This window comes from Gadus macrocephalus, chromosome 23 (genome assembly GCF_031168955.1).
Source record: "Gadus macrocephalus chromosome 23, ASM3116895v1".
NCBI lineage: Eukaryota > Metazoa > Chordata > Actinopteri > Gadiformes > Gadidae > Gadus > Gadus macrocephalus.
Window position 1 is genome coordinate 13,533,523 of NC_082404.1, and position 69,720 is coordinate 13,603,242.

At 46.3% G+C, this 69,720-nt stretch overlaps 6 protein-coding genes across 9 annotated transcripts in view; 3 read left to right on the plus strand and 3 right to left on the minus strand.

Annotated features, from left to right (window-relative positions):
• Positions 1-1,951: 1,951 nt before the first annotated feature.
• Positions 1,952-18,038, minus strand: ppp1r16a (protein phosphatase 1, regulatory subunit 16A). The gene is given in 14 exon segments (XM_060045488.1): positions 1,952-3,098; positions 3,184-3,551; positions 3,992-4,138; positions 4,140-4,155; positions 6,006-6,099; positions 6,102-6,135; positions 6,710-6,790; positions 7,115-7,240; positions 7,612-7,736; positions 7,995-8,098; positions 9,246-9,391; positions 10,918-10,988; positions 12,105-13,319; positions 17,901-18,038. Coding segments are annotated over 13 exon segments (1,764 nt in total). The 5' UTR covers positions 12,352-13,319; positions 17,901-18,038; the 3' UTR covers positions 1,952-2,893.
• Positions 18,039-19,488: 1,450 nt separating this feature from the next.
• foxh1 (forkhead box H1) lies at positions 19,489-24,332 on the plus strand. The gene is made up of 4 exons (XM_060045309.1): positions 19,489-20,114; positions 21,537-22,193; positions 22,773-22,877; positions 23,092-24,332. Exons 2-4 carry the CDS (start codon positions 21,672-21,674, stop codon positions 24,169-24,171), a joined length of 1,707 nt encoding a protein of 568 aa, XP_059901292.1. The 5' UTR covers positions 19,489-20,114; positions 21,537-21,671; the 3' UTR covers positions 24,172-24,332.
• Positions 24,333-25,925: 1,593 nt separating this feature from the next.
• Positions 25,926-42,992, minus strand: oplah (5-oxoprolinase, ATP-hydrolysing). Of its 2 annotated transcripts, none has more exons than XM_060044959.1 (28): positions 42,825-42,992; positions 41,774-41,969; positions 41,182-41,373; positions 40,051-40,165; positions 39,497-39,620; positions 38,321-38,516; positions 37,795-37,960; positions 36,871-37,009; positions 36,460-36,527; positions 35,717-35,892; positions 35,248-35,379; positions 34,961-35,073; positions 34,378-34,548; positions 33,863-34,000; positions 33,456-33,594; positions 33,093-33,205; positions 32,736-32,887; positions 32,101-32,261; positions 31,668-31,769; positions 31,343-31,517; positions 30,722-30,906; positions 30,229-30,375; positions 29,268-29,402; positions 28,198-28,347; positions 27,844-28,001; positions 27,339-27,499; positions 26,820-26,917; positions 25,926-26,588 (listed from the first exon to the last, which is right to left on the minus strand). In XM_060044959.1, exons 2-28 carry the CDS (start codon positions 41,942-41,944, stop codon positions 26,430-26,432), a joined length of 3,936 nt encoding a protein of 1,311 aa, XP_059900942.1. In that variant the 5' UTR covers positions 41,945-41,969; positions 42,825-42,992; the 3' UTR covers positions 25,926-26,429. The 2 variants fall into 2 exon arrangements, with proteins under 2 accessions (XP_059900942.1, XP_059900940.1); XM_060044957.1 differs by having other exon boundaries at positions 41,774-41,996; positions 42,825-42,991.
• An 8,054-nt stretch (positions 42,993-51,046) lies between these two features.
• LOC132452946 (uncharacterized) lies at positions 51,047-54,339 on the plus strand. Its single transcript, XM_060045780.1, has 4 exons — positions 51,047-51,119; positions 51,207-52,411; positions 52,595-52,677; positions 52,761-54,339. The coding sequence occupies exons 1-4, from the start codon at positions 51,048-51,050 to the stop codon at positions 52,853-52,855; spliced, it is 1,455 nt and encodes a 484-aa protein (XP_059901763.1). The 5' UTR covers position 51,047; the 3' UTR covers positions 52,856-54,339.
• A 795-nt stretch (positions 54,340-55,134) lies between these two features.
• Positions 55,135-59,062, minus strand: cct5 (chaperonin containing TCP1, subunit 5 (epsilon)). The gene is made up of 11 exons (XM_060045262.1): positions 58,826-59,062; positions 58,332-58,392; positions 57,970-58,134; positions 57,210-57,408; positions 56,892-57,084; positions 56,659-56,808; positions 56,425-56,544; positions 56,109-56,294; positions 55,873-56,010; positions 55,558-55,738; positions 55,135-55,464 (listed from the first exon to the last, which is right to left on the minus strand). The coding sequence occupies exons 1-11, from the start codon at positions 58,928-58,930 to the stop codon at positions 55,337-55,339; spliced, it is 1,626 nt and encodes a 541-aa protein (XP_059901245.1). The 5' UTR covers positions 58,931-59,062; the 3' UTR covers positions 55,135-55,336.
• A 168-nt stretch (positions 59,063-59,230) lies between these two features.
• mtrr (5-methyltetrahydrofolate-homocysteine methyltransferase reductase) overlaps positions 59,231-69,720 on the plus strand; it is a 26,143-nt gene continuing 15,653 nt past the window's right edge. For 2 of the 3 annotated variants that reach the window (XM_060045257.1, XM_060045260.1), the window contains exons 1-10: positions 59,231-59,369; positions 60,238-60,382; positions 60,700-60,853; positions 61,333-61,450; positions 61,772-62,237; positions 62,396-62,509; positions 63,067-63,223; positions 63,978-64,066; positions 64,600-64,780; positions 69,107-69,149. In XM_060045257.1, coding sequence (XP_059901240.1) covers positions 60,239-60,382; positions 60,700-60,853; positions 61,333-61,450; positions 61,772-62,237; positions 62,396-62,509; positions 63,067-63,223; positions 63,978-64,066; positions 64,600-64,780; positions 69,107-69,149 — 1,466 coding nt within the window. In that variant the 5' untranslated portion in view covers positions 59,231-59,369; position 60,238. Of the gene's footprint in view, positions 59,370-59,567; positions 59,750-60,237; positions 60,383-60,699; positions 60,854-61,332; positions 61,451-61,771; positions 62,238-62,395; positions 62,510-63,066; positions 63,224-63,977; positions 64,067-64,599; positions 64,781-69,106; positions 69,150-69,720 lie in introns of those variants that run through there. The other variant, XM_060045258.1, reaches the window with a different exon arrangement.

Here is a 69,720-nt window from a genome sequence, read left to right on the forward strand (position 1 = left end):
TTCGAAACAAAATGGTCTTAATTTAAAATAAAATGTCACATATGAAACATACTTTGGCCAGATAAATACTGTTCTAAGAGTATGGAGGTGATTAACCATATTGACAAAGAGGCCATCAGTAGGGCAGTTTTTCGGAAGTCAGTATTTTGTAATGTTCTTTTTGCTCGCTGCCAAGAAGATCCTTAGGAGGCAAGTATCATCTTGACTTTTCTAAGAGTATGTCCAAGATGCAGGGATGTGAATGTTGTACTGATTAAAAAACCCAGGGTTTCTTTTCCGCCCAACCCCTTTTATTTATGCATTTGTTGTTAATATGAAATAAAACCGATAGATCTTTGGGTAGACCTTCTACCTGAGGGGGTTGAGTGCCATTTGAAATTATATTTTGCAGTGAATTCTTGCTTCGGAGTGTAATTGAATATCAGAACCTCCGATTTGTTTGTTAAGAATCCTGAATGTACCCCATATATTATATATAATAATATATAATGTATACATTATATATATATATAATAGCATATATACCCAGAACCTGGGTCCATGATTCTGACCACATCATCTGTGTCTAAAGACTAACCTTATACTCCACACTTCCTATATTCCTACCCTTCAGATCTGACTCCTGTCGTATTGTGTGGGCCAGAGGTTTGACGAATAAATGGAAAAGACTGGGACCAGCGGGTTATTCCTGCCTGCAGCACGGTACAGAGTTATGGAGTTAGAAACACTACTATTCACCTATCTTCTTCCAGTATGAGAGGAGTATAGTGTCTGGATACAACGTATCAAAGCTTCACCAAAGCCAAATCTAAATAGAGAAATTCCCCCACAACTGAGTCAAAAGCTTTTTCAAAATCCAAAGCTGAGAACAATAGAGCTTTTTTTTTTTTTTACAATTTTGAGCCAAATTGTCATGAGTTTGTGTGTTCTTAATGAATCCGGTTTGGTCGTCTGATAACAAAGGCATTGCAACCTCCATCCTCTTAGATGCTGGCATACAGTTCAAAGTCTGTATTTAGGACGCTGATAGGCCTATATACCCTTACAGTCTCACCTGTCCCTTCCTTCTTTGGGGATAACCGATACAAAATCCACCTTACGTTTTACTTTTTGGAATAAAATCATCATTTATTTATATATATTTGTTCAATTGGAAAACTGGCGTTCAATAAATAAATACACCCATAAAAAAAAAACAATGACAGGAATTAACCAGCAGAGTGAGCTGAAAGCCCCAGGGCCACTCGGCAGTGGTTAAAACAGGAAGCGTGTTTCAGTTATCTGTCAATGGCCACGGCCTTTAAGGCTCCCTCCTAACGATCGTACATTCGCACGGGTGGAATGGTTCTCTTTTACTCCAGTTTGTACAGTAGAACGGACCTTTTCCACAGGGCGGCCATTGCAGGACCACAGGCTTTGTTCATTACCCCTCATGACTATGACTGCAGTTGGTGGCCTCCTGTCCTCAAGTATTAGCCATGCCATGCTAGCTAAAGTATATGGGACCCATGTTTAGTCCTTTGACGACGCCTCCGTGCAAAAGATAGGAATTCTTAATTCTTAACATTAAATACATTATTTTTGCGTTTTTGTTTTGGGTTCCTCCCCGATCGCCCTCTCCTTCTAGAGTGAACGGGGTGTATGTAAATGAAGCCATCACTTCGTGGTACATTAGATCAACAACAGTGACATAAAAAATACAAAATCATTTGGTGAAAAGGCGATGTACATTGGAGTATAAATCAATGAGAAACCCAACCTCTCCAGTCAATTAGAGATGGTACTAGTGCATTAAGCTACAGGCCACCTACAGTACTGTGTGAATGACTTGGATTATCCCGCTGCACACTAACGTTCAGCAGGGATCCTCTGGGAACGAAAGATTAACAATTGCATTATAAACCTCCAAAAAAGGCACTAGTATTCTCAAATAAGGACTGGACTGGACATAGCTGTGCACACAGCTATGTATATATATATATATATTAGAGAGAATAAATAATTTGGTTCCATTTGGAGAAAAATAAAATAGAAATGTAGAGAACTTTTATCATGGTGATCGAAACTGAGCCGATCACAACATGGTGCATTATCGAAATATAGTACAATCTTGTAGACATTTCTTTTCTTAGTGCTCTGAGGGAATAAACTCCTCCATTGTCAGTCTGAAAACTGAAATGTCAGGACTTGTTTTGACATTCATAGACCTCTTATACAGAGCGAGTATCAATGTACAATAGGTACCATTCATGATCACAAAAACACCTTATAGAAGTTCTTTGATAAAAAAGTCGATCAAATCCTCAACGCTCAAATCCAGATTACGGTGATTAAACTTGCCAACACACCGTGATGATTTAGATAGTTTTAAAGTAATGTCAGTATTGACTGTGACTATAAAAGGAAAAAATTAGGGTGTATAAATAAGAGCAACGAAAGCAGGAGGCCACACTAGATTAGGTGGATAACACTGGAAACATTTCATATCCGCCACTAGATGGCGCCCTAACGTTAAAATATGAAGTCGTCGTGGTCGCGCTCCTAATGCACTACATTCAGGCACCTTATTAGGCAGGCTGCTGCTTCTTCTTCTTCGAATGGTGAGACCCTTAGTGCCAATGGCAGGTGGCGATACGCTCCCCATGACAAGAGACATGGGGAAACAGGGACCACCACTAAAATGTACATTCGTTCCATGGAGGGTCGGCCAAAACCTTCAGGCCATAAACTAGAAAACAAAACAAACAAAAAATAACCTTTAGAAAACCAGCTCCGGAAGAATCCGTGAAGGAACGTTCACCCGGACACTGTTCTGCCACGCCTCAAAGGACACGGCTGCTCGTGTGTGTGTGCTTAATGTGTGTGTGGTGTGCCCACGCGGAGGTGTGTGTGTCTACATGAGTCTACAGCAGGGCTCCTTAGCCGTGGACTGCTCCTCTTCGGGGGCCCGGAGCTTGAGCAGGGGGGGGTCGCCGCTGGCGGGGGTGAAGTACACTTGGCTCGACGTGGACACCACCGCCGGCGCTGCCGGCGCCGTTGTCATGGCGATCGTCATCCGGTCCCCGGTGGGCTCACCGCGGACCGCCTCCCCCGGGGCGTCACCGCCGCCGCCGCCGTCACCGCCGTCACCGCCGTCACCGCCGTCACCGCCGTCACCCGCCGCCGCCCTCCTCCTCCGTCCCGGGGGGCTCCTCCTCCACAGGGGGGGGGAGGAGGGGCGGGGCGGGGGCCGGGTACTTGTTGAGCTTGGCGGCGGCGCGCTGGCGCTTGAGGTCGGCGAGGGTCTGGTACGACTTCTCGCGGGTCATGCCGTTGCCGTTGGCCCCCGCCTCGCCGCCGTTGGCGCCCGCGGCCGGAGCGGCGGCGGCGGCGGGGCTGAGCTGGTAGGAGGCGCTGCGGTCCATGAGGCCCCCGCCCACCCACTGCTCCCCCGGGACCGAGGCGGCAGGCGAGACCGGGGGCCCGCCGTTCCCCAGGCCCGAGGACGGCTCCTCAGGGGGCTCCGACGGGTCGCCGTTCTGAGGGGGGGGCGCGGCACTGGTGCCGGCCACCTGGGGGGGGGGGGACACGGAGGGGAGGGTGTGAGGCTCTGAGGCTGGGGGGGGGGGGGGGGGGGAGTCCGCTCAGCGAGTGGGGGGGAAAGACTGAAGCAGTGGCCGGTCCTGTACCATCTAAACACCTCGCTCCTACTCCCTGCTACACTCAATGTCACGTCTAGGATGAGAAAGATAGATAATCCCAGATGTACAGGACAGTAGTCGTAATGACGAAAGGATATAAAAAAAAGAAGACATATATATATATATTTAAAAAAAGTAGCCCTACAGCCTAAAGAAGATATCTACAGAAAACTGATTTATAAATTGATATAAACTTCTCTAATCTTCATCCCACCTCCCCCACAAGTTTTGTTTTCACAAATGTGTACGTAATGGATATTCTCCAAATGTCCCCTCTCTCACCCCCCCCCCCCCCCCCCCCCCCTCGTTACCATGGCGGCGTGCTGGTTGAGCTCGTTGTCGGTCTGCTTGTCCTCGTCGTCGTCTGGGGTCTCAGGCTGCCGGCCCCTCTCCTGCCACACCATGGCCTCCTTGTGGTGCTCGCGGCGGTACAGGCTGGAGCGCTCGTTCACGCTCACCGCGCCGCACCACCTTCCTGCGGGGGCGGGGAGGAGGGTTAGTGATGCAGCGTCACGCTTCGAATTTCCCTCAGAGGCTTTTGTCGCCTTAATGGGGTTATTTGATGCCACCAGGTGTGAGTGCGATTAGCCGATTACTAGCCCTTTATCACCCTGCCTGTGCCTTAGTGACATCACAAGTAGGCGCGTGTCCACCTCGATGTGTGATGGACTGGACCACGTCTGCCAGTTCTACCCAGTTGCCTATCTGTCCATCCTACATCGAGGTGGACACGGCTACTTATGATGTCACTAAGGCACAGGGAAGGGTCGATTTCAAAGCGGCTTGTAATGGCTAATCCCACTCACACCTGGTGGCATATACTTTCGCACAACATTTTTGGAGTGAGTGGCTTCAATGCTGACCGTGTGCTCCGATCACTCAAGAGTAACTCTTATCGCGGAAGTCGCTTTTGGATAAAAGTCTTCTTCGCTGAAGTCACGCTCTTGTTGTACACATGGCTGTGTTTGTTCAGGTATAAGAGTGCAAGCAGACCCGCGGGTGAGCTGCAAAGACTTTGAAGTCACTGGAACATCTGACTCTGCCTCAGCTGATTCCTTATCGTGGTCCAGTGTTTGACCTCATCAAGCTCAGATTGAGCAGTAGATAAGGAGCAGTATATTGAGGTGAGTCACGTAACGGTTTGACATCCAAAAGCAGCGAGGCTTAAATCCAGTGGAGCTCCATTCCTCTACCTCCCTGCTCGATCCCGTGAAGCATCTAGATGTCGTTTGAATGCCAAAACAACTGTCGTCGAAAAATATATAAACAAATATTAATGAATATTCATGACATGCACTGTCCATCACTGTAATAAACCCTATTAAACTACGAGAGAGAGAGAGAGAGAGAGAGAGAGAGAGAGAGAGAGAGAGAGAGAGAGAGAGAGAGAGAGAGAGAGAGAGAGAGAGAGAGAGAGAGAGAGAGAGAGAGAGAGAGAGAGAGAGAGAGAGAGAGAGAGAGAGAGAGAGAGAGAGAGAGAGAGAGAGAGAGAGAGAGAGAGACCTGGGCAACGGTGGCACCGCAGCCCGGGCAACGCGAATACAGATCGCGCCCAGAGGCCTAATTAGGCCTATATATTTTGTATTTGAAATGCAACGGTCTTTTCGAGGTGACTACGCTCTCTCGCTGTATGACCACTGTTACACTGCGCATAGACAGTAAAAAGTAGCTGAGACGGTAGAGGGGTTAGAAACCAATAAATGAAAATAGGCTATTTATTTCAGGTAGCCTATTTTTTCACCAAAAAAAATAGAAACCATGAAAGTTTAAAATCCCAAGTTCAAAAAATGAAAAAAATATTCACGTTCCCAGAGCCCCCCTAGGTTGTGCGAACGCCCCCCAGGGGGCGGTACAGCCCCAGTTGAGAAACCATGATCTAAACCGATACCTTACTTTTGGGCTGGCAGTCTTGTTTTCTCTTTGTTTCTGTTTTTGTTTTGAATGTTTGAATGTGTATGAATGTATGCAAGATTAGAATTAGCACCCAAGTGGGTGCTACATATTGGTGGTGGTTAGTGAGGTCCCCCCTTCACTTTAGGCGTCTTTGAGTGTTATTAATTATTATTATTATTCATGTTTAACCTCTGTTTTCCTTTTATTCCTAGTCTGTTTTACATAGTTTTGAATGATGACTATATGCTCTGCAAGGTGACCTTGGGTGTCTTGAAAGGCGCCTCTAAATTAAATGTATTATTATTATTATTATTATTAAGATTGAACCATGTCTAAAAGTGACCCAGCAGCCCCAGGGCTGGGCCCCTGGTTCTGGCCCCTGGTTCTGGGCCCCTGGTGCTGGACCCGTGGTGCTCCCAGGGAGATGCTTACCCCCGGCTGGCCGTGCTGGAGGCCCGTCTCTGCAGCGTGTTCTTGTGGCGACCCTGGTTCTTCATAATAGCGTCGTGCTTGTGCTTGAGCTCAGGATCTTACCGCGCACCTCCTCGTCTGAACAACACGTCTGGGGGTGGGGGGGGGGAACAGGAACACGGCCAGACATGTGTCACACAGTCTGACGGCTCGCTCTCAATATCTGCCCCTCTTGAAGTCAAGTCAATTCCAAGTCTATTATATTTGTAGAGCCCTTAATCACAGTTAGCCTCAAAGGGCTTTACAGGCATATATTTATGACAACCCCCTAACCCTAGCCCCCCAAACTCCCCTGATTAACATGGAAGGAATCTTGAGAAGGGACACAGTGGGGGATCCCTTCTTCAAGGGATGGTCAATAGTGCAATGCGTGCCATTATTTGGACATAGTACTATTACAAGCCAACATTATTAAAATAGAAAATAAGAACTGGCCATTGGGATGGTATTCAGAGAGAAAGGGAGACAATCTTTTAATATTTATAAACCCAGGGCAAGGGATGCTTAAATGTAACTCTGGGACATAAATCAAACCTGTATCTCCATTTAGAGACGTACTGATGTAATCTAGAGAGCCGTTTAGTTTATAGTAGTAGCTGAGTGCTGAAAAGGTTCTGTGGCGGATCAGGGTGTGAACCGTGAGGCCCCGGGCCTGGGTGCAGGACCTCACCTAAGGGCGTCTCCTCCAGGACCGACTTGGTGTCCAGACTCGCCCCGTGGGCCACCAGCAACTCCACCATCTGGAGCTGGGACAGCACAGAGGGACGGGAGCCATCGTCAGGTGGCTCAGAGAAGGGAGAACGCAATGCATGCTGCGAGGGCAATAGGACTATTTTAAACTTTCTACACTGTGAGTTCATTACAAAAAAGTTAAGCAGAAAAATACCTTAAGACAAAGGGCCGACTGTTCCTATAGCTGTTCTATACTGCGTTAAAGCAATCGCCAAATCCTTGCTTAATCCAGTGTTCCAGTTTAAGCGTAACTCTATCACACGATCAAATCTACAAATCCAGTCTGCTCTGCCGGGTCGAAATCGGGTCCACCGTCTCGTGTGGCTTTCGGCGCTCACCTGTCCCCAGCAGGCGGCGGCGTGCAGGGGCGTCCAGCCGTCCAGATCCTTCACCTCCACCTGGGCCTTGTTCTCCAGCAACAGCTCGGCCACAGAGAGGTAGCCGTTGGCGGACACTATGTGCAGCTGTGGACAGCGACAGAGCCAACGGCGTGAGTAGGAATAGCAACCAAAACAGACCTGTCCTCAGCCCCACCTTACCCCTACAGAACAACCTCTGTGTTCCCCGGCCCAATGAGCTCACCCTCCTTCTCCTCCTCCTCCTCCTCTTCCTCACACATTTTGGCAGAAAAGAGCATCATTTAAAACCGGGTTTTCTGTGTACAACTTCTCTGTGGATTTAGGACACACCCAATCCTCCCTAGTGTGCTGGTGTGGTTTGCCCGCGATTCAAATAAGCTAAAAATAACAGGCGACGCTCCGTATCCAGATTGTGATCACATAGCTAGCCTGGTGCGGGGGAACGTGTGGCGGGTTGAACCGGTGCGATGGCTCACCACTGTGGCCCCGCTGTCGTCCGGTGCGTTCAGGTCGGCCTGGCTCTGCACCAGAGCCTGGATGTCCTTCAGCATCGCCGTCTCTTTCGCCCCTCGACACTCGTCTATGCGCTCCTGGGTGATCCCTAGATACAGGCGGACATACGCGTATGAATGAACACACGACATAGGCATGAGGCATGATGATCAAGAACCCAGAGCTGTTGATCCTCTCCTGCTTAATAACATAATAACTGAGACATCCTCTTTTGCTGTTTTAACGAAAGGGCTGCGGCAGTTGGACGATCTTAATTAATAAATTAACTACTACCGCATTTAAGTATTTCACTACCACTGCTGCTACTACTGCTAATCCTACGTCTGCTAATCCTGCTCCTACTAACCCTTTTCGGCCATAATCACTTCCAGGAGTTCCAGGGTGGCCTCGTCCTCACAGAGGTCATAGGGCATGTTGCCGTCGGCGTTGACAGCCAGCAAATTCGCACCTCTGGAAACACACACACACGAACACACACACACACACACAGTGTAGATCAGCCCAGGTGACTCAGAGCAGTCTGAGCGAATCATAGGTTGAGCATCTGCATCGCTTGCTTTGTTTATGTAAATGCAACTCTCTGCAGAAAGACTAGTACTGTGTTTACAAGAGACAGCCGGGCCGCAGTAGAGGTTTAGAGCGACTGAGTCACACAAGGCTTTTATTCTCTCTCAGCAGACACTGTTGTGAAAGCTCTCGCCTTGCTCTGAAACACGTCTTGGATTTATGGTTCATAAATCAGTTTTAAAATAAGAAAATATTCCATCGCTCAGCTGCTTACGAAGCAACACCATAGGCAGAGATCTGTATCTGTGTTGAATGAAATCCTGTTCAGTACGAAACTGTGTATTTCATGAAGATAATTATGCACATTAACATATGCTAAACAACAACGGAAGTGATGCAGTGTATGAATTGCATTCAAGAGAAGGTACCACAGTAACTAGTACGGTAAAAGCACTTGTCAAACACAGATTTTTTCAGCGGCAAATTTGGCCCATTGTAGGATCGTTCAAGATGGGAAACTCACTGGAAGGAAATTGTGAGCCTTTCACTTAAATCCGCTGTGACTCAGAGGCTGAGTGTATCTCAATTGCTACGGTTTTGCACTCAGTGTCTCGTTGTTTTTCTTTGTGTGTGTGTGGTCTTCACTGGCCTAGTTACTCTCCAATGTCTCGCTGTCCTACTGACCGAGAGAGTGAGAGTGACACACAGAGCCCTGTGTGGCTGTGTTTGTGCGTGGCAGACACTGTGTGTGTGTGTGTGTGTGTGTGTGTGTGTGTGTGTGTGTGTGTGTGTGTGTGTGTGTGTGTGTGTGTGTGTGTTTTCGACTGTGTGCGTGTGTGTGCGCGTGCGTGCGTGCGTGTGTGTTTGTGTGTGTGTGTTCGACTGTGTGTGTGTGTTCGACTGTGTGTGTGCGTGTTCGACTGTGTGTGTTTGTTCGACTGTGTGTGTGTGTGTGTGTGTTCGACTGTGTGTGTGAGTGTGCGCCCGTGTGCGTGCGTGTGCCTATTGATCAGGTGGCCTGGTGCATTGTAAGGGAAGACATGCAGAACACATAAAACACCCCACGACGCAAACTACGAGTGGGACTCACGCCTGCACCAGGAGCTGCACCAACCCCGTGTGGCCACAAGTGGCGGCGGCGTGCAACGGCGTCCACAGCTCGCTGTCGCACGCGTTGACGCAGGCGCCGGCCTCCAGCAGACACTGCACCATGTCGGTGTAGTCGTCGATGCAGCACTGGAGGGGGGGGGGGGGGGGGGACGACGACAGAGAGGGGTTTATTCACTTATTAATAATCTTTACTGCGCCACTGTTAATCCACAGGGTCACAGAGTGCCTACTGCCCTGCCAAAGCAGCTTGTAGGAGTTAAAGATTTTTAGAGATAGGTGTGTTTATATAACTGATGAGGTTGTTAGGCCAGTGGGCCGTTTGGTTTTAGATATATTACATTGTGGATTAACACCCCACTATAACCACAGTCAAACCACGGTGGAGAACATCGCTTTATTTCTTTGATTTTCCAATATAGAAAACTATTAGATAACCCGGTTTATTGTTTAATGGCTTTGTTCAATGTATTCAAACAATAAATCAGTGGACATCATTGCTTGCACTTCAGGGTAAGCTAGAATCTGAGCCAGGTAGAGGGAGAGCAACAATAAGGGAATAGACATAGGGCTCTGCTTTGCTGGATGGCATTATTATTATTTCTAGGTCCACTGTCTGCGTTTGGGCTGCAAGTTGCCAAAAACCAACATACCAGCCGGATATCCCTCAAACTGCTGCCTTAAAAAGGTCCAAAAAAGGAAACCAGGCTTGACCCTCCATTCCATCTTTGACCTTATCTTCACATCCAGTGGCTGAGTAAGAATCTAGGAATTTTATAGTTAATGTTAGAATTCTTTTTAAACATGAGCAAACCTTTACCGAGTCCTCTAGCAGAAACGTTACAGGCCGGACTAAATAGAAGGCAAACCGTGGCTGGTGACCTGCCCGGGAATGAGCAGAACGTAAACATACAGACCAAAGAGGAGACCAACCCCACTGTTAAGACATAAGTATAGAGTAAGCAACTGAAAACTGCAACCATAGTGTGAATGTATACGCTTTACAATATTGCCTCACATTCACCATTCACGCACACATTCACCATTCACGCACACATTCACGCACCAATGGCGGAGTCAACCATGCAAGGTGACAGCCAGCTCGTCGGGATCTAACAGTCAGGGTTAGGTGCCTTGCTAAAGGACACCTCGACACTCAGCTAGGAGGAGCCGGGAATCGAACCAACAACCTTCAGGTTACCAGCCAACCCGCTCTACCTCCTGAGCTACTGCCGCCCCACGGTACGGGCACGCACACATTCACACACCAACGGCGGTGCGAGCCATGCAAGCTAACCACCAGCTCGTCGGGAGCAGCTTTGGTTAGGTGCGTTCACACGTACGAGGTGTCTCACTTCTCAAACCATGTCTCACACCTCGAAGCAGCAACCATCCGGTTCCCAAGCTAGCTGCTCTTCCACCTTAACCACTGCCAGGAGGAAGAGCGTGTGCTTGCGTGCGTTCGTGTTTGCATCTACAAAATTGAGCCAGGGGTAATGTGTAGGCACTAGGCAGGCGTTTGAACCTCAAAGGCCCTACTGATCAAATCTGTCGTGCCTCCACAATAACTCTATTGTACGTGCCATAGCTACGGTCAGTCAACTTGCTGTTAATAAATAAAAGAGTTCATTGAGGATATTGGAGGGTGTGCTCACCTGGTGCATGGCTGTGAGTCCATCCTCGTTGAACAGGTCCGGACTGACTCCACTCTTCACCAGCTCCCTGACTGCAGACACGCAGACACGCAGACACACACACACACACACACACACACACACACACACACACACACACACACACACACACACACACACACACACACACACACACACACACACACACACACACACACACACACACACACACACACACACACACAATATGACTCACTTGGCAGATCTACCTTTGGTAGATACATAATTAGTCGTGACATTTAGGGCACCTCCCAGTTTCATCACTAGCCGTTACAAAGGATATCAGGTGAGGCTGTTTGTGTATCAATAAATAAATAAATAAATAAATGAATAACGGGAGAGAGAGAGAGAGAGAGAGAGAGAGCAGGCCTGGCCTTCAAAAATAACCAAGTTCTCAATATTCATCAGCTTGAACTTTATAGCGGGTCATGCTTCTTGTGACTCACTAGGGCGAATATCCTGACCCCTAGTAATTAACCCTCCATTTTAGAGAAGCTTGCTCACAAGGTCCTTCAGTCAGAGCGAGTCAAGTGCTCCCCTTCCCTTAGTGCGGTCTTAGCTGGCAGTGACTCTGTCTATGGCGGCATTGACTTCAAGTGCATGTTTGAGTTTCCCAGTCTTATGCAAGTAAAATGAAAATGCCAATCAAATCTACATCCTTTCCCTATAGTGAAATGAAAACTGACCTATCCTTTCAAGCCCTTGCAGTGGCACAAACCACGCTTTTGTCAGTGGAAAGTAATGTACGCCTTTTGCTGTCATATATATATGTGAATGCTTTACGATTTAGTATTACAATTCACAATTGAGTCATTCAGCAGACGTGCTTACCCATAGTAGCTTAGAGTTACTTTGCATTGAGATACTGGTCAATACAAGATCAGGTAGGGGTTGGGCATCTGGATGAAGGAAGTAGAGTCAACATGGGGATTGACCCAGCACAGTATTTTTTGGAGTAGGACCCCCTAACTACCAAACTAACCTGCCCGCTATATATGGCTGGGAGTCAAATACCACTTATTAACTGCTCTACGCTCAAAGTGTGTGTTTTCTTTCTGTCTGTATGTCGCTGTCTGTCTGTGTGTGTATGTATGCATGTGTGTCTCCGTCCGTCCGTCCGTTTGTTTTTGTGCGTGTGCTCCACCCACCCTCCTCCACGTCGTTGCGCGAGGCGGCCTCCAGCAGGGTGATGGTGTCGGGGAACTTCACCCTCCGGGTGCGGGCCTTCTTCCTGTCCGCCTTGGCCCCGGAGCCCCGGGTCGAGTCCTTCTCCATCTGCGCCCAGCCCTTCAGCTGCTGCGCGCGGCGCTTCTGGGCGTGCTTCAGCCGCTCCGTGGCACTCAGGCGACCCACCGTGGCCATCTCTCCAAGCAGCTCGCCGTGCTCTGCTGCCATGCCACCGCCGCCGCCGCCCCCCCTGGCCCCGCCCCTCTGCGCTACTCCGGCCTCTTCCTGTGGTTGTTGTTGATGTTGTCGTCGTCGTCGTCGTTGCTGGGGTTTGAAGATCCTTTAAGGGTTGATTCCGGCGTCGACCTGTTCCGACCCCTATCCGGTCGGCCCCATGGAAGCAGCAGACCCTCCCTGCGGTGGAGGTGAGGTTTGTCTCCAGGTGGAATAAGCACGGTTTGTCGCCGTCCAAACTCTGAACCGGAATCCGGCGAACGGGGTGGATTCAAGGCGGCCTCATGACGTCAGAGACATGCTGACGGCAGCGAGGTCGGGCTCACCGTCTCCTTTAACCCCCGGGCCTCTTTGTTCACCTCCAAGTCGTACAAAAGATAAACAATCCAACAGTTTAAGCGTCCACGTAAATCCCGGGAGGGTCAAGTCCAAAGGATCGTAGTCCAAGCCGGTGACAAAAAATCTGCAAACGATGACAAGAAACCGGGGGGGGGGGGAAGAGCACAAGCACGTAGAAAACACGATGTAGAGTGAGAGTGAAACGCGACAGAGCGCTCCGCGAACGAGGCGAGGTGGCGAGGTTACCCTCCGATCCGCTCGGAGGGGGACGGGCCAGGGCGGCGTGTACATCCGACGGGGGCGACCCAGGAGGCCATGGCCGAGAAATAAAGCTACAGCGGAGGAACCGGCTCACACATTCCTAGGAGTCAGAAGGGAGAAAAAAAACGTTTCCAGCCGCCGGAGAATGAAAAGGAACATTCACGAGGTGGGTTTAGCATTGCACAAGGCCTCATTCAACCACAAGGTGAGGGAGTCGCCACGGAGGCTGTAATCCCAGGGTGAGTGTGTTTGTTGGGGGGGGGGGGGGGAGAGGCCCCCACTGTGAACGTCTTAGCGGTCGGCCCCCGGCGGTCCACGGCTGGTTCACCACCACAGCGGCCTTGGCCTTTGGGTGCGTTCACCTGCGGAGGGAGAGAGAGAGAGAGAGAGAGCGAGCGAGAGCGACCGTGAGCGGGACAGCAAGAAGGGGAGTGTGTGTTGACGAGTGTAGGTTACCATCTACCGTACACGCTCAGCACTCCTAATCCTGTTATCTTTAACCCCTGAGCTCCCTCCCCCGCCCACCCTCCTCGCTCCCATCCCATCCCGCCTCTATCCCGGAGGAAACCCGAGACCCGGGGACGTTTTTCATTAATGATTGACACACCCCGCCGTCCAAGACACGCTCTTCGCTGCACGGCGGCCATGTTCACCCCTTGAGTGTAGGCAGCTAGGGCTGAGCGGCGCGGGGAGACGGCTACAAGGAGAGGCCTAAAGGCCCGGCACGCTAGCCTGCGATGATGGGTTTTATTTTTGGGGAAGGATCCAAGCGTGACGAGGTCGGGCCCCCGCCGCCGGCATGGGGGCTGTGCTGTACCGGTACGGGGTTACACGTCTCGCGGGCTCCGCTCCTTCCATGCACCTCGTCCATTATTTAGTGGGGAGAGCGCAGGGAGGAAGGTCAACTGGAGGCACTCACACAGAGAGGGGAGAGTGAACGCGGCGCTAGCACGCTCGCAGCGTGAACGGGGGGGGGGGGTGTGTGTGTGTGTGTGTGTGTGTGTGTGTGTGTGTGTGTGTGTGTGTGTGTGTGTGTGTGTGTGTGTGTGTGTGTGTGTGTGTGTGTGTGTGTGTGTGTGTGTGTTTTACTACTAACACGTTTGCGGTGGAGGGGAGAGTTCTTCTCGAGATACAAAGTTAGCGTTTTAGGGGGGGGGGGGGGACGTTTGTAGAAAATATTTTGGGGAGTTGAAGGTAGAGATAAAACTACACAGGGATCAAGGTAACCACATCCCATTCTCTTTATTATAATTTAGTATCATCAGTCATGTATTTAATTAAAATAAGTAGACTAGACGAGCCAAAACTGGAGTCATTTTATCTTCTTGCTATTTATAAGTTTTTCCCTGCCCACAATGTAAGGATTTCCTCAAATTCAGGCTGTAGGTTCGTGCTCCCTGGGGACTTGTGAAATCGCAGGCAAGCCCAGGCCACACAAGCATTAACTCCTATGATTGTGAACACAGCTTATGCCAAGCTTGCACAACATCACTCAGAGAGGCAATCACATAACCAGCCTAATTATTCTCTATGAGACATGAGCTTACTGTGATTGAAAGACAAAAGGTGCAGTAGAAAACTGTACTGAGGAAAGAGTTTTATAATTGAGTCAATATTAGTGGACAAGACTAACCGGTTTTCAGACAAAAGTATTTCAAATCCAATGGGACAGAACATCTAACTGACTTTAAAAGGCCTGCAAGTAATCAAAATATACATGAATGGGAGTTGCATGATACACCTAATAAGCAAATTTGATTTATCCGACCACAGGACAATGAGTCATGGAGACAGCATCGTGGGGAGGTGCTTATGTGTGTTCTCTTGTTTGCAATGAATCACCACCAGTCATGGGATTATCCTAAATGAAGCAGTTATCCGTCTCTCCCATTAAAGTCAATGTGACATAGCATAGTGCATGTAACTACTGACATCCAAGTTAAACAAGCAATTAGCACTGGAGAAATCCTGAGAGGAATTTGATTTGATGAGGCAAACGCTAGCTACCTGGCTGTATGACCATAGTGAGGGGAACTAAAAGCAGATCAATCATGTATTGGCCGGAACACTTATAAAGGAACTATAATAAACTATTAAAACACATTACTTAATTGTTATTCAAATGTCATTACTGCATTAACTAACAGTTAATTAGCAGTGAACTAATAGTCTAGTCATCAACTACTAATGGTGATCATGTTAACGAAGGTAATGGCGTTAATATAAGCGACGGAATTCTTTCATACATCATTCACTATGTTTAGATATACGTGTCCTAGAAGCTTAACCCTCATTTTGACACGGACAGGTGAGATAGAGCTCCACACAAACCGTCGGGTTGTGCTAGTTTAGCACTGCGGATGCAATAGACTGCCTGGGAGAAATGTAAATTCAATATATATAATAATATCAATATCAGCCCTTTCCTACAATATGTTCACTGAATATGCTAACCATGAAAAAGATGCCAGATTTTGAACTGATTTATACCCAGGATAGAGCTGTCAAAGACATCGACCCGAGTGTGAATAAAAACATTTATCACTTTTTCCCAAAACAGGAATACCTGTTGGCACCATACACAATGAGGCCACATTCCATGGTAGTCTATGGTCATGGAGGGGTGAGGTTGCTGCTAAACTGTACACATTGGACCTTTAAGGCGAGAAACAGCAAATGACAGAGCCACTGAACCACACCTTTAAGCTGTCAGGTTGTTCTACAGATGTCCACAGACTGTGGACCGATTAACAGACGGTTGTACATTCACCGGCCCGAATGTACATAAACCTAACGTACAAATGGGTATTTAAAAGATAACGCACAGTAAGATACTACTTGAGTGTTCCCTGAGAGGATTCTGGATTTCTTGATTTATAAACCTGTTGCACATTTTGTGTTGGAAGGATTAGTTGAAAAACTGTTTCAGGGACTCAGGAAACCAAACTGCGAAAACACTGTTTCAGTCCACTGGGCCAGTGTGCCATTTGACATGACCTGCATGAGCCATGAGCCATTAAACAATGAGCAATTCCGTGCTGACTCGATGCAGCTCTGTGAATCGAGAATGATCCTGCTTGCCAAACTGAATCAGCACAACAAGCCAAATATGTAACAAGCTCCCTCTCCTCAATCTTTAATCTTAATCTTTATCTGAAATACCAGTGTGAGACAGAACCTCAGCAAAACATTTTGTTTGTTGTGAAGTGTGAGGTCAACAAGGAACTGCAAAAAAAATACTTAGTAATCCGAAAAATGTCAAGTAAAGCCACAAAACAAGGCCAGAGCAACAGAGGAGGGAGATACTAGAACTCTACTAGAGAAATACATTTATAGAAGAGGGCATGCTTTATGTATACACAAATATAGGTGGGGGGGGGGGGGGGGGGAGAGGATGTGGAGGCAAGACTGCACCCAAGATAGAGTGTGAAGACGTGGGAGGAAGGATGGGGAGGTTACAGAGTGACTGGCTTGTACTACGGCTCTACGTACTGTGTCTAGTACGCAGGAAGCCTGAGCCATGTCCTGTACAAGCACAAAGCCACAGAGAAAAATAGGCCGGCTGATTCTTTAAGAGGATGACATGTCAGTTAAAATGTTGCTTTTGCTCTTGATCCAAAAGACTGAAACGCTGCAGTTGACCAAGTTCAAGGCCACGAGAATTTGAAAAAGTATTTGAAAATTGTCATTAGATATAGATAGAAAGTGAACAATGTAGTGGTTGCCGCCTACTCAGATTTTTTTTTACTTCGTCTTGACCCGAGGATTAGATGTGCGAGTTTACGTGATAGGAAATATCTTGTTATAGTTGTGACTTGCAATGACTCAAGGGAAACTCTGTACTAGTAGATAAACATTTATATTTATTTTTGATTTTGTACGTATTAACGTTAGAGCTTGTTGATAATATGCATTTATCTTTTACCAAAACGCTCATTGAAACACATCTGAGAAGGTCATAATGGGACTGAGCTGTTTACAAACGGACTTTGGTCTATGACTCTATGTACAATAGACAATAGGCATTCGGCTAATGATAATCGATTGGAAGAAACCATGTGTAGGGCGCAGAAGCCTATACACAAGGAGATTTACAGAGCTAAACTCCACCAACCTTAACCATAGTTTACCCCCGGCCCATAGACAGCCTCCATACGATCAAGACGCGCTCTGATCACAGATCTGCCAAGAAAGCATGACCCGCTTTTTATCTGATCTTCTTCTGGTTTTGGCCTACATTGGATACAACTCCATTGTGTCCAAATCAACACGCACACGACATTTAACTATTTAGAACCGGTACAACACGGGTTAGCATAAAGCATGCACGCCGTCCACAACCCTGTACCCTGCATCCCTTCCAACAGGGTTAGTAATGAAAAGGTGAAACCCTGCGGGACACGACCCTCGTCCATCCTGATCAACACCCTAATAGTCTGGACCTGGTGTGGATGTCATCGTATCCCCCTCGTCCCCTTCACGGTTAAGTGTGGAGGGGTGACTCCGAGGCGAGGGACCAGCCCCCGTACCAGCACCGACAGGTGGCCGGTGGTCTGACAGGTAGCCGCCACAACCACCTGGATCCATTCATCCACACCACGTCTCTCTGTAGGAGCCACACGCTCTCAGACAAGTGTTGGAACCCCACCAAACTAATAGTGACTTCGTAAAGAACTGCCCCAAACAAATGAACCGTCGAATTGAGACGCATTTCGTGCTTAAAATTGCGTTATTATGTGGTGTGGCAGGGCTCCGGCTTAGCTTGGCTTCAGCGTTAGCCTCCCGTCAGGGGAGCGAATTGCGTTGCACTCCTTGGGTGAAACGGATAACAAACAATATAAAAGCCGTGGTCCTAAACTAAACTAAATACTATGTTCAAAGTGGAAACAGTACCCGTCGCGTATGGGAATGAACCAGGAAATGAAGATCACATTTCAACGTACCTGTGGAGTTCGTGTTGCCTGTCACCCTCCGTCGTAGGCTGGTTGTTCTCTGAAACTGAATCAGGTGCTGCCGTCGCCGACCCTCAGTGGAAACGCTTCACCATAACAACCGCCGCCGCACGGCCACCGCTCCGCCGCGCCGCCCGCCCATGTACACTAGAGGGCGACATTGTGCAACGGATGAGTAATATGTTTGGCCGTGATGGGGAACATGTTTGGCCGTGATGATAAGTTGCAACCAAAATAAATGCTATTCTGCAATCAGTTTGCAAAGTCAGGAAACTGTTTTTGACACTGCTAGAAAACAACATCCGTTTTTACATTCACACACGCATGCTCACAAACTTGCACAGACAGACAGACAGACAGACAGACAGACAGACAGACAGACAGACAGACAGACAGACAGACAGACAGACACAGACACAGACACAGACACAGACACAGACACACACACACACACACACCATGAATTCCCGGTTAGACAATGATTTGACTCCTTAATCTGTTGACCCCTCCGATGACCTGGCAAGTCGTCGCAGCAGTGACACTCGACAGAGCCCTGATGGCCAGAGGAAAAGCCAAACCATCAGCGAGCATCTAATGCAGCCCATCTCTTCCTCCAGGGGAGGGACATAGAGTTATAAATCTATGTTCCTCCAGGGGAGGGACATAGAGTTATAACTCTATAGGGAGAGGAGACATAACACTGTACAAACCAGTGCTACCAGGAATGAAGCCCACACATATGGCATTTCCAGTGCATTGGATGGTGGAAACATTAAATAATCATTCATAAAAAGGAAGTCGCTGGAGACCTTTTCTCGTTTGAAGCATAAAAGCAGAAGAAACAGCAGTAGCTATGGTGGTTATGTTCTTGTAGGTGATTTTGGAAGCTATAATTAGTTAGTTAGTTAGTGTGTGTGTGTGTGTGTGTGTGTGTGTGTGTGTGTGTGTGTGTGTGTGTGTGTGTGTGTGTGTGTGTGTGTGTGTGTGTGTGTGTGTGTGTGTGTGTGTGTGTGTGTGTGTGTGAGCATCTGTGTGTCGGTGTCTGTGTCGGTGGGTGGTTGGCTGGGTCTGTGTGTTTGAGAGAGGACAGAGAGAGAGAGAGAGAGAGAGCGAGAGTGAGAGATTGGTCTAGTGAGTGAGTGATCTTCTTTTCACTTTCTCAGCGTGACTTTCCTCCAGTCCAAGTGACATCTTAAGACAGCTTAGGAAGAAGGATTTGACCAGACACAATCAGTACACAAGTTCTGCGATGGCATCCTATTCATTTGGGCCACCATTCATGTCACTAATCCACCCAAAATCTATTAACCAGCTCTATGGTAGAGAGGAAGGGTTAGACTGTGTGGTGGTATTCAAATCCTTTGTTTTGCATGGGTCGTTGTCACTGTGTTTACAGGCTGCACAAATAGGGTCTAATCAAGTGTTTGGACAAGTTGCACACATGGCTTTTGTATTTCTAAAGGCAGGCCTATACTGACATATGTGGACGTTTCTGATAAGGGTTATTTGGAGATCATTGTCACAGTACCTTTGCCCTTGTTGAGGGGTTAAGCCTTGATGTGACAAGATACTTCCTGTTCATAAATATATATGAATGTCAAATGCATATAGGCTTCACAGAGGGGGCACTTGTTGGTCTGCCTGGTAAAGCAATCTACAGAAAACCTTATCTTGAGCAATATAGCACAGATGCAAATTATATTTTGGAGCTTCACTGAAACCAGAAGCAGCGACTGGGGGTGTATTGGCCTTCTCTTTGCAGATAACATGGGAATGTGTATTAGGTTGGTTGTTAAAAGGGAATGGCCTAGGCTATATATTAAGGAAAAAATTCCTGGATATATCTAATAGGCGTGTGCAGATTTTTACATGAGAATCATTGGCCTACCTTGGTTTATGCAACATCATAGGTCATCTTAAACACGTTTAATTGACCTTGCCGATTTGAACACTTTTTGCACACAGCATTTAACACATTTCTACCAAAAGTATTTTTGATTGATGCTAAAATGTAAACCACAGAGGGCGAAACCATGACCTATATCTAAACTCACTACCGAAACTGCGAGTGGAGGAGGTGCGGGGCACTTCCAAGTTCGTTCAGACTTCCTCAAAGGTCGTCGTATAAACACACATACGTTTATTCAAACGCAGATTCGTTAGGAGTGAAACCCCATCTTAACCGCATTGGCCTCACTGTTCATGGTAAGATCGAATTTGGTTTAAGGAAGAAATGTGGACTACTTGATTAACTGCAAGTTTGTTCCTTAACAACAAACGAGCTAAAATAGAATCACAGATGCATTCACTTTTATTGACATGATACACACTTGTTTCAACTCAATGCCAAAGGCACACACTTGTTTCAACTCAATGCCCAAGGGTTGTTTGCACTAGTTTAAACAGAAGCATGTTTATGTGGATTGCGTGAAGTCAAGTGCTTTGTTTAGGGGATGTGGATGGAGGCTAATTCCCAGATTGATCATTTAGCAAATGTATCTCCTTCGGTTGATCGGATGAATCTAGTCCCAACCAGGACATGTAGAAGCTTGTCGGTATACAAGCCATAGGCCTACACGTTATTTAATTGCCCCATGTGTTTCCCGAATATGCTAAACGGTACCTCTTGGGAAGAAACTTGTCTCTGGTTTGCCAATGGGAGTCATTCTAATCCAACTTGTTTTCACTATCTTGCTGGGAAGCAAGGGTTTGGACATTAGCACTACATTAACCTGAACAAAGAACGACGTGCATTCCCGAAACTTATTATTTCACTGTGAATGAAGTTCTGTATAGTGGCGTGGAGACCCCGGTGTGCGTAATGCACCCCCGGCTGATGTTCGCTGTCCTGGGCACTTAGGAGTACATCTCATATTTAAATAGGAATATTCACACTTTCCTAATGGCGCCACACATACTTGAGCTGTAATGCCCTGTCTACTTTAATACGGTGGTTCTTTTTTATTATGTGTTATAATAGAAGACCTATCTCCAGACAATTTTTAAGACACACACAAATCAACGTTTCTTTAGGACGATAACTCAAAAGAGAGGCATGATTTGGAGTTAAATGCGTCCTTATTAGTGTAAAAGGGTATTGCATTCTTTGCTTCGGGGCCTATCACTACATGTTCAACCCACATCAGTTTTGTATATTAGCATTCCTAATGTATATTGCTACCTCTGAAAAAGTGTTGATTACGTGTTTGACTAATGGTTTTTTTTAAAAGCAATATAGCCTACTCCACCTGATTTTTTTTTTTTAAATGGGTTAGGACAACAAATGCATACCACTCTACACAAATGTGTACAGTTTTGGTTGACATTTATTATAATTGTGTTGGTATGTGTAGGCCTAACTCTGCCATAAAAGTCAGAAGCAGTTGGATTTAACTTTTATTTTATTGACTCTTTTCAAATTCTCCCATATAAAATCCCCCAATAGCAAACATGTAGGAGTGGTGCTGATTTTTTTTTATCATAAATCTTATTCACAGTGTACCCCCAGTCATTCACCCACCTCCACCCCCATCCCCCGTGGCGACCAGTCATTCTAAACGCTCCATTCTCTCCTCGATTACCCAGCGGGATTTACATGAAACTGTTAATTGTTTGCTCTTCAAATAGAGTCCGCTTGGAGCCAGTAGTCTGCCGGCCAGAAGTTAAGGACCGACTCTCTCTCGCCCTACCCCCCTCAGTTGTCCTGTCCGACCACCACCACCCCTCCCCTCCAACCCGTCCAACCACGGGCTGCTGATCAGCATGACAAAGCAGCAGTGGATGGAACAGAGGGGCTTAGCACCCACCGCGCAGCCCTACCTAGTCCAGACACACCGAGACCCTCACCTTGACTCCCACAGTGTGAACGAGTACACGAGGAATTATAACCCTTCACACCGCAGTGTAGGACGCAGGTCTTCGTCACCCAAACACGGCTTTAGAGGATACTGCTCGTCCGATGCGTCTGGAAAAGATGCGCACCGGTTGGAGTCGCTAGGAGGAAACCCCGAGCAACGTAGGTCTACCGGTGCGACAGCCACTATGGATACAACTATACTACCTGAGAACTGTTTACTGTCTGGATCACCACCGTACCTGACGTCTCAAGCCAGGGTGGAGGTCACAGACGCGAGGCGTGAAGCGATGGATGTTGACGTGGAGAAGAACTCGGGGTGCAGTAGGAAGAAGAACTATCAGCGGTATCCGAAGCCTCCATACTCATACCTCGCTATGATCTCCATGGTGATTCAAAACTCCCCGGAGAAGAAATTGACGTTATCGGAGGTAAAGGTCAAACAATTTGCACATTGTTTGCGTAAACATTAATACCGGACAAGGTGGACACGGTTACGCATTGGAGTTGCGCCCTCCGATCATGATTTTACGCATGCTGTATTTGAGGCTCCAAAAGCCACTCGCATCGTATTAAGTATTAAGATATTTAAAATGTAATATTGTTTTCGTTATGGACAGTTGTTGTTTTTTGTTTGGTTGAACTATTACAGAGGAACGACGCATCACTGTTTTGTTCCCTGTGGTGACACTGAACGGCAACTAGGTGACATTTCAATGACACCGATTAAGTTTGATAAGACCGTACCTTAGATAAACCAGGCACCGGTTTGTGTTTTGATAAGGTATGTAGATAATCTAAATTAAACCATTGTATAGGACATTTGGTTGTATTTAGTAGCTATTATATTGTATATGATAGGCAACACAGATTACAAATGAAAAGGAGTGTTAACTGAAAAGAATAAGGGTTTATGTATGTGTTAGCCTATGTTTTCAAATACTTGAAGCATATTTTGTTGTTCTAAAAGTGACAGAGTAATCATTTATTTTCTCCTTTTTGTTGTTTAGATCCTGAAAGAGATCAGTACTCTCTTCCCGTTCTTCAAAGGAAACTACAAGGGATGGCGGGACTCAGTGAGACACAACCTCTCCTCATACGACTGCTTTGTGAAGGTTAGTGTCTTTTATATCGCACCCACTGTGGCTTTATATACTGTGGGTACACTGTAAGAGGGGGAAGGAGGTTAGGTGGGGGTTTGGGCGGAAGCATTCATCAAATAAGTGTGTGTTTGTTTACTTTGTGGCGGTGTTTGCTCGGTGCGAAGCTAAGCCGGATTGTATTTCACTTGAGTCTCACGTCACCCTCTCCTCCGTTCTCCGCGCGTAGGTGCTGAAGGACCCCGGGAAGCCCCAGGGAAAGGGCAACTTCTGGGCCGTGGAGCTGTGCCGCGTGCCCCTGGAGCTCCTCAAGAGGCAGAACACGGCCGTGTCGCGGCAGGACGAGACCATCTTCGCCAAGGACCTGGCCCCCTACATCCTCCACAGCCACACCCACAAGCCTTGGGACGAGCCCCCCCCTCCCCGGGACAACCACGTGACGTCCCTGCCCACCTCCTCCTCCTCCTCCTCCTCCTCCTCCTCCTCCGGCTCCTCCTACCCCTCTCCCCCGCGGGAGGACCTGTACCGCCCCAAGCTGGACTCCTCCTTCGCCATCGACTCCCTGCTGCACAGCCTGAGGCCCGCCAGCACGGGCGAGGCCGACGGCCGGGCCCACGGCGGAGACGGCTGGGGGGGGGAAGCCAAGCAGCCGCAGCCGCAGCAGCCGCAGCAGCAGCAGCAGCACCTCCACCTCCGGCCCTCCCCAAGGCCACGCTACACCTCCTCCGTGCGCAGCGCCTCGGCCAGCTCGGCCAGCCCCGCCTCCTCCCTCTCCGAGGAGGACTGGCGCCCGCCGCCAGCCCGGGGCGGGCAGCGGGCGGCGGCGGCGGCAGCGGGGGGCGAGGCCGGCTCGGACGACTGCGACGACTGCCGGCCCCCGCAGCACAAGTCGGCGCGGCGGGAGGGGGCCCCGGCGCCCTGGGAGCTGCCCACCTCCTACGCCAAGTACGCCCCCCCCAACACGGTGGCCCCGCCCAGCATGCGCTTCAACGGGGGCCCGCTCATCCCTCTGCACGGGGGGATGCCGCTGTACAGCTACGGGGCCTCGCCCATGGGGCCCGGTCACTTCCTGGGACACACCTATTGGCCCATCCTGCCCAGCGGCCGCATCTCCATCCAGCCCCCCGCCATCCTCATGGACCTGGACAGCATGCTGCAGTCGGTGCCCCCAAACAAGAGCGTGTTTGACGTGCTGGTGCCGGCGAGCCAGGGCTCACACCCGCACCCGCACCCGCACACGCACCACTCGCCGCTGGGTCAGTACACGCTACAGAACGGACCTCCCCTCAACAGGTACCCCCAGTACTGACGAGTACCCGTACTCGTGGTACGCAATGCCACTCAAAGAGACGTTTTCATGGACACACGATGTGATGAGTGGGGAGAGACCTTGTGTGGAGTGTTGTCATCCGGAGAGGAGCGTGAACTACAAAAGACTTGTTCGTGTCAGTATTAGCCTGAAGAAGAGCCGGGAGCTCTACCCATCCCACAGTTTGCACTGAGGATGATATTTGCACTATTGTTTTTTAATCTGGGTATTTTTCGTATGAGAGAATGCATCTGTTTTCAACCTACCTCGATGGGTGAATGTTTAATTTCTGATCTTTCACACAGAGAAATCATAAAGAGCAGTCGTTTTATTAAATTTGGCAGAAGGAAAAGATAACTATATAAGGGTTGTTCTTTTAGTTAAATTTTGCCTTGCATGTCCAAAAAAATGAAGTCGCAATCATTGGAGACACTTTATATACAATTAAATGACAATATCTACCTCAGTCTCTCGATGGAAAGGACTATGTTAGTTTGGACGATATAAACTGCAAGTTTACAATTCATGTTTTATCCATTCATGTATTCATGTTTTCCCCCATGTTTGTTCTGATCTTTTTCTTTCAAATCCTTGCACACATATCAGGCAATGCCAAGACTTGTTGGTGGTACTGCTATTTTTCTATCCCTTTTTTTGTCTTTTTTTTTTATACTTGACAATGAATGTTTGTACATTTATGTTCCTAAAGTTTTACAGTTGTTCCACTCAGGGTTTAAAAAGTTAATTTGTGTGCCACAGCACACAAATTGTAATGTTAATGTTCCAAAATGATACATTATCATTTGGTGGAATACATTTAAAGTGTCTTAAAAGAGTCTTAAATATTCCATGAATAAAGACTTCAAATTATCTACTGATGGTTGTACTTCCATTTCAATCAGAAAAATGGGTTAAACATAAACGAGTAAAATAAAGATGTAAGCTTTGTTTTCATGGGGGGCCACACACACACACACACACAGGCGCGCAAAGCTGATTTACATCACCAGTTCCCCAGCCGTCAGCCCCCTGCCGTGTCCGCTGCTAAGACCCCTATCTCTTTATCAGCTGCCCCTTGCATGCCTGCACTCCTTCTCCCCCAATCCCCCCTCATTCCTGATGGGTTGGGGGGGGACACCCTTTCACCAGAGCCATCACCCCCCCCTACCCCCCCCCCCCCCCCCACATGCAATCAAGTCTCATGCATGCCTGCACATGGAACCCTGCTGAGCTCTATCTTTAAACCGGCCTTTAGTGTAAACTCAGGAATTTATATGAACTGGCTATAAGGTTTGCCGACCGATCAATATCATGATTAGAGATGACCGATAAAAAGGTTTCGAGGTTCAAACTGGGCTTTTGGCACACATAGCGATGTTAGCTTGAAGTGATGGATACAGGGTTATTAATAACTTTGTAAGACAGAGGGAATTAGACATCCTGTCCAAAATATTGGTGGAAGAAAGGTTCAAATTACTGGAAAAAAAACTATTTGCGCGGCCAATTTTGTAGGCTAGACCAAAACTCCCAAGCACTTGGAGAAACTGAGATAGGGTTAGGGCTATTTTAAGTGAAATTATGCATTGATTAGATTAAGCTTGTTCTGAAAGTAATTATTTAGACTACTACAAACCCTCTAGTTGCCAATATAATGTCACATTTCTGCTGCTCTTTTATTTTAAGAGTCATAATGAATCATAATCTGAAAGGGAATCTGTTCATTTACTAACTAGAAAAAGGAAAAGTCACTCATATATATTTGAAGTGGGTTTTATTTGTTTGGTTATAAAATATACTCTGGGTTAAGAATAAGTCTGCAAAGTCTAAATCATCGACCGTAATCTGTACCGCTTTTACAACAGGATGGATTGAAGTAAATGTTGAATGTGGATTTCCTTTGAATACTCATATCAGAACTAGGCTTATCTTGCAGAACAGACATGAAACATCATTGCTACATCGAGTTGGCCCAACAAGTCCGATTTCAAGTATTTCCAGTTTGTACTGTTAGACAAATCCTACTATACTTATTTAAGTCAATGCAATGCAAATTGGTGGTATTACATGAAATCCAAAGATCTGTAAAACTGCAAACGCACTAATCTTAAACCGTGGACAACAATTCCTATTCTTCTAATAGTGGTGGAAAATGTAAGAGGTAGCTGACTTCTACATGAACATTGGTTGGAATGATGGTTCTATTAACTTTTTCTTTTCATCGTCCCATCCTTGGAAATAAAAGCATCCTAACATCCTTTTCACACGCCTTCCTGGGCCATGCGATACTCGAACACACTGCCTCTCTCGGGGAAGGTTTTGTTCAAGCGTCTGCGCTTGCTCTCAGACTTTGCGCCGTCTTCCCCCTCCTCCTCCTCCCCATACCCCCCTCCTCCAGGCGTGTATAGGCAGAACATGTCCTGTAGGGGGAGACAGAGTTAAGGTAAATCCAAGGCCTCAGTTGATAAGTCCTTCAAGAACAGTACACTGTGTGCCGTACCCGATAAGTGGAGTTACACTCTGACAAAACTTTTGTAACCATTAAAGTGAAGACATATTTGACTTAAAATGTGTCAAAATTAGGAACACATTCTTTCAGCCTCGGTTCACTGTGGGGAGACTTCTCGATATCATCATGAGTGAAGACTCACCCCAGGCTCCAGGGCGACGGACGTTTTGGCCCCCAGGTTGAGCACTCTGCCGTCGGCTCTGTGCAGCTGGTTCAGCCCAGAAGCCGCGCTCTTCCCCCCTGGAACGCAACCACAACGCACACATACAGGATTCACTACAAATAAGGCAAATAAGCTGGACAAAAAAAATGTTGGTTCGTAGAAAACACACCTAGCTAGTATTTAGTTAGCTAGGTTATGAGCTAGCTGGTTAAGCAAGTGTTGTAGCTAGTAACCACGTAAATATAGCATCGTCTAGGTTATTAGCCAGTATAGCAAGAGGAAGAGGAAGAAGAAGAGGAAGAAGAAAAAAATAACAAGAAGGAGGAATATGAAGTGGAGGAGGAATATACTCATAAAAACTCTTAACCTTTTGAAGTGAAATTGGGGATAGCGGTTTGCATTTTAAACAAAACACAGACATTCAGGTGAGATCAACGTAGGACTGAATGAAGAGCTCATTGATTTTTGTTGTTTTGGTGGAGCTAGGAGATAGGTTACCCATGATGCCGTACGGCCGGGTGGAGCGTCTCTCCGTCAGCACCGACAGCACCACCTTCTCCCTGAAGAGCAGCTTGCGGATCACCCCCTCCCCACCGCTGTACTTCCCTGCTCCGCCCGAACCGGAGCGCAGGGAGAACTGCTCCAACACCACCGGGTACCTGGGCACGGGAGCAGGCGGGGACAACATGGTTGGAAGAAATGGGGATTCAAATGTTTGGAATTTGAAAAAAAATATGTTGGGGGATATTACATTGACATTTTACATTTAGGGCATTTAGCAGACGCTTTTATCCAAAACGACTTCCAAGTACGATGATATGAATTTCAATTTCTATGGTTTACAAATTCAAATGCCATAAATGTATAAATTGTACAGGTTGAACTAAACAGAACAGACTAAACAGACATATATATATAAAAAATAATTCTAAATGGACATGAAAAAACTTTTTTATTTTTCCAACAAAACTTTTTTCCAAATGAAGGGACATCGCCGGCCCACCTCTTCTCCAGAATCTCGGGGTCGGTGATCCTAGTGTTGGTCATGTGACTGTGGACCCCGCTCCGCCCATGCCAGCTGGGCCCCGCCCCCGCGCCCCCGGCAACCGTCTCGTAGTAACCACTCGTCTCGTTGCCGAAAGAGATGTTGTTCATGCAGCCCTTGATGGAGACAGAGAGAGGAGAGACTAGGGGTGTGAGAGGGATTCACACACACACACACACACACACACACACACACACACACACACACACACACACACACACACACACACACACACACACACACACACACACACACACACACACACACACACACACACACACACGTCGATCCGGGCGTTGCCATGGCGCTCACCTGCGAGGCGGCGCAGACCTCGAACGCTCGGAAGATGACGTCGACGACTCGCTGCGACGTTAGGACGTTCCCCCCCACCACAGCTGCATTCTGGGAAGGCTGAAGGATGGACCCGGGCGGGATGACCACGCTGATGGGCGTCAGGCAGCCCTGCAGCCGGGGAGGAAGAGGAGGAGGAAGAGGAGAAGGAGGATACAGTTGAATTGTGTCTGAAGTATGTCCCTACAGCCTTTGTTGTAATCCTTTCAGCCTTTGTTGTAATCCTTTCATCTTGCACACACACACATACACACACACACACACACACACACACACACACACACACACACACACACACACACACACACACACACACACACACACACACACACACACACACACACACACACACACACACACACACACACACGGTGGACGTTTCAAACGACATTATTTTACATTTTGACTACCGTTTGATGACTCCTACATCTTGTCGAAAATGTCAGCAAACAAACAGCACAAGAGGCTGCTTAAACAGTGAACACCAATGTAGCGCTCACTACACGAAGAGTTTCTTGAAACAGACCACATTAATGGGAGGACTGGAATCTCAAAAGGGCGCCCAATTATTTCGATCCTTGTTTAAAAACATGTAATTCTCCCCGCAATGGAACAGACAAAGCAGAAGGACTCGAAAGACGATATAATAACCGACACGGTGAATGAAGCTAGGTTATGCTCAACCACCTTGTCACTCAGAGGCCCTTGCCAATTATTTTCAAAGCATCGCCAACTCTGGGGAAATAAAAGAATAAAGTCCAGAAGAGCTGAGGTGAATGTGGAGGAGGAGGATGAAGACGGCGAAGAAGACGGAGGAGGAAGAGGAGGAGGAGGAGGAGGAGGCGGCGGAGGACGATAAAGAGCAGGAGAAGAAGGAGGAAAGACGAAGAGTGAGAAGATGATGAGGAGGAGTAGGAGGAGAAGGATGAGGACGAAGAGGTGGAAAGACGAAGAGTTAGAAGATGAAGAGGCGGGGCAAAGGGGGGGGAGACATGAAGATGAAGAGAAAGATGGAGATGAGACGGGCCTACCTGATTGAGGGGGATGTCCTGGCCCACCATGCAGCGCAGGCAGTAGATGAGGGCCGAGAGGGTGATGGCGCGAGGGGCGTTGCAGTTCCCCCACACCTCGGTCCCGGTGCCCGTGAAGTCAAACACGGCACTGCCCTGCAGGTGGGGGGGGGAGCGGTTTGTAAACAAGGTTGAGAGTGAAGCATTTAAAGTAGACCATGGAGATTTATCACTAAGGTGAACATCAGCGGTATGTCGGGAATACGGGGATAAAGTCGGGGATAAAGGATGTAGAAGGAATTATGAAATCAGGCATTATAATTCAAATTCCGGTTCGGTACATATCTACCCTAGCCCTGGGTATACCCATGCTGCCTTGTGCGTGATTTCATTTCGCGCTGCTAAGCAGCCAAGATTCCATGTATCCGAATTTCGCCTGAGATAGCGAACCAATCACAGAACGGGGAGGGACGGCAAGACGATGACGACGTCTATTCGACACACCCATCGTCTTCTTCCTCATCGAATTTCTGTCACTCTACATACGTCATCTGGTATAATTGATACGATTGGCTATGAGCTACGTACAGACTCATATGATAGACATTCGTAGCGCCCAATAAACGGCTCCGGGCAATCGTGAACAACGCCTCAAATACGAGAAAATGTATGTGTGGTTCCCAGAACTCATCTCAATGTAGATTGAGATGAGGTCTGGCGTTAGCCAGGCTATATCTACCTACGGATGATATCATATCCAAGTTATAATCTTATAATTATATTCATGATAAAAGTGAAATTTGCCCCAAATATTCTTTAAACGTTAATGGACGAATAACTCTAAATTTCTTCATATTCGCCAGCGAGCTACAGCATGATATCAAGCCGTCTTTCTGGCCCTGAAGAGACCAAAGAACGTAGAACCATGGATAGTAGAACATATCCATAGGCAGAGGCTAAGCCCTCGGCAACCCTCAGTCACCTCTTCCTCGTTGATCTTGACCCGCAGCCTGATGGGCGTCCCGTCGTCCATGAAGTCCTCCGCCTCCACCTCCAGGCGGCCCGTCTGCTGCCGCCTCTTCAGGGCAAACTCCTTCAGCATGTCTCTGACCGCCAGCTCAGCGTTACTCTGCACACACACACACACACACACACACACACACACACACACACACACACACACACACACACACACACACACACACACACACACACACACACACACACACACACACACACACACACACACACACACACACACACACTAGCTTAAATTACTTTTGTGTAGGTAAATACAATGTGCCCACATATACAGCTGTCTATGCTCTGGGTTCTAGTGTTCTATGGCACATAATTCTGTTGAAATTGTGACATGGCAGTACAGCTACTGATCCTTTAAGAGGTCTGTCTGTCTGTCTGTCTGCCTGTCTGCCTGTCTGTCTGTGCGATCTTGGGACTTTAGCCGATCACCCTACCTGGATGTAGCCCATGTAGGCCTGAACCACAGCCAGCCCGTAGCCGTCAATCAACTCGGCCACCAGCTGGCTGCCTCTCTGATTGGCCGCCACCTGAGCGCGCAGATCCGACAGGTTGTCATGGAGATTACGTGTCCCAGAGCAGTCTGGGTACTTGGCTGGAGCCATGAGCGCCTCCGTCACGGCTGGTGGGGAAAAAACACAAAAACAGGATGGGAATAAAGGAAGGGCATGTCAAAGAGTATCAAGAATCCATGTTTTGGTCCTGTATCTGGTTGTTGGAATGAGGTGTGTTTTGGAGACATTCCTGATAAATTCCAGAAGTTCCTGGAACTCCACCAATGAAAAATAGAAGTATCTGTATTCCTCAATGCCTAAAGAGACAAACACTTTTTGAGTCATTGTATTGACGTTGGAACATGCAGAACTTTTCCTGTGTTTTTTCAACCTTGCCATCCCATGTTCTCCCCAAAGTATAACTTTGAGTAACCCAACACTTTTTACTTATTATTATTATTACTAATTTCATGATGTGTTTCTCTAACAACAAAGTCCCCCTAAAATGTTTTTCTTCTTCCAGTCACTTCACTATCTCTCCCCCGCCCTCTCTCTCTCCCTCACCCTCCTCTTGGAAGACCCCCCCTGTGACCAGTTTGAAGGAGGTGAAGACGGCTCCTTCCTGCTGCAGGGAGGTGGAGTTGGGGGGCATGGAGCCTGGGGTGATGCCTCCGATGTCGGCGTGGTGCCCCCTGCTGGCCACAAAGAACACCGGCCCGCTCACACCTCTCCTAAACACCTGGGGTGGAGTAGGGGAGAAAAGAGAGGGAAGTAAGTGAATGAAAATGTAAGCAGTATAAAAAAAAAAAAAAAAAAAAAAAATGGCAGCCAAACAAAGGAACAACCGACAGAGAGAACAAATAAACATGTGGTGGAGCGAGGTACTGACTGGGGTGATGACGGTGAGGTCGGGAAGATGGCTGCCCCCGGCACAGGGGTTGTTACTCAGGATCACATCTCCTTCTTTAAGGTTATCCCCCAGCGCTCGGATCTGTGGATCCAGAGAGACGTTACTTTCCTGGGTTTCAGGGTCATACACGGACACGCAACACGTGATATGGAATCATATCTACCTCAATCGTTCTTTTTATTTTATCGAGAGTATCTTCCCATACCGTGGATGCATACATTCTTAGCTTGGGAGGTCCACAGTGGGACACACACACACACACACGGACACACACGGACATACACACACTTGAGCATGCAGACACCAAACACAAGCACACACAAACTTGAGCATGCACACACCAAACACAAGCACACACACACACACGTGAGCATGCACACACACACACACACACACACACACACCCACACACCTGGTACTGCACCGTCTCCTGCATGGCCCCCAGGTGCACGGGGATGTGGGGGGCGTTGGACACCAGACCCCCGTCAGGCCCGAACACGGCGCAGGAGAAGTCCAGGCGCTCCTTGATGTTGGTGGAGATGGAGGTCCTCTGGAGGACCCGGCCCATTTGCTCTGCGGACACGGAGCGCTCGTCACCGGAGGAGATTCAGCGAATTTAGCCACAAGGCTTATTTTTCAATCTTCAACTAGTATACTATTCGGTCCCTTGGCAGCCATTTTTATCCAGAGCAACTTACAGTGCATTCGAGATCCATTTATAATATTCTTCAGTTCTAATTATATTTCTGTTAAAACTCATATTGTATTTTATTCTACTGTATTTTATTTATATTTTAAGCACAGAGTGTGTCACACAAACATTTCACTGCACATCCTGTATGAGTATGTGACTCAAATAAAATAAAAACCATTGAATCTTTGAATCTTGAATACACGCTGTTACTGAGAAGGTAAGGGGCTAGGTTCTATTGCTCAGGGAGGACTACATGTAGACTCTGGAGAGTGGGATTGAAACCCAGAACCTTTTGGCTTGGAGTCAACCAACCCATCCACTGAGACTGTTCTCCTTCCTCCCCCCTGGCTCACCAGCGATGCTCATGAAGCGGTGGGAGAAGATGGAGAGCTGCACCGTGTTCAGCTCGGTTCCCAGGGCACAGTGGGGGTCCGAGCCCACCGTTACACACACGTCCCCCCCCTCGGTCAGCTGGGCCTCGCAGCAGGGCTCCACCAGGATGGTGCTGGAGCACAGACGCACGCACACGCACACGCACACGCACAAAATGAATAACTATGCTACAAACATATTACACAACACATTGGCTATCACATATCACCCATTATTTTCAGTGATTCTGAAACCCTGTCGACTCAAAGCCCTGACCGAGACAGCCGTCCCCGATGGCTCACAGCTGAACCACGGTGACATCATTGACAAGAACCTACCTGTTCTTGTCAATGATGATGGCTGGTCCCTGGATAGTGTGGCTGCACGGTAGCTCCTCCCACAGATACACGCTGGTGTCCACGTAACCGCCCTCAAAGTAGCACTTGGCCGTCTGATTGGACACAAAAACACACGTTTTGTTAAGTGAATAGATTAGTAAATGCATAGCAAATACGTCTATTTATCAAGGTACTATGGTTAATGCAGCTGTATTCGGACGTTCTTGTCTTGAAATATCCTCCTGATCATTACTCCTAATATGTTGACATTTTTCTTGTTCTATTCATCAATAATTGATATCATTTACTAATTTGTGAATGCATATATTTTTGTGAATGAACGTTTTGTGTGTGTTCATGTACCGTGACGGGCTTCGCCCTTCCGTCGCCCGTCTTTGCCTTGACGACCGATTGGATGCCTGATTTCCCAGAACCCCTCACTCTGATGTCGTCGACCATGATCGCTCGGTCCGGGATGGTGAAGCCAAACTCCTTCAGATAGCTGCAGAGGGCCAGAGACAGAGAAGAAAAACAGAGAGGGAGAGACCAGGTGCGACGGTTTAGTCACATTAGGAAAAGTGAAAGAAGTGAAAGATAGTGTCCCGGCGAAAGTGTTTGACTCCTAGCCAAAAGGTACAGCGTTCGATTCCCTTCCCCCACCCTCACCACAAGTTCATTGTCTTTATTCATCTCGGATATTTAAGTAGTTTGTCTCACAAAACACAAATTCCTCCAAACATGAAACACAACATATGAACAAACTAAATTACCGCTTGGTGAACCCGCTGCGGAAGTCTCCCGAGCGACAGGATTGGGCGTTGCCAGGGTAACCGTCGGCGGACACCATAAGTGCGCAGTCGGTGCCCTGGTAGCGAAGGTGAAGGAACACCTCCATGTTGATCTGACCACTGCAGAGGAGGAGAGAACAACGGCCCCTTCAACTCAAGACTATGGGAGCGTAAATCTACTATCAAAGCCATAGAGAAATACAAAGTAACTACAATTCACGTCACAATAAATACATACATTTCAGAGATATTTCACAATTGAATTGACTTCATTTGCTTTTGTGCTTAATATATTTCACTTTTCACTAATTCATTTTACTTAATAAATCTCGAAATATAAGGATAAACGGTAATATTAAAACTGTAAATCAATGCATTGCATTCTCCCACAACCTGCGGCTGAATGTTTGTTTTGACCTCCATCATGCGTATCGTACACATCCCTTCACGTATACGGGCACATGCGGGTGTTTCCCATAAACCACGTGGAGGCTGACCTGCTGAAGCTCCGTGCGCCGAGTGTGTCTCTGCAGCGCCGCGTGAGCTCATCCACCCTGCGGTCCAGCTCCTTGTAGGAGGCCTGGCTGTACTGCAGCGAGCAGGGCTCCTGCACCTCCTCCACCACGTCGGCCAGGGCCAGGCCGTAGGCAGAGAGCACCCCGCTGTACCTGGGACACACGGGGGGGGGATCAGAGACATGGTAGACCTCGCTTTGGGGAGCCAGTCGATTTGGAGTGTTACGATTTGTGCAGGGTAAACGATATCGCAGAAATAAAAACTTGGCCCCGGATTTTCTGCACAGAATACTCCCAAACTAAAGAATACATAGAAAATGGTTTGTTTATATGTGTAAAACACCCATTTAATTGTATTGTTCTTCAGTTCAGGTTTATTCTGAGGACGACAATACAGGCTTTGTGTTTATTGATGAATGGAATCAGATAACAGAGTTTGAGTGCTTGAAGTTTGGTTTTGAGTGTCATTATTTTTTTGTCGTTTAGTCGTTTCTTTTCCCAGGAAACTGTCTCTTTTATATAACAGTTTCCACACACAAATACACAAACATGCCTCAGGCCTTACTTGTGTATGAAGACTGACTTCATGCCGAGGGCTCTGGCGATGGCACATGCGTGCTGCCCGCCCGCACCTCCGAAACAAGCCAGGACATGCTGGGATGTGTCGTGACCTTTGGCCTGTGATGGGACAGTCAGATGTCATTCAGTCAATGGTATATTATCATGCGAATAAATACATTAAAAATGAAAGCAAAGACACCGGCTTCAATATACAAAGTGACATTTTTGATTCGACAATCTCAATGAACATTTTCTCGACTATAAAGCATATAAAATAAACGCCCACGCTACCTGCGTCAGGGCTCTGATTGGCCGGCACATCGCCTCATTAGCCACTCGGATGAATCCCATGGCGACCTCCTCCACCGTCATCACAGACTTGCTATCTGGACACTTTCTCTTGCCGCGCTCACTGCCATTGGACTGTAATGGGATATTATAAAAAATTATATTACAAGACATTTGGTCATTAAATAAATGACAGATGTTAAGTAATAAAGCATAAACATGTTTATTTAAACCTTCACTTTGGAAGTGTTCTCATTAGCAGCCTCTAGTGGTTACAGTTGTAGCTTCAGTTATATATATATATATCTTTTTAGTGGGAGGGTCAGAATAAAACAGTTTATAGAGAAATATTCCCTAGATGAGATTATTCCAGAGTCTTCATTTTTCTCGAGTCTTCATTTTCTGCCCATGTGATTAGTACACAAGGGCAAGAAAATCCATTGTGGAAGAAACAAAGAAAAAGCTAGGACACCTGTGATTGGCTGGAAGACAGGAAGTGGTTGATGTCCTTGGCCAGGCTGCGGAAGTGCTTGAGGGACTCCTCCAGGGACAGGGGCTGATCCTCCCCCGGGCCGAAGATCCGGGGGAAGAAGCTTGGCATCAGACGGCCCAGCACCAGATTAGCGTCCGTCACGGTTAAAGGACCGCCTGGGAGAAGCACAAGAGGGAATTTAGACTCTTTAGAAACTATTAATGTTAGCTGTACTGGGAAAAGCTATCCCAGTACCGGTAACTGGGAGCTGGACCAGCTTTTCCCAGGACTGGATACGTTAATAGTTCAGTCTGTGTTTTACTGTACAACTCTGCGATGAAATGGAAGGCAAACAGACAGTGAAACGATAGATGATGCAAGAGCCAGATTCTTCGGAATAATAATTCACAATGTTCATTGTGTATACAAAAGGTATTAAGGTCAACAAGATATATTTTCATAACCCTTAAGCGTGAAGGATAATATAAAGGATGCAACATAACACTAATCAAACAAATTTGTGGACAACGATGGATGCATTATGTAGAATGATTTTAGTCTGGAGAACTTCTGCCAAGCAGAGGAATGTGTATGACTGTGAAAGCTTGACTGATCTAAAAAGGAGACAAGAGCTGAACAGGGAGGGAGGGAGGGAGGGAGGGAGGGAGGGAGGGAGGGAGGGAGGGAGGGAGACTAGGTTGAATGAAGAACCAGGGAAAGTGAGATAAAAGGTCAAAGGTTACCCTTTCTGTAGCAGGAGGGCCCAGGATGTGCCCCTGCAGACTCTGGCCCCACCACAAACATCCCCGACCTGAGAGAGAGATTATTTTAATAACTTAGAGATAGAATTCCATTTTTGTATTTTAACATTGTTTTAAATTTTCATTTCCCATGCAAATAAAGCCCTTTAAACCTTGAGGTAGTATATTCCTTCATTCTTTCGCTCACCCTTTGTTATTTTGCAATTAAGCATCCAATGTGAATTACATAAACATAATTGTAAATGTCAGAATCCACAACTATTATACAATTAAAAACTATCACTATATTACTACAGAAACGCCTGCGACGGGATATGATGCCATAAGGACGTGCTTCTCAGGATAGGGTTGGCTCCGTGTCAGAGCACCTCGCCCCGGCGTTCAGCGGCTGACCTGAAGAAGAGGCGGGATCCACCACCGGCCGCCACCGTGTTGATGTCCAGCTGGGGCGCCTGCAGCGTCACACCCGCCGTGGTGGCCTCGAACACGTGCTCGTACTGCCCCGCGTAGCGACTCACGTCCGTGGACGTTCCTGGAGGGGCCACCATGAAGGGGGTTTATACTGGGGTAGGGCGGAGCTGGCTCTGCCTGGTTTTAATGCGCCACATGAATGCTAATTTGACTTGTTTGAAATCATGAGCAGGATGGTGAGGAAGGAGTGGAAAGTCGGATGAAAGAGAGAAGGAATTAAACTTTATAGTTGTTTTTTCATGTTTGGATTTGGTTGATGTTTTTTTTTTAAATGTGCTTTTGCTTTTGAGACAATAAAGACAGAGGGGAAAGTGGGATGAAAGAGAGAGGGGATGATATGTCGCAGAGGACTGCATGTGGGATTGAACCCAGGCCACGAGAAGGGTGTGTTGACATATTCACTTTGTTCACAGTCAAATAATGTATAGAACAAGCAAAGAAAAATGGAACGTCAAATGTGGTTGCACAATAACAGCCTCTTTCAATAATTGTTTGAACATGTGAATGAATGATGATATGAATATGCACTTCTTTTTTTTTTTTACACAAATCGTATCAATTATACAACCACACAATCTGTATTTTTTATGTGGCACGGACACCTTTAGATTTCACACTTTCAGAAAGAGACGCCGAGATCGTTTATTGGCCTGTGGCACAGCATATGCCGTTCCACCTGAACGGCAGTTACCGTTCCTGAACGGCATATGTATGCGGTGGCACATGGCCAATAAACGATCTCGGCGCCACTGCTTTCAGATCAATGCTTCCTGTGTAGCGTTACAGAATATCTTTTCACTAACATTAGCAACATGCTAGCATTATAGGGTCACCCGTGCTACCCACCTCCCATGTCGAACCCGATGACGGCCTTCTGCTCCGTCTGGCTGTACGAGGTGATGGCGTACCCCACCACGCCCCCCGCGGGGCCCGACAGCACGGCCCGCGAGCCGCAGAACTGCTCCATGGGGGTCAGGCCCCCGTCGGACTGCATGAACAGCACATCCACGTCCTGCCGGGGGGGGGGGGTCAAAGGTTAACTTGTGTGAAGCTTTTAAAGTTTTAAAATGCTGAAATGCAGTTTGGGTCAAAATGATGTACATATTTCCCAGCAATATTTGTAAATAGTTTAGGTTCTTCGTAGTGCACACGCGTGACATACAAGAAAAAAAATTAACTTTTGAATTGCAGAGTCATTATAGCAGCAGGGGAGGCAGTGTCAGGTGTAAGCATGAACACACACACACACACACACACACACACACACACACACACACACACACACACACACACACACACACACACACACACACACACACACACACACACACACACACACACACACACACACACACACACAGCTCCAGCTGACCTTCAGGCCACCCTTGAAGCCCGAGGTGAAGCCCTTGAGGTACTGCCGGATCTTGGGCGTGAGGTAGGCGTCGGCACACACGGTGTAGCCCCGGGGCACGGCCCGCACCATGGGCATGACCTCGCTGGACAGGGACACCTGGGAGAAGCCCAGGCGCCGCGCCAACGCCCCCACCGCCTTCTCATGGGCCGACCATCTGGTGGGGGTGAGAGGGAGAGTGGGAGGGAGGGGGAGGAGAGAGTGGGGGGAGAGGAGGGAGGAAGTGGGGGAGAGAGGGAGGGAGGACAGGGGTAAAGAAAAGAAAAGAAAGAAAGAAAGAAAGAAAGAAAGAAAGAAAGAAAGAAAGAAAGAAAGAAAGAAAGAAAGAAAGAAAGAAAGAAAGAAAGAAAGAAAGAAAGAAAGAAAGAAAGAAAAAGCAGTTCAGAGTGATGTGTGCACGCATGTCCGTCATGTGATTCTTATGTAACCGTGTTGACGCAGGGGGGTGTACCGTTTATCTTTCCCACTGCCCCCATCCACCTTTTCCTATTATCTATACATGCCCGTATCCAACCTTTCACTTGTCTATATAATGTAGCCAAATCTCAATGGTAAGCTGACGCCTTGCCCCAAGATCTCTTTCATACTTTGAAGCTTCTTAAAACATTGTGAAACAGGTGAAAGGTGAATGTGCTATATGAGAGCAAACGCAGCAGGGTTATGATAATGACAATGGTCGGGAATCTAGGAGAAGGAACAGACTGTATTTTTGTTCAGGTATTTTTCCATGAGCCTCATCCTGCCTGTGAACTATATGATGAGAAACAGTTCACCATTCAACACACAACTCAACACAGCACTCAACAATTCTATGCTACAGCAAAAGATATCGACAAAAACATTCAAAATACCAGTGTGAAGGCAAGGGAGTGAAACAGTTATTCAAGTAACTCAGTAGCATGATAAGGAAAATATATTGCTCATAAAATTAGCCGCTGGCAAAATAACAATCGATAAGACTCTAAGGTAGATAAGAGAAAAGTTGAAAGGAGTGCATGTCAAACATTGTTTGTAAGAGAAAGTGACCGGATGAGAGTGAGATACAGCGCCCAGGAGTCAGACGCCGGGAAGAAAGTACATTTTTCAATGTTTATATACATTGCAAAGTTGAAGTTAGATACAAGTCATACTACTGACGTATATGAGTGCAACAGGAGGACGGCCAGGCTGGTGATACCACGAGACAGAACTCCCTTCAAGTCCTTTTCAACGCTCTTCAGATCCAGCTCTCTCCACACCTCCAGAGAATCCCCTGTGCTGCCTGAAGAGAACACACCACAGAGAACACAGTGAGCGCCACCCACTAAGGCATAAAATAGAGCCCGACCGATACTGGATTTTAGGGGCCGATGCTGATACCGATATCAATAGATCGTCCGATATTCAAAATATGGATAGATCAACCTTTAATCTCCACAAAGAACATGATGCAAAACTGTTAGTGTTGGGAGTGTTTTTACGGATGTGCTCTGTTGAGAGGTTTTAGAGGATTTATAAAGCGGTGATTGTGTTAATAAATTGACAACATTCCTTTTATATCTGTAAAGAGATACGCCAAATTCGATATATCTCTGATAGGCAAATATTGGCCTTTACACATTGGCTAAAATTGGCCAACAAATAAATAGTTTGGGCTCTAGTATGAATGTCTTCCGGTCAGAGCCAGCTAAGCCCAGGTACCTATGGCATACCTTTGACGGTACGTTTTGGGTCTTTCCTTGGGAGCTGGCAGCCCTCCTGTTTGAGGACGACTCTCTCGTCGACCTCGATGACCTCCTCGTAGAGCACGTCAGGCATGGACATCTCCTGTGGTGTCATGTTTAAAACACAGGTTCAAAGCGGCCCGCACTGTTTGCATGCTTACATTCACATCCCCCTGAGAACGTTAAGCGCTGTTTAAGTTTTAGGAAATACGGCTTTAAAAGTACACACACATGACCAGAAAAGTGTAAGCGGGTATTCTAAGAATGGATAAAGGATGTATATTTCTTTAAAGTTGTCTTGTAAAAAAACAACTATGTGTTTAACCTCTGTATAGTGGACGGTATCTTTTGCTCTGACAAACGTAGAAAAGTATAACATTCGACCCTTTTAAGATTAGATAAGAGCTGAAGCGATATGGTCAGGACGGCTTTGGGGGAGTTCAGTGTAATTTGTACATGTTTCGCACAGGGGGGTCAGCTTTAGCTGCGTAGACAATATATAATTTACAGATATTAACAGCTGAGACCAGGATTTATAAGTGAGCACAGAATCCACTAATGGAAAACCGGTCTTGGGAGCAAACTCCAGCAGCACTCTCTTCAACGCATTAGCTATTGGACCACACCAGCATGCCTACTTAGAAAACAGTCCAAACCCTGCATTCCTTTGGTTTGAGTCAGTATGTAAACCTAAATAATTGTCAACCCCAATGCTAAGCTCATAGTACTACATTACTGAGGCATAATAAAAAAGGGAAATAACTAAGTATTGTTTTTTGGCGGCGTATGTTATGTAATCTTAACATTACTTTAATACACAATTTGCTGCTGATAATCATTGGCCCTGTCCCAGATCGGTAGTAACCCATCCATGAATTATCTATGATGGTGTACCATGGAAGTGATTTTCATAATAAATCATACGATAAAGAAGTGAATGATTGACTGTCAAAAGAGTTTCAACACAGTGTCGTGTTTCCTAACACAACACAGTGGCATAACCATATTTATCAGTACTGATAAAAAGTCTGTAGCAATCGATGATGATGTGTATGGATTGCTTGAGAGCTTCCTTCTGAAGACTTGACGAAGAGGGAAATAAAACCAGTTACTGCTAACCAGATCAAAGAGCTTGGGCCTGGCCTGTGTGCCGATGTGCAGCAGATCCTTAAACCCCTTCGTGACAAGAAGGGCGGTCCTTTCTCCTTCTCTTTCCAGCAGCGCATTGGTCGCCACTGTGGTGCCCATTCTGATCCAGCCAATCAGAGAGGTGTCCACCGGCTGCTCCCGTGGGAAAAGCTTGCCAGTTTCCTGTCCAAACAGACACCAAAACAGCAACAACAAAAACGGTAAAAAGTATGGCAACAGTCAAATTGGGAAGTGACAATTATAAAATATATGCATTCAGGTTTAAGCATGCAAGCACATTTTAAAAAGGTTCAATAGACAGACAGACAGACAGGGACACACACACACACACACACACACACACACACACACACACACACACACACACACACACACACACACACACACACACACACACACACACACACACACACACACACACACACACACGTCCTTGTATCCTCTATTGGTTTACAGGTTATTCACGGCTCTGACAAACAGGCATCACTGCCAAGAGGGCCCAAACAAAGCCATTTCCACTACTCACACACACATACTTAGTACAGCTTCTTGTTCAGCTCACCTCCTCCAATACTCTGCGAATCCCCTCTGTGGGAGCGTCCTTGTAGTTCTGGGGGTCCCGAGACAGAAGTTTCAGGACCCGCTCGCTACCATCTGGAAGCCTGGCGAACACATCGGTGAAGGTGCCACCCCGGTCAATAGCGAAGTCGAACTTCCCCTCAGTTTCAGCCATCTTGACTCGACAGGGAACGCTATTCCTAAATGAGTGAAAAGCTGGATCCAAGCTGAAACACATGCCGACGGTTATAAAATGCATATTGAATGACAATTACATGTTGACAGTTATAAATACTATTTTTTAATGTCATTAATTTTTGTCTTGCAGTTATTATTTTATGCAAACATAAACGACACAACTGCAATGCAAATCGAACATGCTTAAACCTTAATTCAGGCACAAACACAAATAATGTTAAAACATAAAGATATATATATATATATATATATATATATATACATATACATATACACACACACACACACACACACACACACACACACACACACACACACACACACACACACACACACACACTACAGGGTGTATGGGCCACTGATGAAGAGCTGATATAAAGTAGGATAAATCTAAGTCGTAGATATGTAAAGCTCTGAATGATACAACTCGAAATTGGTGGGTTTCAAATAGAAAGAATCAGAGAGGGAGAATACAGATGGGACATGCCGTTCTTTTCATCGTTGAAGGATACATTTCATTCTGCAATTGTAAGCCTACACTTCCTGACATTCAACCTGTAATGTTCCGAACCAAAACCTTTGGTAGAGAGCAGAGAGTAGAGACACAATCTATAACTTGTTGTTTATCGTAAATGAAAGCGAAGAAGGGCTGCAAGCGAGGTCAACATGTTAAAGTGTTATGGTGCAGGACAGCTATATTTAACCAGAAAAAGCAATACATACATTCACAGGATTGTGTTGGAGTTAAAACGCTGTGAACTCAGGCTGGTCATATCTGCAGCTTACATTTAGCATAAGCACTCATACAACTCCATAATCATAATAGGACATTATTTTGCCTGGTTTGACACACGTACCTCGGTGGTTATTGTGACTGCACGGGGTTCTTTCCAAAAAACTATTTCAACCTAAATTCGACACTTCCACTATCCAGTCAGTCCTTGCATGCAAACTAATCGTGACTCGGAACCAGAGATGTCGGACACTTGATTTTGTATTTTGCTCAAGCACTCGCTCCGCCCCGTCAACGCACTGCCAATAGCCTGCATGGATACTTTCTGTCTCCCCACAGACGCCGTGCCTTTGGTACTGCAACCTTGAACTACATCTCTGTGTACTAGTCAAATAAGGGGTTTATTCACAGCTTTTAACCAATACTGTGGTTTAACAGCAATAACTATTTGTAATGTATGGTGGGGAATTAATTGAATAATTTAGAATAGTTCGTGGAAGGAGAGGATTACCATGCCTGCCCTCCGGCTCCATCTAGTGGCGAATAAGTGATCCACCCATACGTAGATATAATAGACCGATAATGCATCCAGGATAGATAGATAGAGCCCCTTCTGTTTGATTTTCCCTGACCGTATGCCTCTGCCAGTTGGATACAAATTAACGACTTGGACGTGAGATTAGTAGCCTTCAGATGTATAGCAAATTTGTGTGGTTGCAGAGGAAAGACAGGAGAGTGGAAGATTGTCTGCAATATACCTTTTGGTAAGCCGGTTAGCGGCCCTGATAGGGATCCTAATGTTTTTTTTTTTGTTTTTTTTATTAAAGTACGGATAAGAACCTTATTGCCTAGAGAGGATTCTTCTGTTTTCATATGTGTTATTACAATACAGTCCCCCTACAAGTGCCTTCCCGTTACAGCATGTTATTACAAACTTCCCAATGTCTCCAAGACTTCGTTGGATATACAAAATGTATGTTACAGAACACATTCACTCACTCCATCAGAGACAGTTGGGAGACATCCTCACTACGTGATGATATTCGTGCCAGGGGCCTTTTTGTTTATCAGTTGGCAGTTTTTTCTATTGATGGTATTTTTCTTGTCACGTGACTAAAACGTTCGTAATAACACTCATAGCAACCAATCAACATCCATTTAGAATTATGCATTTACAAATATGACGTCACAATTTGTTTCCTAAGCGATATATTGTGTTGTGCAGAGAAAACATTTGACATTGCGTGTAGTCGAGAGAGAGCAGCTTTTGTTGAAAAATAGAGATATTGTGCAAAACGACTTTCGACTTTTTTCTAGTGAAGTATGGACGGTGAGTTCCCTGCTCTGTGCAGACCAGTATATTTTTGGTGTACCGCTGTGAACGCTTCGGGTCTTCCGAGAGCGCCTCGGCTCAACACCGCCACCCTCAGTTCAGAGAAAGACGCACGTTCAATTTCGATACGAGTTGCAGTTGTAGAAAGATTAATCGAAAGAAAACTGTTTGTGTTTCAAAACTTGGCATCCTTTCTGGATGACGAGGATTTACCCTCACAGCAGGTAGCTGGTCTCGACATTGAACATGCGTGTCTTTTTTTTACCTGATGGGGGTGCTGCCAAGACACAAATCATCGAAATGTAGGTTCCCTTGGAAGAACCTCCTAAAACCATTTTCGTGTTATCCCGGTTTATCAATTGGCGTTGAAACTGTAACGTTAAACTGAATGCTTTCAGATTGCCGGGACATTTTAAAACGGGAGCGCAAATTTTGTACGTAGCCTACAAAAAACCAACATATAGCTAGATTGTTGAGAATGCGTTTATTTTCTTGTCGAGAAATGTATTCTCACATGCTTTATTTTTTGGTATTATTATTCGCTTTTGGAACTGGTGTAGAAAATTATCTCCAACCATGATCCATTTTTACATAACATGGGTTATTATATTATCATGTCGAAAATGTCTAGAATGCATGCACATGATTCAAACAATTCAATGATGTATAAAACAGTTGAGAATTAGTCAATCTGACAGAAAACAAACATAATTAATGTTCATCCCCATAGCTCATTCACTTGTATGTAGAATTTATTACATTTTACATTTCACATCGCATGTCTTGCATGATCCAATGGCTGTTGGAGAATGATTGGGCCAGGGGCCTTTTTGTTCATCAGTTGGCAGTTTTTTCGATTGATAGTATTTTTCTTGTCACGTAACTACAACGTTCCTAATAACACTCATAGCAACCAATTAACATCCATTTAGAATTATGCATTTACAAATATGACGTCACAATTTGTTTCGTAAGCGATATCTTGTGTTTGTGCAGAGAAAACATTTGACATTGCGTGTAGTCGAGAGAGAGAGAGAGAGAGAGAGAGAGAGAGAGAGAGAGAGAGAGAGAGAGAGAGAGAGAGAGAGAGAGAGAGAGAGAGAGAGAGAGAGCTTTTTGAAAAAGAGAGACATTGTGCAAAACGACTTGTGACTTTTTCCTAGTGAAGTATGGACGGTGAGTTCCCTGCTCTGTGCAGACCAGTATATTTTTGGTGTACCGCTGTGAACGCTTCGGGTCTTCCGAGAGCGCTTCGGCTCAACACCGCCACCTTCAGTTCAGATAAAGACGCACGTTCAATCTCGATACAAGTTGCACTTGTAGAAAGATAATCGAAAGAAAATTGTTTGTGTTTCAAAACGTGGCATCCTTTCTGGATGACTAGGAAATACCCTCACAGCAGGTAGCTGGTCGCGACATTAAACATGCGTGTCTTTTTCTCACCTGGTGGGCGCTGCTAAGACACAAACCGTCGAAATGTAGGTTCCCTTGGAAGAACCTCCTATTTTGTGTTAACCCGATATGATCAATTGACGTTTAAACCGTAACGTTAAACGGAATTCTTTCGTTAATGAAACATTAACGCACATTTCGTTAACGGCCCGACGTAGCCTACGAGAAAATAAATAATCATAAACTAGTTAGCAATTTTTTTTTTTTTTACAATTACAGTACACAATACAATTTCTTTGCAACATTTACAAACCAATCTTCGGATGTTGCTTTCATGTAAATATAGGCGTTTTCTAATTCCTGTTGTCCTCTCTCTCTATATCTTTCCCCTCGTCCTATTCTCTCTTTGAGTGTGTGTGTGTGTGTGTGTGTGTGTGTGTGTGTGTGTGTGTGTGTGTGTGTGTGTGTGTGTGTGTGTGTGTGTGTGTGTGTGTGTGTGTGTGTCTCTCTCTCTCTCTCTCTCTCTCTCTCTCTCTCTCTCTCTCTCTCTCTCTCTCTCTCTCTCTCTCTCTCTCTCTCTCTCTCTCTCTCTCTCTCTCCCCCCCCTCCCTCCCTCCCTCCCTCCCTCCCTCCCTCCCTCCCTCCCTCCCAGATCAATCAGTCTCTGTGTCAATAGGCGACCTGCTAACCACCGAGTCTTCCTCCTACCTGGTGGAAGACTTCCTGGGGGAAGGAAGCTTTGGGAAGGTGGTCAGATGTGTCCGAACAACCACTAATGAAAAGGTGGCTGTTAAGATCATAAAAAAACACCCAAAGCTGTTAGCTGCAGCTAAGCAAGAGGTAAAACAAAACACATAAATATATAGTTTTTAAAATATATATTGCTAAAATTCTAATTGTGTTTGTTTCTTTTTGGTACTATTTCTTCATGTGATATCGCATTGTAAAATATCTCCTCAACCTGCTCTTTATTCTCAGCTTATCATGCTGAGGTTGCTCCGATTTCTGGACCCGGACAGGTGTGGGATTGTGAGATGGATGGGGGTCTTCAAGCACGGTCCCCACATCTGTCTGGTGTTTGAGCTCCTGGAACAGTCTCTCATGGACTTCGTTGAGCAGACAGCAGACAACACTCTGCCTCTGATGCAGATCAAGCATATAGTAGCACAGGTGAGGTTGGACCTCGACCTCAACACAATTGGACTGTCGTCGTTGCTCTCGAAACAAAATACATTGTAGTATTTTGTGTTTTCTTGCGTGTGTCTTATTATTGTGTAAAATACTGGATTCAATCATTAAACTTTGGTCTTTGGTACTGTGGTGGAAGGGTGCAAACTTGTCAGCTATCGGCGAAATCCGCAGTTTTTAACTCAAAATATAGTGCCGGGGGGAAATGCCAGCAACCGGAAGGGGAGGAGTAGCGGTGAAATCCGACGCTAGGCAATAGACGCTGTCCACTTCCGTTCAGCCAGACTAACTGCTGATAGACGCAGACTGCTAGCTCCGCCTCCAGGCAGGGCGGAGAACACCCTCACTGTAAGCAGCATTTTTTATACAAGTAATAAAGAAATGATGCGGGTGGTTATAAGGTTAGCTTGTCAATTTTAAGAGCCAGTGAATCTGTTTTAGCTGGAATTCGGACACTGAGCATCGGGTCGAGAGTTTTAGGAAACAGGGGGGCGTGTCATCCCCATGGTTACGACCCGTGAAAACCGTCGTTTCACACCAAAAGCTGTAAATGATGCAAAATCGCCAAATAGCTCAAAACGCAACGCTGTCCAAAATATTTACAGCTCATATCGCTCTTGCGTTTTCTTGCGTATGTTTACTGGGACCACCCACGCCGACGAGAGATCTACATTCCGATTGGCTTGCGGTCATTTACAGCCGAAACGCTCCTAGCTCATTTGCATAGAGTTGAGCCGTTTTCAACTCTCATTTACAGCTTTACAGCTTTAAAGCTATCGCTCAAGCGTTTTTTCGCTCAAATCGCTTTATTGCTCATGTCTAATAGAAAGTGAATGGGCGTTTATCGCTCAAAACGCTTTACAGCTTTTGGTGTGAACGCACAGTTAGACATGACTCATGTCTAACTGTGCGTTCACACCAAAGGCCGTGTTCACATCTAGCGTTTTTTGTAATAGGGAAAAGTTGAGCCGACCGTTTTTTCAACAAAAAGAAAAGCTGGCAGCGTTTTTTGCCCTAAAAGCGCCGAGAGCGTTTTTATCGCCTATAGCAGCGAACCCATTCTAGAACCGACGTTACTCGCCTACTATGTATCCAGGCTAGGGCCCATTAGACATGTCGTAGATCTCGACATGCTCTGTGTAATTGCAACTATTAATCGCTCCAACGGCACTTTCCCGAGGGATTTGTCTGCCATTGTTTCTTGTTTTGACAGTTGAGAGTTTCCTTCGTGACGAAGTGTCAAAGTTCCGCTTGTGATTGGTCAGTTGCCCAAAAGACACCTGACGTCGGCCGCTTTCTTCCTGAAAGTTGAACTTTTTTCAACACGCTGGGAGACGCTGCAGGCGCTGCAGCCCTTTCAAAAACGCTCTGCTCCAAAGGAATATAATGAAAAACAAGCGCTGGCAGATTTAAAAAAAAAGGCTAGATGTGAACACGGCCAAAAGCTGTAAAGCGTTTTGGAGCGATAGCTTTAAAGGCACCCAGTGCAACTTTCGAGGCTTAAAAATAAACATTCAATTTCTAGTCTTTTTTACACGTAGTAAGTTTCAATAACTCCATACCATTACATACCGACATTTAAGCAGCAAAGATGAGACGTCGTTGTGTGGTGAGAACTGATACAAAATCGATAACAACAACAATGCCGCCATTTTCTTTATTTTTTGTAACCTACAATAAATAAAGCAGGCTTCCAGTCAATGGAAAAATGGCTTCTCCCCACCGGCGATTGTTGTTGTTTACGATTTTCTATCAGTTCTCACCACACAACGACGTCTCATCTTTGCTCCTTGAATGTCGATATGTAATGGTATGGAGTTATTGCAACTTAATACGTGTAAAAAAGACTAGAAATTGAATGTTTATTTTTCATTGAATGTTTACATAAAGTTGCACTGGGTGCCTTTAAAGCTGTTAATGAGAGTTGAAAACAGCTCAACTCTATGCAAATTAGCTAGTAGCGTTTCGGCTGTAAATGACCGCCAGCCAATCGGAATCTAGATGTCTCTCGTCGGCGTGGGTGGTCCCAGTAAACATACGCGAGAAAACACAAGAGCGATATGAGCTCTAAATATTTTATACAGCGTTGCGTTTTGAGCTATTTTGGGCAATTTTTGATTTTCTACGATTTTGCATCTTTTACAGCTTTTGGTGTGAATGCACAGTTAGTGTAACTGTTATGAATGTTATAATGATGTTGTACATGAAATTCGCCACACAACCTAGCAAAATACTATAGGTTTCCGGGAAGCTTAACCGTCACTCGGACGCGGACATTAATGCCTCATTTCCAGGGCTTGGACCAGGGCGGCCGATTACCCACGACCAAAGGGGTAATCGAACTAATTACTGTTTCCGTCGTTACAACGCCGTCACCATTACTGTACGTTAAATGCGGTGCGTTACCATGAATTGATTGAATAAACTGCGTAATCCGAACGCACCCCTGGCTCTAAACAAAAACTAAGTGAGGAGACCGGGTGGGTTAACAACGAGATGAACGAGATAAGATTGGCTAAGGCAGAGTCATGCTTCATGGTAGCCAATCTGAGCCAGTTTTTACACTCAAGCCAGGACATGCGCGCCACACACGCACACGCACACACCAAACAGATTCGATGAAGCAGCAAAAATGGCGAGTCCGGCGCAATCTGATGAAAAGTTGGCATTTTCTGTAGTATTCGGCAGATGTTCCACAGCCTTTGCCACCAGGCAAATTAAAATTCAGTTGGAAGTATATCAGGGCCTTGAATGGGCAGTTCAACCATCTAACACATTAAGGCCAAGAGAAAATAGTGTAAAGAAAGTTATTCAGTTACTATCTCGGCTACTTTTTGGAACAAGTAGTGCGTAACTATAACTAATTACTTTTTTAAAGTAACGTTCCCGACACTGCCGTCGACGGACGGAGGTTGTGTGAACAAGGCGCGCAACCGAGCCATCCTGGTCCAAGCCGCACCGATCGCACCAAACCGTTCGGTGGAAACGAGCTGAGACGCTCCCATTTTCAGTACTCCTCCGTTGGGATAGCAAGCGGTCTGAAAGGTTTCCGAAAAGGGGGAGCTACACATTGCCGTCACCTTTTTCTTTGGGCCATCGCACCCCCGTAAACCGAATTTAACACTTACAAAATAAGAGAGTTGGGAAAGTCTGAAGTATGAAAGATAAAGACGTTATTATCAATTGCGAACAAGTAAGAACAAAGCCTGAGTTAGTGTGCAAAATAACCAAAGAACCACTCCCCAGACCGGGTCTTCCGAGAGCGCAGACATCTTGGCCTGAGCCCTCCAGCTCACAACCAACCCAAGAAACCCAAGAAGAAAGACCTCAGCCCATATGCTCCCTTCTGTCCAGCCATCATCCATATGTCATTACCTCATCCAATGCATTCTTCCCTTATGTGGACGTTTTCTGTACTTACAGTACGCTCTTACACTGCTAACCAGTGCTCCCAAGTCCTCCTCTCGGCTCACAGACTGTATCTCATCATATATGGAAAATATTAGCAACACACAATAAACATTTCAAGCTGCTCCATCGGCAGAACACACTACTTCACCTCGGTTCTTTGCAGCCATAAGGGTAGCATACTGTAGCTGTTCTAGGGAGGACGGTGTGGTAACTGTCATAAAATATTGATTTTCAGCTGGCCTCAGCCCTTTACCACCTTGGCACCCGTGGGGTCATTCATTGCGACCTGAAGCCGGAGAACGTCATGATGACAGGAAAGGACACTCAAGTCAAAATCATCGACTTCGGCTTATCGATCCATGTGTCCCAGGCTAAAATTGGCCGCGATTTCGGGACCCTCTGGTACAGGTTAGTAACTGACAGCCATCCTGACTTGGTTGGTTCCTATTGGTTACTAATTAGAATGGTTGCTCCAATTTCCTATCTTTCTTTCATTTCAGATCTCCAGAGGTCATGCTGGGTTTACCATATACAGGCATGACTGATATGTGGTCCCTGGGTTGCCTGACAGCCGAATTGTTAATTGGCGACCCCATTTATCCCGGCTACACAGAGTATGATATGGTAACTCTAACAATGTGTTTCAAAGTCAAAATACCAAAAAACCTTTTACACTAAGACAGTGTCCAAATTACAAGTCTTTGGGGATCATTGGAAATATTTTTGAATCCCTGAACAATAATAATATTCTCCCACATAATCCAAGGGTTGACTGCTAACAGGAAGGATGTGTTCACTTGTGTTTCAGTGGGCATACATCATACAGACCCATGGTGAGGTTCCTGATGCTATGCTGGAACAAGGCGTCAAAACTCCTTTGTGCTTCACCAAAGGATCGCTCTGGAGACTCAAGGTATCACTATACGTGTCTGTCTGTCCACCTGTCTAACAGTATCTACGGGTCAATAGAAGTTAACCAAAACAGAGGCTATTTTCCAGACAAAACGGGAGTTTAGGAAGAGTATGATGATCAAGGTGCCCAAGAAGGACCGGCCCAGATCGTTCTTTTACACCTTCATGGAGGAGGTTGTCGAGGTAGGTGTTGATCCAGTCACGCTGTAGACGGAAATGCATTGGCCATTTGTGTCCCATCTTCTTAATCATTTCACTTTTAACCTGAAGTCAGGAAATCGGCCAGGCCAACCTATCCCGCCCAGTTTCAAGGACCTGTTGAAGAGGATGCTCCATGTGGATTGTGACCAGCGCATCACACCACGCGCACTGCTGAAGCATCCCTTCTTCAGCTTCCCTGAGCCCACTATGGTCCAGCCCTGCAGCAGCTGCACTGAGCCCAGTGTGGTCCAACCCCACAACAGCTGCACTGAGCCCAGTGTGGACCAGCCCCGCAACAGCTGCCCTGAGCCCACTGTGGTCCAGCCCTGCAGCAGCTGCCCTGAGCCCACTGTGGTCCAGCCTCACAGCAGCTGCACTGAGCCCAGTGTGGACCAGCCCAACAGCAGCTTCAGTGAGCCCATGATGGTCCAGCCCTTTAGAAGCTGTCCTGAGTCCAGTGTGGACCAGCCTCACAGCAGCTGCTCTGAGCCCATTGAGGTCCAGCCCTGCAGAAGCTGCACTGAGCCCATTGAGGTCCAGCCCTGTAGAAGCTGCTCTGACCCATTTGTGGACCAGCCTCACAGCAGCTGCCCTGAGCCCATTGATGTCCAGCCCTGCAGCCGCTTCAGTGAGCTCATGATGGTCCAGCCCTGCAGCAGCTGTCCTGAGCCCACTGATGTCCAGCCCTGCAGCAGTTGTCCTGAGCCCACTGTGGTCCAGCTTCACAGCAGCTGTCCTGAGCCCGCTGTGGACCAGCCCTGCAGCAGCTTCAGTGAGCCCATTGCGGTCCAGCCAAACAGCAGCTGTCCTGAGCCCACTGTGGTCCAGCCCTGCAGCAGTTGTCCTGAGCCCACTGTGGTCCAGCCCTGCAGCAGCTGTCCTGAGCCCACTGATGTCCAGCCCTGCAGCAGCTGTCCTGAGCCCACTGTGGTCCAGCCCTGCAGCAGCTTCAGTGAGCCCATGATGGTCCAGCCCTGCAGCAGCTGTCCTGAGCCCACTGATGTCCAGCCCTGCAGCAGCTGTCCTGAGCCCACTGTGGTCCAGCTTCACCGCAGCTGTCCTGAGCCCACTGTGGTCCAGCTTCACAGCAGCTGTCCTGAGCCCGCTGTGGACCAGCCCTGCAGCAGCTTCAGTGAGCCCATTGCGGCCCAGCCAAACAGCAGCTGTCCTGAGCCCACTGTGGACCAGCCCTGCAGCCTACCTGGGAGCCACACACCTTCTATGTCAGAAGAACAGAGGGAGGCCCCATTAGACAACACAGACAGTGGCAAAGGGTAGGTCGGCCATTCACTCTTCAATGCTTCCTAGATCCGCTATTGATTTGCTTCCTAATATTATGCTTTCAACAATCATTTGGTCCTGGGCTCATGCACTGCTTTATTGTCTTTTTTATCAGGATTTGTTGATGGAATTAAAATATATTAAAATCTTTTCTCTTGATTTTTTTTATTTGATAGCACTGCATCAATACCTACTGCTTCCCTTGGGGTTGCGGCGGAGACTGTGGAGGTCAAGCCAGCGGTAGCAGACATCCCACTAGGTTTGTCAGAAGTCTAAAGCCTTAGTCTACACGTTTGTATTTTATGCTAAAACATTAATGTCCTGTTTTGGTGTCATTTTCAGATTTCACCCAAAAGAAAAAGAAGAAACAGGGCAGAGCAAAGCGGTTCTTCAAGTCGGTTTTGGGATCCTTCTTCTGCCATGGGGACCAGGAGTGACAGATTCACACATGGACCAGCCCAACAGCCGCTGCTGGCCTGAGCCCCGTGTGGACCAGCCCAACAGTTGCTGCCCTGTAAGCAGCCTGGACCAGCAGCTGCCCTGCCCCGAGTGGACTACTACCCCAGCCCGGTGTGGACTACTGCCCTGAGCCCACTGTGGACTGCTGCGCTGAGCCCAGTGTAGACTACTACCCCAGCCCGGTGTGGACTACTGCCCTGAGCCCACTGTGGACTGCTGCGCTGAGCCCAGTGTAGACTACTACCCCAGCCCGGTGTGGACTACCTCAAAAGGCAGCTGCCGTCCTGAGCCCACTGTGGACTATCCCAAGGGCTGCTGCCCTAAGCCCACTGTGGACTACCCCAAGGGCTGCTGCGCTGAGCCCACTGTGGACTAATGCGCTGAGCCCACTGTGGACTAATGCCCTGAGCCCACTGTGGACTACCTGCTGCCCTCAGCTCAATGTGGGCTACCTCAAAGGCAGCTGCCGCCCTGAGCCCACTGTGGACTACCCAAGGGCTGCTGCCCTGAGCCCACTGTTGACTACCCCAAGGGCTGCTGCCATGAGCCCACTGTGGACTACCCCAAGGGCTGCTGCCATGAGCCCACTGTTGACTACCCCAAGGGCTGCTGCTGCCCTGAGTTCAATGTGAACTACCCCTAAGGCTGCTGCCCTGAGCCCACTGTGGACTACCCCAAGGGCTGCTGCTGCCCTGAGTTCAATGTGAACTACCCCTAAGGCTGCTGCCCTGAGCCCACTGTGGACTACCCCAAAGGCTGCTGCCCTGAGCCCACTGTGGACTACCCCAAAGGCTGCTGCCCTGAGCCCACTGTGGACTAACCATGAGCCACTGTGGAAAACCCATGAGACCACTGTGGACGACCCCAAAGGCTGCTGGCCTGAGCCCACTGTAAACTCCATTGGCAGATAAAACAGTCTGCATTTAACTGTAATAAACTCCAAGTCCGGGAAGCAAAATGTCTCAATGTCAGTGGTGGTGCACCATGAGTTACGGACATATATGCACACACCGCCGCCTTTATCCTTACCGGAGTAAGCTGTTTGGTCCGCTCGGTAAACAGTCCGGCCTGCTAGCTCAATAGCAGCGTCAGGGATGTTCGGAATCAGCCAGGTTTTGGTGAAGACAAAGCACAGCCACGAATCCTGTTAGAATGTGAAGCCTCAGTCCGAGTTTGTCGATCTTGTTGACAATAGACTGGGCGTTCCCCAAACTGTGGACCACCCCAAAGTGATTTGTCTGGTTTGTCGTGGATTTTATTTTAAATATGAAGTTTTCTTTAAATGTGAAACTTTTACGTTTTTATGCTGCCTTCTTGGCCAGGACTCCCTCGGAAATGGTACAAATGTCTGCACTAAGCCCTTCCTGCACGCAGTAATTTACTAGTCTTTACATGAATTGATCCTGCATTGTACCGTCACCTGTCTGGTATGTAGTATTTGATGGATTGAATGTTTTTACCTGGCTGCTGCAATAAAAGGTCCCCTAGTGGGTTCATTTTGATTTGACTCTACAACCCAGATTTATATAAATCTAACTTTGAAGTTTAACAAAAAAAAAATCCCTGAACCAAACATGGTCACAGCTGAAACAAACAAGAATTACACCAAGATTTACTTTTAGCACCAAAAATAAGATATCACTGCATAAATAGTTTGCAGACGTCAATCGCTCGTCATCAGGCCAGGGGTAACTCTTGGTCCCTGTGCCGCAAAGTGGTGGCAGTTCAAGGCAATTCCCCATATATTGGGCTCACTGGTCACCACTTGAATGTGTATTGGTTTGTTCTTTTAAAAACATTTTGCCACCAATATCCGTTAAATCCCACTGTTGGCCAGCAATATTTCTCGCTGCACAATGTGGTTAAATTCCCTTGACCATCCCAGGTCAGAATCCCAAAGTAAATTAAAATTAAAATGAACTATGCAACTGGCAATTTTCAAGGTAACAGCAAATGGCTAATGCATGCTTTGAGACTGAAAGTAGGGATGCTGAAAATACATTCTACATGTTCAGGCATAAAAGCACAATTGGCTCATAAGAGATTTCCTAATTATATCAACAATGTTTGGACAAATGATTAAGGTATGTTATTGTTCCAGGATTTGTGATGCATGGCAGATGAACTCAATAATATAAGCCCATTTAAAAATCACTTTGCTAGACTGGTTTAATTATGTGCCATATGCCCTTGTATTTAGTGATCTGGGCATAATGAAAGCTTTCTTTTAAAATCAAGGGAGAATCACAATCATCACTAAGATTTTGGAAACAAACTTTAATGGTGACTTCAGAGCGACAACAGTATTTCATATCAAATGATAAATAGCGGTACGCAGTACGGTTTGAACATAGTGCTCGGGAAGTGCCAGAGACAGTTCTAGAGCATCTTAGAACAGGGGAGTGGTGGTGGGGGATCTAGAAACCTGCCAAGTCTTCTCGCACTCCTGGGCCTGGCCTTTATTCTTCAACCTCGCCTGGGCTTCGGATGTCGTCGATCTTCAAGATCATCTTAACCACCTGAGTGGCCAGAGAGATCTGCTGCTTCTTGCCAATCAGTGTCTCAATCACGTGTTGCTGCTTCATGTCTGTGGAGGAAGAAGTTTGGATTTAGTTTCAGTTCGTCTATAATTGGCAGTCACAATTTTGGAAAAAAAAGACAGATGAACCGGCTATCTTACCGTTGGTGTTAGCGTGCATGCAGTCGATGCCAAGGTGGGGCTTGTTCTCGGAGACCTGCTTGGCTCGGACCTCTGTCATGGTCTGGATGGGGTTCATCCCACTGTTCTCTGCCAGGGCCATAGGGATGACCTCGAGGGCATCGGCGAAGGCCCTCATGGCATACTGCTCCAGAGACGGACACTGAGGGGCAAAGGGTGGGCACTCAAGTTAGAGGGTGTGGTGCGTCCGAATAAACCAAACTGAACTTTTAACACTTGATTACAATATACCAAAACAGCATCACAATACAATTAATGTGCAAGACGATGCAATACCTTATCTGCAGCCTTGTTGACAGCCAGGGCACATGCAATCTCAGATGCTCCACCTCCATACACGATGCGGTTGTCTCTGACCAAGTTGCGGATGACGCACAGAGCATCGTGGAGTGCACGCTTGGCTTCCTCGATGATCTGATTGGAGCAAAAAAAAAAAATAATAATAATAATGTAAATGCTTTGTTCCACTATCCAAGTAAAGAAATAAGGAACAAAGGGAAAAACACGCCCACCATCTTGTTGCCCCCGCGAATGAAGATGGTCACGGCCCGGGAGTTCTTGCACTCCTCGATGACCAGCATGCGGTCCTTGGTGGTACCGAAGCAGATCTCCTTCACCACACCGGCCGCGCCCAGCTTCTCAGGTGTCAGCTCGCTGAAACGTGGAACGATACGCCCTCCGGTGGCGATGGCAATGAGCTACGGAAAAAAAATAATTTGATAATGTAAGGTTAGCGACTCGACACAAGTCAAGACTGGGCACAATACGGGTGCTCAGTTTCAACCCCTTAAAGCAGGTTAATTGTTTTTTTTTTTACTTTTCATGTACCTCAATCTCAGGCCCTCCGACCCAGCGCACTGCAGGCAGCTCATTCTGCAGAAGCAGATGGTTCGCCTCGTCATCAAAGCCCCACTGACAGATAGCCAAGGTGGCCCCATTATCCTTCACCTATGCAACACCAAAACATTAAAAGTCAGTTCAGATGGAGAGACGCTCAGCCAAACGTGGCAGTCACTCCATTCAACACTTATGTTGGGAGGGCGTCGATGTAGCCACACTGACCTGCTTGATCATCTCCAAGAACTTTTCCTTCTCGTACTTCTGAAGTGCTCTGTAGTCCTCAACAGAGGTCACATCCAACTTATGCTTGGTCTTGGGCTTTGGGGGCTCAAACGGGCAGGTGAGGATAGCGATTTTTGTGTCTTTCAGAACCTGAAAGCAGAGATGACCAGCAATTAACATTTTGGTCATATGTTGGAAACCGCATCTCAGTCAGCATGGGTGATTGTTTGTACCTTTGGCATCTGCGGGTGGCTGAACTCTTTGTCCATGATGACTCCCTTAATGAGCTGCGTGTCCTCTAGTTTGCCTCCCACTTTGCCCTCCATCTTAATGAGCTCAAAGTCTACATCCTTTCTGTCCATGCTGGCCACGGTGAGGACAGCGTTCACTGCAATCTCAGCCATCTGTCTGTGGCACCGATTGATCCTGGAATACAACAGCCGATCATTATCCTGTCATTCTCTTCACTTTCATATTATTAAGAAAGAAGTGGCCGCAAATTATATCTATTTTTTAATTAAAAAAAAATCCACCATGTAGAGGGAACTCACACTTTGGATCCCAGAGTGGTCATGGCAGTCTGGATGAGTGGTTCTCTGTTGTTGGGATCAAAGGGGAAGGTCTCGCCAATCTTGTCCAGCTGCTTAATTGCAATGGCTGCCGCCTGATCGTACCCATCGGAGATACGAATGGGGTGGATCCCCCGGTCCAGGAGAAGCTCAGCCTGCTCAAGGAGAGCCCCAGCCAGCACTGTAGTTCGGGGACATATCTGAATTAATACCCCAGTATTGAGGCCGCATTAGCTGAGAGCAGATGGCAGGCCCCTAAATATATTGCCATCAGCTAGTCATGCTGGTGGTGGTATGATATGTCACCATTAAATGCTGAAGAAAGTTTTTTTTATTCACTCACTGAAACATATTTTGTTTCAAGCATCTCCATTAAAAATTTGGAATTTTCATACTAATGTCAAATGCTTTGTACATATTGGAGGTGTTCTATTGCGTTCTTTTGTAGAATAAAAAAAATACAAAATCTTCAAATGGTAATATATTATTCAATACACATTTGAACATGAAAATCCTCTCCATAAAGTAGAAATGGCATTCTCAGGGCGATGGTAAATTATTTTCTTGGCCTTCATATAAATATGATAACTTGTAACTTATGAAAACATCTAAAATATAAATTGATAAGTAGCCCTTTAACGAAAACACCAGCTTTTTCAAGCCCAAGGATCACTTGACTATTAATTCACATGATTTTAGAAATTCGAAGGGCCTGCATGTTAAACACATTATTTTTCCTTACCAACAACTCCAGTTGTTCCATCACCAATCTCATCATCCTGTGACTTGGATAGCTCAACCATGAGCTTGGCAATCTGGTGGTCTACATCCATCATGCCGAGAATGGTGGCGCCGTCGTTGGTCACCGTCACTTCTCCATCACGGTCGACCATCATCTTGTCAAGGCCTATTCGAAGACGATTGTTTAATCGCGGGTAAATCATGTCAGGCATTCATTTCATGTTTGATTGAGAATTTTTTTTTTGTGTCAATGCGTCAGCAATAATTTAATCAGGCGCAGTTATTATAACGGGCCTGGTTGCTTGCAAATATCCACAGGGATAAGTATCCCATTAATATAAATAGGCCTTAAGTTGTACCCACCGTTGGGGCCAAGGGACGTCTTGAGGGTGGAAGCCACAGCCTTGGCTGCCATGATGTGAGACTGCAAAACAACGCCAATGTGTCAATTAGCATTAGCGGTACCCCAAGACTTCACATCCTGCATGGTCATGGCAGTTAGTAGTTGGGTACCAACAAAGTCGGGATGCATTGACTGAATCAAGTCAGCAGGCGAATTTAATATGCATATAAGACAAAGAAACCGGCAACGCCGCAGACAAGCACGGTCCAGACGTGAGGGAAAACATCTTGAAAAGCACATGGGCGGATGGGTTAGCATCCGTTAAGCTCCGAACTAACATACGCATTTCTCTGGAGCTGGCTGAAACGATGTAGATGGCCGGGGTTTGCGTGTTACTTAAGATGCATCATATAAATGGATATGGCATGAAACGAACTAGGTTACTTATCACAAATAATTCTGAGAAGCAGAGATCTATGTCGCACAGTGTGTAAAGCTAGCTAGCCCATTGTACCTTCAACGCGTCAAGGCCCGAGAGCCGTGTCTTCTTGTCCTGGTCCTTGATGATGATAAATGGCCTTCCATAGTCATCAAACGCCAGAGTCCCTAAACTCGACATGTTGCTGAAGGACTGAGACCCCGATGGAGTCGTGGAAAGTACAGATTATGATTTTTATGAGGAAAAAGTAGAGCGTGGCTTGGCTGCAAGTCACACGGGTCTGCCGGCGACTTCTGGAAGGATCTAGGGGCGGGGAGGGCGAGACCAAGTGAATTCCGGGAGACAAATCCCTGAGACATGTAAAACAGTTTTTAGAATAAATATGTCTGAATTAAAATTGTATGTGATGTATGTCCGGATATTAATTGAGTATATGTATATTTTTAAACCCGTTCTGTAAGTACATTGTGATATTGTGTTTATACAATGTGGTTGCATCCAATATCGTGCTATCGCGATCTTTAATCACAGTCTCGCAGTCCTATCGGCATCTAAACAACTCCCTGGGAATTCTGGGATTGACTGAAAGTTACTGAAAACCGGCTGTATCTTTTGACAGGTACATTGTCACATTTTCCTATTTGTTTTGAACCTCCTGTGGATCAACATGTCGTATTGTAATCGATGTTTACATATCGCCTCAGATCTATGATGATCCCATTGGCAGATAATGTCTTCGACACTTCCAATTGCTTCTATAAGCTCTACATTTTTTATTTGGGCAGTTTAATCATTATAGTCAAGAAAATGTGTATTTTATTAAGTTCACGATTTCTCATTAATGTAGACAAGTTGCTTGGCTCTCCGAGCCCACGTGTTCTGTGACTGATGTAACATCCGGGAGTGGCTGTGTTGATGTCAAACGAGGATGCTTTAAAACGTTATCAATATCAACTCTTAACCCTTTTTTGATTGCTCTCCGGTTTGAGCATTATTTTGGTGAGGGGACTTTTAATAAATATATGTGTGTGTGTGTGTGTAGGCCTATATATGTCTTCATTTTATTCGACGTATGCTTTTATGCTGCTTAGCCTAACAAGCACATCGACTTTGAACTCTGTGAAGATTGAATACATTCATTCATCATAATTTCAAAAAGCCACACATTAATATCGTTTTTGTGTTGGTATAAATTATTTGGACATATATCTATCTGTTAAGTACAACCCCTTTGTAAATAAAACTAAACTCATGTGGTTAACAGCTCGAATAGATTAGGAGTTGATAATAGTAGCTTTAGTAAATAAACTATTTAGTAAATAGTATTGTAGCATTTTCATTTGAGCATATTTTGTGAGTCAAACGTACCAACGGAACGCATTCCACCGGACCACACGTTAACCCTACAAAGAATGGGACCATAGGCTAAAATGCGAAGCAAACCTTTAAAAAAAGGCTAACAAGTATTACATTGATCTTTCTCCCAGAATGCCATGTGAAAAGCAGCCCCGGTTCTTGATTCTTTACGGTTCTCAGAAGGGGCAAGCTCAGTCCATTGCTGAGGGGATAGCCGATGAGGCAGCCGAGCATGGGCTGGTGGCGGAAATCAGCTGCTTAAGTCGGCATGAAGAGGTTAGTAGCCCTCACACTGCCTGCATCACTCTGCTTGCAAGCAATCCTTAATGTTACTAGTTTTATCTTGAATATGTAAATACAATGCAATGCAATTCATGTGCAACATTTTTGTAAGCACACACATGGAAGCAAAGAACAACAACTAACATATTGACATTGACATGGTTTGTGTTGAAAGATGCAATGACCTTAGACCTTAAAAAAAATTAGGTTATTACCTAATCGGTCACAATCGCCAAACATAGTGTAGGCCTATGACAATACAGCTGCATTGCAATTCACCTGATTACTGATCAGATACATCCTTTTGACAGTACCGTTTGGAGAGGGAGAGTGCTCCTGTGGTCTTCATAGTGTCTACTACAGGAGATGGAGAGCCACCCGACACCACACTTAAATTTGTGAAGACCATCAGGGCGAAGACCCTGCCCAGTGACTTCCTTAAAAACCTTCACTATGCACTCTTGGGTAAAGACAAGTTCATGCAGGGCTAAGCCTATGTTCAGTTTATATTTATTTCCAATTAAAGTGTATGCGTGTGTTTGTACTTACATGTATATATATATATATATATATATATATATATATATATATAATATGCTGTTCAATACATATATACTTTCAATCTAATATTTGGCTTACAGGACCACAAGTGTGTGTAATTGTGAGTTATTACCATTACAAGAGATTATCCCTGTCTTTAACAAGCAAATATATACTTACATACGTGTACATAGGTTTCAGTAGCCATCAGATTAGGTTATAAAATAGTCCCTCAAATGTATGTGGCAAATGCTGTTCACACCTATAGATCCAAAACCACTCTAATAGGTGATCCAAAGATAGAGCATCTCCTGGAACAATTGTACTGGTATATTCCCTTCATGCAGGTAGGCGTACCCCACTCAATGTTTAAGTGTCCTATTTTTTGCCCCGGCCCACTGTAGCTTTAGGAGACACAAACTATGCAAATTTCTGCAACTGCGGGAAAACCATTGACAAGCGGCTACAGGAACTCGGAGCCAATCATTTCTATGCAACTGGACACGCAGACGACGGAACAGGGTAAGTTGGGGAGAAAATGGCAGGTGACTGACTACTTATGTATACGGCTGATTAGTGGTCACGTCTCTACATTGACATTCAGGGCATTTAGCAGATGCTTTTATTCAAAGTGACCTACACAGGTTCATACATACATTCACATACCGACAGTGGAGTCAAACCCTGCAAGGCGACAGCGGAAGAAATTGGGGTTGGGTGGCTGGGGATCGAAGTAGTAACCTTCCGGGTTACAATTCCACCCGCTGTACCTCCTGAGCCAAGCTGGCCTCTGCGATTTTTGATTGATTGTGGCTGCTTGTGGCTGCGTCTGTTGTTTCAAAGGCTGGAGGTCGTGTTGGATCCCTGGATAGAAGGAGTGTGGGACGCGATCAAAGCAGCCTTATCAAAGATGTCATCCAGCAGTCATCCGCCACTCAAAGAAACCCTCAGTGACATGACCAAGGAAAACCCCGCCCCCACATCTCCACCACATGTGGAACTGAATCGCCTGAGTCTCGCCGACAACAAGACCCCAGACTCAATCAAAGCGCCGTTCGACTCAGACACTAAATTGACGTTAGGCGGTTTGCCATCCACGGAGGTCACGGGGTTGAGCTCTGAGTCGGACGTGGCTGCTGCTAAATCGGCGCAGGAAGCACAGACCGACCAGGTCAGAGAGGAGTGTGTAGTGGCTGAACCCTCATTGACGTATTCCCTCCCACCGCTCTCGCAGTCCTCCCTCAACGTTCCCGCGTTGCCACCTCCCTACCTGGAGGCCACACTGCTGCTGGAGGACAAGGCAGAGAAGGTAAGTGGTTCTGTTCAATAAACAGTCAGATTGACAGGTGTTCTGTCCATCAGATTGTTCTTTCCATCAGTCTTTTAGGCATTTCACAAGGCCTAGTACAAGCAACGACTGTCCTGTTTTTGTCGCTTACCTGTCCTTTTCTCCGTTGAACCTTACAGTTTAATTCATCATTGCATACCGAGACGTTTTATGAAGTGCCTGTAACCAACGCCGTTCAGATGACGAGAGGAGATTCAGTTAAGAAGGCTCTATTGCTAGAGTTGGATATCTCTGTAAGTATAACTCTAACTTCAAATGAAAAAAGGTGGCCCTTTTGTTCTTAAAGTAGTGCTGGATATATGCAAATCATGTATCTGGCTCCTTTTATTGCGGGCAGATGTTTTTTTTGTTATTATAGCGCGGCTTCATTAAAGTAAAGTGACTTCGATTTTTGGAGGTGATTAGAAAACGCTGCAGTGGTTTGAGACAAAGAATGATTGGCTGTACCTACTCAGTCATATTCAATCATATTCCTATTACTAATAAGTGTGAGTACGTTTTCCTTTTGAACTGTCAAGCCGACAATCTGCAGCTGTTGCATGGCAACTGCGGCACCTCCTGCACCCCCGTCATGAAGTTTAGTTTATTTCGTCAACTTGAGTCAACTCGGATATTGTTCAAGTTGTATAATGAAGGAAGTGCACTCCGAACAAATGTGTATTCTTTTCCTTTTTTTTTTGTCACTTGCATCAAAAAGATGATTCCCTTAAAAATAGAGAGGGTCTATACAAGAATAAAGGCCAAGCGTGTGTTTCAAACATTCATTGTAAAAATGAAATCCTTTCTTAAGGCCCATCCGACGATGACCTACATGCCGGGGGACTCGTTTGACGTCCTGTGTCCGAACAGAGCGTCTGAGGTGGACGCTGTCCTCCTACGGTTGGGCCTGCAGGACCAGAAACACCAACGCGTTCAGCTGGCTGTGCGGAGAGACACCCAGAAAAGAGGTTAAATACAGCCTTTTTTATTAAAGTGGATGTAATTTGAAGATTGGTGGAAGAATGCATTTACATGATTCATAAAATGTCACACAGCTTCCTCCCCCCCCCCCCCCATCAAGCAATTTAATATCGTGTCAAAATAACGCTTTTGGTTTAATATTTTCTGTCTGACAGTATAATCTGGGTCTGGGTTATTCTCTTCGGGAATAGTGCCAATCATGTCGCACAGAAGTAACACCTCTTGTTCTGTGGTTTAAGACAACAACAAAATGAAATGTCACATTTTTGTTGTTTGTTACTCTCTTTTACCATCTATTTAATGAAAGTAATTGTATAACTAAGTGAATGTGTGCCAGCCTAACATTATGACCAACGTTAAACTGCTGGGGCCTGATCTATTTTGACACCAGGCAGTAAGCAACTCCCACCAGCCATCCAATCACATCATTTTCCCCAGCCCCAATGTCCAGTTCTTGGAACTGTGGCCCATTAAGGGAGCAAGATGGGCCCCGGGTTCCATTCCATGTGTCCTCTGACGCTTATCTTGTCCTGCCCCAAATCTCTCATCCCCATCTCATGCGCCAGCCGCTGGGTGATGCAAACTTTTTAATGCATGCCTTCCTCCAACCGACCACATCTTGAAAATTCAAACTGCATTCAAATGAACGCCCGACCTTGTGGTTATATATTCATATGCTGGTGAACATTAGCTTCTATCTTGTGCTGAACCTTTTTTTACTTCCTCACTCCTTGGCTCCAGGTGCTCAGACACCACCACACGTTCCTGATAACTGTACTGTGCAATATCTGCTCACGTGGTGCCTGGAAATCAGAAGTGTTCCCAAGAAGGTTAGTTTAAGCTTTGTTCCCTTCTTTGGGACTACTTGGCTACTTTCAATTTCCACGATTATGTTGCTCGTATTATTTAGTTTGGGTTCTTAACAATTGAAGTAAATATTCATCCAGCCTTCATGTTCAAAACTGATCATGATATACAATATTATTTTGCTCTGAAGTGGTTAAGGCTGAATCTCACAAATTGAAAGATTGGTCTGATGTAGTAAAATATCTTATGTCCCAATGAATTGGGGGAAATTGCGTGCTTGCTTTAATCAAGCAGGAGCTTGATTTTGGGATAGGATTTCAATAGCCAAAATATTGTAACTTTTATGCCTTACCGAATGCTATAGCTCATTTTATGCACATTTTGTATTTGTATGTAGTGATTTGTATGATTATCCATCTTTTTTCTTCTTTCATTGCTTGTTTGTTCTATGTGCCGAATGTCGAATGTTCATCTTTAGTAAACAGAATATATTTGTAATCTAAAACACATCTCCATCTAAACATATTCACTTTAATGCTTGACCGCCTATGAATAGGCCTTTCTGCGGGCCCTGGTGGACTGCGCAGGGGACAGTCGGCAGAAGAGGAGGCTACAGGAGCTATGCAGCAAGCAGGGCTCTGCAGACTACAACAGGTTCATCAGAGACTCGTCCCTCTGTCTGCCGGAGCTGCTGACAGAGTTCTCCTCCTGCACGCCTCCTCTGAGCCTCCTCATAGGTGAGGAAGCCCACCATTTATCCCCTCGTACCATATTAAACATTGTCATGTTTGTTAGTCTCCTAATATGGATTTAAGGTGTGTGTGCGTGTGCTTGCGTGTGCGTGTGCGTGTGCTGCATACATAATGCATGTTGACGGGGAAAGATGTGATACTGGTGAGTTCATTAAATTAGCCCAACCCACCCGCTGAGATGATGACAACAAGAAAGTAGACTCCATGTGGATGAAATTGTGATAGTTTCTTTAGAATTTCTTTTTGATGGATTAATACTCAGTCAGTTTTGAATTAACTTTTCCGGTGGTGTTCTCTCGCCTACCCGCTCTTTGTCTTCATCCGGCATGGTCACAGCTGTTCCACCTCCGCTGTTGTACAGCAGCAGCCTGAACAAATGAAAGCAACACAGAGGGCCTTTCCCGAAGACCTTGCTCTGGAAAATATCTCAGTTCAGGCTTTACGGCGCTGACCGTGGATGTGAACAGGACGAGCCAGCACCGCAAAGCATCAGGAAGTTCTTGAATTATTTAGTGATCAGTCTTATTTATAGTCCGGGTTCCTGCCTTAAGCTAATAACACTGAGCTTGACAACGCAAGTGTCTTCAGTGATAATTATGATTGACATAGGTGGAAGGTGGTGAAATGATGGCTTTTGGCCAGGAGGACGCCTGGGTGTAGGATATTGGTGTTAGTTACACATCATCATGTACCTCACATATCCCCCAGGTTATGTCAATTAAGTCCTAGCGCATATTCCTTTCCATATTTTTTCTTCCACTTAAATACTGTCAGTGGCCACTAGGGGTCAGCCTATCTCTAGTTGACTTTTGTGTGTGTGTGTGTGTGTGTGTGTGTGTGTGTGTGTGTGTGTGTGTGTGTGTGTGTGTGTGTGTGTGTGTGTGTGTGTGTGTGTGTGTGTGTGTGTGTGTGTGTGTGTGTGTGTGTGTGTGTGTGTGTGTGTGTGTCCGTCCATTATGTTACATAAAATTCATGGACCATTTTTATGTCAGTGGTTTCAAAGAAATGTCACTTGCAGATCAATGCCGGTTTTAGTGCTGGACTTAAGAGTTTTATGTTTGTTTGACTCTTGGGCCTATCTTTTATTAGGGATCTATAATGAGATAGTTGTAATAAAGGGCTAAAACATTGTATTCAGTACTTAAACCCCTCCCCATGTAAAGTTTGATCACAGACTGCAGAATGCGGTTGAAACCCTTGAACCGGCAACACGATTGCTCGTTCTATACTCCACAATCTCTCGACAATGCTGTTAGTGTCTATTGGCACCTTGTTGCGTGGTTGATACCACTGTGGGTGGCTGAGTATGTATAGTGGTATTTTAAAGTAGAGCTGGCAAAAGCACTCTCCGTGACCCGGTGGTTTGAAAAGCGCTGTATAGTACGAAGGGAGTTTGCAGTTAGTTCTGGTCGCCGCTGCAAGCTTGTACACATGGTTGGACTCTTGGGCTTACCTCGGCACCGTGCATCATTAGTCTCATCGCTACTTCAACCCTCCAACTCAAATATTTATATACGAGGCGATAAAGGTTTCCATCACTTCATTAGATAGTCATCGAGTATGGATCTAATACGCTCAGGCCGAGAACTACTAGACAGTGAAATTAGCTGGATACTATTATGCAGAAGTTCAATTATTAAAAAAACAAAACGAAAAAAGAGCTGTGTCACACTACCAGGCCTTCCTGATGTTGGATAACCTCCGTCACCTCAATTGCACACTGCAGCACCTTCCTCCATTCCCCCCCAAACCCTCTCCCCCCTTTCCATTGTCCTATCGCAGAGGTGAACCAATGCAGAAGTGGCGTTCAGGACCTCCTCTTCCTCTGCTGCAGGGCTCTGCAGGGCAACAGCTGTGGTGTGGGGTGCAAGGCTGACGTCGGGGTGTAGCGGGGGGCGCCGGAGCCGGGGTGACTTTTCATCGGGGGGGGGGGGGGGGCTCACTTTCCCCAAGGACACCGAGCACGGAGGGTCATCCAGGAGGCGTGGGTTAATGGCCAGGGCTGACCCTGCGTGTGACCATCGCGGTACGTTAGCGCGTCACCGGGCGCGTTTGTGCTTCATTAGCCTGAGCCGTAAGGCACGGGGTATTTTTGCTGACCAGTGTTCACTCAGGTATATGCATTCCCCCCCCCCCCCCCTCAACCCCATCCCAACCCAACCGTAAATAGTAAGGGCGAGGAGGCGTGCACGTCCAGATGTCCGCGGCCAGATGCCAGTCAGGTGTGAACGGGAAAAGCGTTAGGTGTGAGATAGGGATTAAATATCTGCCTAGGACGGGATCTGCAGCCACCGCCGCGTTGTCATGTTTCCTGGGGTTGTGTCGCATGAAAATGTGGTCAGTGTTCACGTACCATCACTGGGGAACGGAGTCTTTTTTCAAGCTCACGCTTTTCATTTCTACTCCCAACAGAGGCTTGGATGACACTGCCTTTGGACTAGTTTCATCCTTTATAGTATCCTTTATAGATGAAAGAATATTACACCTTCTGGAAAAGGTGTGAAGATATACATCTATGTCTATATAGATATCTACACATCTATCATTGATAGAGATGTATATATATATATATATATATATATATATATATATATATATATATATATATATATATATATATAGGTGGATGCGTAGATTCGTAAGATAAAGTTATTACTGAATCGTATTCAGATGTAGGAAGTACCTAAGTGCTCATGTTTTGCTGTTTCAAATGATTGCCATTTTACGTCTTTGAATATAGTCTGACTCTGTGACCTGCGTCCAGGGGCGCCGAAAAGGGGGGGTAAAGGAGACGGATTCTAGGGGCCCATGATGGAGGGGGGCCCAGAGAGGCCCCTAATGATGATGAAATTATAATACAGAAAAAATAATGACACTAAGTAAAGATTATTTTCATGGGGCCCAAAATCCCTAGCGGCGCCCCTGCCTGCGTCTATAACTAGTGTTCTTCCGGGGGGCCTGCGTCAACTTGCCGGCGGTTTCATCCTACTGATCACCAGTGCGCTGATGCAGACCGGTGATGGATGGCTCTCCATTACTTTGTGTTGCTCAGTGCGAACAAGTTGCTGCTCTGCATTCTGCCTGAAGTTAACAAGCACGCCACGTGGCCTGCTGCTCTGCAAAAGTGTTTGTTTTTTTCAATGGTGGGATTGGTTGTCCAGAGAGATTTCGTTCTTTCAAGATGCCTTGATGCCTTGGAGCCTTGTTTGTGGTTTTATAACAAAACATCGACCACTCATTATAAATAAATTAGTGGTCTTGGAAGTTGGATTAGAAATGCAAAAAAGGGATTTTTCCCTTGGTGTTGATCCATACCTTGCGGGCCTTCTTAGCAGACAACCTTCTGTGTTTTTCTTCACTCTTATCTTACCTTGGATCTCAGTATAAACAGTTGAAGCCCTTCCTTTCCACAAGTGCGAGATGGATGGGTTAGTCACTCACCAGGGTACTTCAATTAGTGAATGAAAGTTCAAGTAAAAATACAGTCATTCCAACCGCGTAATATCACAACGTGCTGTGAACTTCTAACATTTTCTTCTGTAGCTTAAAATGAACTATCCTTTATCCTTTTAAAAAATGACCTGGGAATTTTTATCTGGCCAACCATTATACACCTTTCGTTTAAATCCTTCCAGTAAAATGTGGCCCAAATCCATAATTTATCAAACACATCTGCAAGAGGGCGAGAAAGAATGTGTGCTTCACGTGTCAAATTGGGTATCTACCCGTGTAACACCCTGAACTGTTTAGGTGTCAGCGAAGGAGAGAATGGATTTAATACAGCTGGCAGTCTTCCTAAAGGCCTTAGTGAACAGAAAAAGACCCAGCTTTATACATATGGCATGACTATACTATAAACAGTTTTGTTTATCATTGAGTAATTATTAGCAGACGGAGCATAACAAATTGGATAAGACTGTTTTTCTTGCACTTGACTTTGACTCCCTTGAAATCGGGCTTTAGTGCAGGGGAGGGGGCGGTGGGAGGATTATACGTATTTCTCATGTGCTGCCATTTCTATAGGTGTGCAGCAGGGACTGAATGCTGCTGAGAAACAGGCCACCTACACGGTTCGACATTGCAAAAAGGTCTGCTACCCACGGGACAGACGTGTGAACACTTGGGATTCAGTCGCCCTGATGTAAATATAGAAGCGTGTCCTCCAAATGCACCTCAGGGTGATGGCCGCAGGTCGGGAGTGAGGTTGATATTAGGAATTTGTTCTTGGTGCTCTCCTGTCTGTTATTAATTCTTCGATGTTGCCTAACGACTCATGATGATGTATGCCGGGGCTTGTGCTTCATATTTCAGAGCATCTGCCGAAACTGCAGCCTAGGCCGTATTCAGCAGCCAGGTAAGTTGATGATGGGCATCCATTTGTAATAGCGTCTTTTCTTTTTTAGATTTTAGGCTATCCATAACTAAGCACGATGGAAAGCACTATGAATATGGGGAGGTCTGCTTTGAATTGCAGCACAGCGGTGGTGGTACAGCAGGTTCCACCATTACGTTGGCTTTGAAAAAAGTCTTGCGTCACACGGATCTTAAGTGCATCCAAAGCACTGTCAGAATTCTCCCAGCGCCCCTCATTAGCTCGCTCTCCTCTCTTGCGCTCGTATTTTAGAGCGGGTTAGAGCGGTAGCAGAGATTCAAGGGGAGGGATGGGGGTGACTCGTAGTTTATCAGATCAGGTGGTGAGACACTGGGCCTGCATTATTGATGCTGTGGTCAATGGACGCCCCCAGTGGAACTCTGAGAGTGAGGGATGAGGCCACCCGAGAGTGCTTCCTCTTGTAATGAGAACCTGGGCGAGAGAGGCAGGGAGACGGTGGGAGAGACACAGGAAGAAGGTGGGAGGGCCGGACCAGTTGTATCTCTTAAGTGGGAACAAATTGACGGGCGTTTGTTTTGGAAGTATCGTCTGG

Excerpts from the sequence above, each read along its gene's own strand:
- foxh1 (XM_060045309.1), top strand. The coding sequence starts at position 21,672 with ATGACAAAGCAGCAGTGGATGGAACAGAGGGGCTTAGCACCCACCGCG. Across the intron at positions 22,194-22,772 it reads AGAAATTGACGTTATCGGAG|ATCCTGAAAGAGATCAGTAC; the intron begins GTAAAGGTCAAA and ends TTTGTTGTTTAG. Across the intron at positions 22,878-23,091 it reads CATACGACTGCTTTGTGAAG|GTGCTGAAGGACCCCGGGAA; the intron begins GTTAGTGTCTTT and ends CTCCGCGCGTAG.
- oplah (XM_060044959.1), bottom strand. The coding sequence starts at position 41,944 with ATGGCTGAAACTGAGGGGAAGTTCGACTTCGCTATTGACCGGGGTGGC. Across the intron at positions 35,380-35,716 it reads TGTCTTCCAGCCAATCACAG|TCCAATGGCAGTGAGCGCGG; the intron begins GTGTCCTAGCTT and ends ATCCCATTACAG. Across the intron at positions 27,500-27,843 it reads CCCGAGATTCTGGAGAAGAG|GTACCCGGTGGTGTTGGAGC; the intron begins GTGGGCCGGCGA and ends TCCCGTGCCCAG.
- LOC132452946 (XM_060045780.1), top strand. The coding sequence starts at position 51,048 with ATGATGATCAAGGTGCCCAAGAAGGACCGGCCCAGATCGTTCTTTTAC. Across the intron at positions 52,412-52,594 it reads AACACAGACAGTGGCAAAGG|CACTGCATCAATACCTACTG; the intron begins GTAGGTCGGCCA and ends TTTATTTGATAG. Across the intron at positions 52,678-52,760 it reads GGTAGCAGACATCCCACTAG|ATTTCACCCAAAAGAAAAAG; the intron begins GTTTGTCAGAAG and ends TGTCATTTTCAG.
- cct5 (XM_060045262.1), bottom strand. The coding sequence starts at position 58,930 with ATGTCGAGTTTAGGGACTCTGGCGTTTGATGACTATGGAAGGCCATTT. Across the intron at positions 57,085-57,209 it reads ACCACTCTGGGATCCAAAGT|GATCAATCGGTGCCACAGAC; the intron begins GTGAGTTCCCTC and ends GTTGTATTCCAG. Across the intron at positions 55,465-55,557 it reads CATGCACGCTAACACCAACG|ACATGAAGCAGCAACACGTG; the intron begins GTAAGATAGCCG and ends CTTCCTCCACAG.